Source organism: Lactuca saligna, chromosome 5 (genome assembly GCF_052625555.1).
Source record: "Lactuca saligna cultivar CGN05327 chromosome 5, ASM5262555v1, whole genome shotgun sequence".
Classification (NCBI taxonomy): domain Eukaryota; kingdom Viridiplantae; phylum Streptophyta; class Magnoliopsida; order Asterales; family Asteraceae; genus Lactuca; species Lactuca saligna.
The window spans coordinates 6,765,927-6,826,874 of record NC_136421.1 but is presented as its reverse complement, the minus strand read 5'-3'; the positions used below and the strand labels follow the sequence as shown (position 1 = coordinate 6,826,874).

At 37.3% G+C, this 60,948-nt stretch overlaps 5 protein-coding genes across 6 annotated transcripts; 2 read left to right on the top strand and 3 right to left on the bottom strand.

The window, feature by feature from the left end:
* Positions 1-8,030: 8,030 nt before the first annotated feature.
* Positions 8,031-8,632, bottom strand: LOC145045023 (uncharacterized). The gene is made up of 3 exons (XM_078993373.1): positions 8,424-8,632; positions 8,315-8,381; positions 8,031-8,249 (listed from the first exon to the last, which is right to left on the bottom strand). The coding sequence occupies exons 1-3, from the start codon at positions 8,630-8,632 to the stop codon at positions 8,031-8,033; spliced, it is 495 nt and encodes a 164-aa protein (XP_078849499.1).
* An 11,698-nt stretch (positions 8,633-20,330) lies between these two features.
* Positions 20,331-22,415, bottom strand: LOC144997906 (uncharacterized). Of its 2 annotated transcripts, none has more exons than XM_078957772.1 (6): positions 22,307-22,415; positions 22,034-22,152; positions 21,824-21,921; positions 21,648-21,747; positions 21,232-21,414; positions 20,331-20,476 (listed from the first exon to the last, which is right to left on the bottom strand). In XM_078957772.1, the coding sequence occupies exons 2-6, from the start codon at positions 22,088-22,090 to the stop codon at positions 20,450-20,452; spliced, it is 465 nt and encodes a 154-aa protein (XP_078813898.1). In that variant the 5' UTR covers positions 22,091-22,152; positions 22,307-22,415; the 3' UTR covers positions 20,331-20,449. The 2 variants fall into 2 exon arrangements, with proteins under 2 accessions (XP_078813898.1, XP_078813897.1); XM_078957771.1 differs by having other exon boundaries at positions 22,034-22,155; positions 22,307-22,413.
* Positions 22,416-38,948: 16,533 nt separating this feature from the next.
* LOC144998655 (2S seed storage albumin protein-like) lies at positions 38,949-39,621 on the bottom strand. The gene has a single exon (XM_078958390.1). The coding sequence runs from the start codon at positions 39,612-39,614 to the stop codon at positions 39,114-39,116; it is 501 nt and encodes a 166-aa protein (XP_078814516.1). The 5' UTR covers positions 39,615-39,621; the 3' UTR covers positions 38,949-39,113.
* Positions 39,622-53,218: 13,597 nt separating this feature from the next.
* LOC144997152 (protein translation factor SUI1 homolog) lies at positions 53,219-55,252 on the top strand. The gene is made up of 5 exons (XM_078956984.1): positions 53,219-53,333; positions 54,067-54,167; positions 54,266-54,471; positions 54,699-54,752; positions 55,016-55,252. Exons 2-5 carry the CDS (start codon positions 54,131-54,133, stop codon positions 55,058-55,060), a joined length of 342 nt encoding a protein of 113 aa, XP_078813110.1. The 5' UTR covers positions 53,219-53,333; positions 54,067-54,130; the 3' UTR covers positions 55,061-55,252.
* Positions 55,253-56,185: 933 nt separating this feature from the next.
* Positions 56,186-57,716, top strand: THI1 (thiazole biosynthetic enzyme, chloroplast (ARA6) (THI1) (THI4)). Its single transcript, XM_078997621.1, has 3 exons — positions 56,186-56,617; positions 56,764-57,324; positions 57,429-57,716. Exons 1-3 carry the CDS (start codon positions 56,270-56,272, stop codon positions 57,588-57,590), a joined length of 1,071 nt encoding a protein of 356 aa, XP_078853747.1. The 5' UTR covers positions 56,186-56,269; the 3' UTR covers positions 57,591-57,716.
* Positions 57,717-60,948: the final 3,232 nt, after the last annotated feature.

Below are 60,948 nucleotides of genomic sequence, written 5' to 3'. Positions count from 1 at the left end.
ATAAACCCACAAGTGTTTGTATATGCGGCATCACAAAGGTAATATTTATCTGCAAATGAATGTGAAATATATTATATAATGACACATATTATATAAAGAAGATAGATAATAAAAATTATATAAAGATTACAAACCTGGTGGAGGAAATGGAAATCCAGAAGTCGAATTGAATGCAACTTCTTTCAAAACTCTTGAATCATGTGCTATACCTTCTTATCCAGCCCAAACAAAGGTGAATATCATATCAAAATCACAAATTCCTATTACATTTTGAAAACATTCTCCTTTTCCTCTTCCCCTATAACGAGTTTGTTGATCAACGGGTACAACCGTATGTACAAGAGTTCCATCTAATGCACCTATTGTTCCGGAAAAAATATTTTTCAACCGTCTATGTCGTTCCGAGTTATGTCTTGTTGGATTAGGAGTTGTTGGTACTATAATTTCTTTTGCAAAACACATCATTGCAGTTAGGACCTCGTGAAAACATTGATGAATCGTTTGTTTGGAGTGATGAAATCTTCCCTTAACCGCACGAAAACGTTCATTATGTCCTATAACGTGTAAGAACATAGCCATCTTCTCTTCAATGCTAATTGTCCTACTAGCTTGCAACCAATTTTTTTAGGTAAAATGGTTGCATAACAATGCAAATGCCTCTTGTGTAAGACGCATCATATCGAAACATTGTGTAGGGTCTCCGTACATCAAATCTAGCATATATGCATACCCGCTTGAATCGTTATCTCTAATTTTATGGATTTTGATTAGTCTGCGCCGATTTGACCTCAACCAATAAAACACAAGTAAACGAAAAGTTACAACTTCACCATCGGAAACCATACTTGACCTGTTACAAACAATTAGGTAACATGTTAAACTAAAAACAAAATCATGCACCAAAAAAATTAGTAAACATCATCCAAAGTAACAAAAGGCATAGTCAATATCCAATAACATATCATCCAAAGCAACAAAAGTCATATAACAAAAAACCAGTAAACATCATCCAAAGTAACATCCAAAAAAGTCATCAAACATAGGATCCAAAAGTCATGCAGATAACAAAAAGTCATGCAACAAAAAAACTAGTAACCAAACTTTTCTACCCGCACCCATCAAAGGTAACCATACTTCCTACCCGCACCCATCACCCACGACTCACAACTAGTATGCGAAAGTCGTAACCAAACTTTTCGAACATCAGCACTTTCACCAAATAGCAAAAGAGCGGTCTTGTATCTTTCATCTTCTTCTCCCCATTCCATTTTGTTCAATTTCTCCATACACGCATCAACATCCTTATCCATTTCACTTTTTTCAATTCTTTCATTTTTTTCTACTAACGACCTTGCAAGCTTGACAATCTCCTCTTCAACTTCTAATGCCCTTGCATCTCTTTTTTTCCCACCAACGCTTTTGTTTCCACCAACTTTTGTATTTTTTGAACGCCCCGAAGATTCTTCACTTACACCAACGTGTTGTGTTGAGGTTTCCATTGGAACATCATCATCAAAATCATGGGCACTAAATTCTTATACAGGACGAGGGACTGTAGAAGATGGCCCCCAACTTTGAAAGCCGGTTGAGGTCGATCCTTCAAATAGTTGTGTGCAAAGATCAGGAAACAGCAAGGGTCTAGTTTTCAATGACAACACGTACTTGTTCAAATGTTTACAATTTTTATGATTATTAGTATTTTTTATAAAAATAATCATAATAGTATTTGTTATAAAAATATTACCTTCCCCTCTTCCTTCCATTGTTCATCAGTCAGATTAAATTTATTTTTTATAGGATCATATATATTGTCGGTTTTGTTTTTCAATTTCACCCAAGCAACATATTTTGATTTGTAGTAGTCAAAATGGTTTCTCATTTGCTTCTGATCAACCTCTTTACCGTGTTCGTTTATCAATTTTTCGTGTACTGTCTTCCATGAACTAGCCTTAAGCCCAGAACCCTCACGACCATTAGTGGTTAGTTCATGGATACATGCATCAAGAAAAGTTTTGTCCTCACTTTCGGTCCAAACCAACATCCTAAAACATTAATATTTAAAGTAATTTATCATAACTTTTATTATAACTTCTACCAGGGAATCAACATCATCCTAAATAATAATAGAACAATTAAGGTCAACATAGCTTATAAAAAAAAATAGCTTTCATAACTTATAAACAAAAAAAAATCACAACATTGCCTATACATAAAAAAAGATTCCAGATGTCATAGCTTATAGACAAAAAAAATTCACAGCATTGTCAATAGCTTTTAGATTTCACAGCTTATAATAAAAAAATAAAAAAATAAAAAATAATAAAAAAATCACAGCATTGCCAATAGCTTTCAGATTTCACAGTTTATAAACAAAAAAAATCACAACATTGCCAATAGCTTTCAGAATTCACAGCTTATTAAAAAAAAAAAAAAAAAAAAAAAAAAAAAAAAAAAACAGCATTGCCAATAGCTTTCATATTTCACATCTTATACACAAGAAAAAATTTCAGATATTGTTCCAAACCAACATTGCCATCATAACTTTCAATTTCACAACTTATAACTTTCAATTTCACAGCTTATAAACAACAAAAAAATCAGATTTCATAACATTACAGGATTAGAACAAGAATAATTTTCAATTTCATAGCTTATAACTTTCAATTTCACAGCTAATAAACAACAAAAGAACCAGATTCACAACATTAGAACAAGAATAATTTTTGATTTCATAGCATTAAACAAAAAAAGAAAAAAAATCAGATTTCATAACATTACAGGAAATTTTGATCTCATAGCATTAGAACAAGAATAATTTTTTATTTCATAGCATTAAACAAATAATTTCATAGCATTTAAACAAAGATGATTTGCTAATTTCATAACCAATTTACGATTTCATAACCAATTTTGGATTTCTGATTTCACAAATCATATGATCGAAGTACCTATTTTCACAGAAAAAACTGAGAATCGAACCTGTTTTGATGTGTTTCTCGTTGAAGCTCGAACGGAGGGAAGGTCTGCGGTTGGTAGTCGGACTAGGGGAGGGACAACGACGATGGAGAGATTCGATGGCGGCCAATTTCCTTGTTGTCTCTCTATTAGGTCACGATAGGAAGCAAGAATGGAAAGGGCATGAAGGTAATTTTTTGAGTCAGCTATGTTTTTTGGTCTGACCGAGAACCTTATGAGCCAGATGCTTCTTATTGAGAAAGCTATTCACCAAACGGGTTTTGTCTGACCGAGTCAGCCCAAATCGCTGACTCGGTCCTAGTAAGACAAAAACAAACAGGCCCTAAAACATGGTCTACGTTTATTCCTCAATTGTCATGATTTCCACTAAATTGCACATATACTTTGTCTTAGAGGATATGAAATACTATAAATTAAAGAAAAAATGTTTTGGGTTTTTATGGGAGCATTTATAATACAAGTTCTACAAGTTCTTTTAATATCTTTGTAGATTTAATAAGCTTAGGGTTGTTTGGCAGGATCTGAATTTTTAAGAGGTCTGAATATTTAAGAGGGTCTGGAATTTTAAGAGCTGAATGTTTAACATGCTGTTTGGTTGGAACCTCTGAATTATTGTGCTGAATTATTAAAATGATAATTTTACCCTTCTGTTTTATTTTTTTTATTGAATTTAATTGTTTATTTAGAAAATAACCTAATAAATTTATTAAATATGTATTTAAAAAAAAATATAAAAACCATATAAAATCCAAATTTAGCATAAATCAAAATTAAACACAAATCCAAATCAAACTTAAATATTTTTAAATCCACAAAATCATACTAAAATCCAAATTAAATCCTACAAATTTAATTTCACCCCAATTGATTCGCAATCTGGTCACGCAAATTATTCATGTATTCATTTCCTTATGAACCCCATTCCATATCGTGTACGCTTTCGCCATCACTCTCTCCCCCTTGTGCTTGAGCATTGTTCTCCTCGAACGTCATAAATAACTCATCATGAATATCGCATTTCCTTATGAAATTGTGGACTGCAAAACAAGCAATGACTATATCTCGTTGCACTGAAAAAGGAAAAGGAGCCATTCGTTTTAGGATTGGAAATCTCGCCTTCAAAACACCGTAAGTACGTTCAATAACATTTCTGAGTTGCGCATGTGTGTGATTGAATTTTTCCTCCTTAGTTAATGCACGTCGCCGTCGATAATCGGCTAACCAATACCTCGTGTTGCGGTAAGGAGTCATAAATCCACGAGTTGGTGTATGCAGCATCGCAAAGGTAATATTTATCTATACACATGAGTGAAGGAAGTATTATATATAGAAGTTTAAAATTGTATTTTAGAATAAATTTAAAAAGAATTAAAAACCTGGAGGAGAGAACGGAAAGCCTGAAGTCGGATTACATGCTACTTCTTTCAGAACTCGCGAATCATGTGTTATACCCTCCCAACCGGCCCATACGAATGTGAATATCATATCAAAATCACAAATTCCTAAAACATTTTGAAAGCATTCACCTTTTCCTCTTCCTCTATAGCAAGTTTGTTGATCAGCAGGCACGACTGCATGTACAAGAGTTCCATCTAACGCACCTATTGCTCCAGGAAAGATTTCTTTTAGCTTACGATGCCTCTCTGAGGAATTCACGGTTGCATTAGAATTCGTTGGCACTATAACTTCTTTTGCAAAAATCATCATTGCATTTAGCACCTCGTGAAAGCATCTATGAACTGTTTCTGTGGAGTGTTGAAACCTTCGTTTGATAATCCTGAACCGTTTATTATGTACTATAGTTGTCAAGAACATAGCCATATTTTCTTCAACACTTATATTGTGACATCCCCAATTTTCACGGCCAGAAAAGACCAATTTTTGTTTATGCTTTGTAAAAATCAGAGCACTTCTTTTAATAGGAATGTTGCGGAATTTGTTCCCAGAAAAACATGATAAATACGTTATTAAAACATTTTCGAAGAAACGTATTTTATTCATTTCAACACGTTTGGGATGTCATCGTTAATACAGAAACATAAGCATAAACAGAACTTACATTTATTTACACTAGTGATCTACATCTCTTTAAATCTCTCAGTGTAAAGTGACTTCGTATCAACACCTGTGATATAAATAAACTGAGTGGGTCAGGTTGGGAAACCTGGTGAGTACATAGGGTTTTCAACCCACAATAATATAATTATTATGTTTAAACAATCAAGCAATTAAACCCAATTGCCCATCCCCATTATCTTCTTTACTCTTAAGGATCTACCATAAGAATCAACTATTCCTCGTTCATTCATTCCTAAGGATCATCCTAAGGAAACAACATGAAGTCTATTGTTGCCAATGACACATTGGTCAAGCGCAGCTGCTAATCTTGTCACTTAGGCGCATCTGCCATAATTGGGACATTTTCTATGAGGCGCTTCTGCCGGTATTGACCTTTAAACGCTACTGTCATGGTCATAAGGCTCCTTATTAGGCGCAGCTGCCTATATTGTCCTTAGAGCGCAGCTGCTAGGGCGTTTACCGTAGATCTGAAACATCTACGGGTTGTGGCGCAATTGCCAGTGCTCATCTATAGGGTACTAGGTCCACTGCTGCCAATGTATACCTATAGGGCACTAGGTCCATGCTACTAATGTTCCTCTATTTCAGCTTTTATCCCTCACCATTCATCTACCCATGTTTTACCCAACATATTTTGTAGATATAAAATACTTTATACAGTTTACATCATTTAAAACATGTATAAAAAGCTTTCACTAGCATAGACAACAAGTATTCAGACAATATGCGCACATAGCACGTAATTTATAATAAAATACTTCATATCTATGTGTAAGATGAAAGGGAACTATGCACTCACCTGATAGGTGGTGACTCAACACTCGGACAGCGCTTCGATACTCTCAAAACAATTTCCTTCGATAAAACCTAGTATCAACACCACTAGGGTTTAGTCTAACGATAATCGCGACTAATTAATAGTATAGCTATTTTTATTATTATATAATCGTTAAATAACACTCAACATAACTCATAATAATAGCCCAAACAATTATTTTAAGGTCCTAATAATGTTACTATAATTAATTAGAAGCTATATTAAAACTAGCGTTGGCGTAACTCACTTACAGCGGGTTTTTCGCAAAACCGGGCTTCGCTGGAGCAGCGTTTCCCGAGCCGAAAGGTTCTTTTCTTGGAGCCGTTGGGCGCTCCGGGGCTTCCGCCTCGTGCTAGGGAGTTACCCTAGGCTTTAGGGGGTTAGGGAGGCTTAGAGAGAGAGTTTAGAGAGGGAAAGAGAAGTTGGAAGGTGTGAGAAATGAGGATGCCCCGGCACCCTTTTTATACGCTGGAAATCACCAAAACTTGTCGAGTTTACCTCAAACTCGTCGAGTTTTATGACCAGGTGTCACCATCTGGTGGCTAGCCTTGGGGAGGAAGCAACGGCCAGGATTGCGCCACGTCACCCGATTTCGCATAGCAGCCTCCCGACTTAGAAAAATCATAACTCTCGCATACGAGCTCCGTTTTTGACGTTCTTTTTTTCCACGCATAGGTAAAAACAAGATCTACAACTTTCATTTTGACTCCATTGGCTAATTCTTTACCGATCTTAAATTTAACAGTAGGAGGAGATTAGACTGTTAAATGACCGCGAAGAATTCATAACTCCTTCATACGGACTCCGTTTTTGTCTGTCTTTTTACCGTTGAGTTCCTATTAATGAGATCTTCAACTCTCATTTAGTTCACGTAAGCCAAAAACCGCTCGAACTAAAATTCGCATTTCGGGCTGTACACTGCTAAGCCGAATTTTAGAAAAATCATAACTTCCTCATACGAAGTCAGATTTGGGCGTTCTTTTTATGGATTTTCTCGGTTTAACATATTCTACGACTTTCGTTTAGATCACTAAGGCTAGAAATTCCTCCATCGTAAATTCACTATTTACGCTTCCCGGTGTCGTGCCGGTTCCGTCGCGAAACTTCGACGAGCCATAACTTCTTCGTTATAAGTCGGATTTCGACGTTCTTTATATGTACGGAAACCTTGTGACATATTCTACAACTTGGTTAAGATTATTTATTCTAAATAATCTTTTGTCGAAAAGTCATTTTCGACCCTTATTGCCTCTAAATTGACTAGCCCGAATCTACGGGCGTTACATATATGCCTACTACTTTGCAACCAATTGTTTCGTCTAAAATGATTGCATAAAAGTACATAGGCTTCACATGAAAGACGCATCAGCTCATGACATTGTGTAGAAGTTCCATGTAACAATTCTTGTGTATGTTGATGACCGCTCTTTTCCGAATCATTATCAATTGCCCTTCCAATTCTGTTGGATGCTAGATTCAACCAATAGCAACATAGTAACATGAAAAATGCAATTTCTTCATCCGAATCCATAAGCAATCTGTTATTTTGAAAATACATAACAATTATATTAATAACATACAACATAAAAATTCATCCAAAACATCAAGTAATTCTTATCCTATAAAAATCTAGTAATCCAAAACATCAGGTAATCGAAAACATCAAGTCATTCTTATCATATAAAAATCTAGTAATCCAAAACATCTGGTAATCCAAAACATCAAGTCATTCTTGTCAAGTAATCCAAAAAAACATCTAGTGTAAACCAAAAATCTAGTTATCCAAAAAAACCATCAAAACATTCAAAAAAATCTACTTAGCGAAACATTCCATAATGTGCTCCAACAGTCTTGACCCAATTCTCACAAATAGTTGGATCAATGGTAAACCACATGTGCCTCTTATCCACACCTTCACCAAAAAGAGCAACAGCAGTAGTGTATCTTGGATCAAATATTCCCCATCCTAACTTCTCCAATTTTTCCATACACGCTTCCAAATTTGAAGAAGAATGTTTTTCCACAAATATTTTAGCAACTGTGGCAATATCTTCCCCGATTTCAAGCAATCTTGAATTGGATGCATCTTTACCCTTATCTTTTCCTTTATCTTTACTTTTATTTTGACTCTTTGTCATATCCGTAGTCTTTTTTTTTTTTATTGAGCGGATGACTCGTCACTGAGACCTACAGTTTCTTGTTGAGTGCAATCAATGTCATGCAAACTGTACTGAATTGACTCTTGAGTAGGACGGGGAAGGGTAGAAGTTGGCCCCCAACTATGAATGCATGTCGCAGTCGCGCCTTCAAACAACTGTGTGCAAAGGTCGGGGTACGGTAATGACGTGCGTCTCAAAGAATCCACATGTTTGTTTGACTGTTTGGAACAAATATTTTATTATTTAAAGATGATAATATATTTTTTATAACCAAATAAAATACCTTCGATTCTAGTTCCCATTCTTCTTTGGAAAGATTGAAGGTGTTGGTTGTTGAATTGTACACATTGCTGGTTTTGTTTTTTAACTTCAAAAAAACACCAAATTTTGACTTTAGGTAGTCATAGCGGTTCTTCATTTGTTTTTGGTCGACAATGAAGTTATGTTCAATTTTTAATGTTTCAGGAACATTCCTCCAAGATAATGCTTTCAAACTACTCGCTTCCCTTCCATTAACCGTAACTTCACGTAAACAAGCTTCTAGAACCGGTTTTTCTACACCTTCAACCTTCCAACTAATCATATCCTTCTTTTCTCCCATTGCTTTGATCAATTCAACAAAAAATGTATGTTTTAACAAGTTCAACATTGCAAATACACATTTTCAACAACAATTTAAACAATATAAAGGCACATTATCAATAATTACTTCAACAAAACAAATGCACAATAGCAAAAGTAATGGATATTTCATGAACATCAAAGAGAAGTAAGAATTCAGCAACAAAATTTCAGCATAATACTCATGAAAACATTAGATATAACATCAAAATAACACTAAAATTCGGCATATAACATCAAAACTCAGCATATAACATCAAAATTCAGCATATAACATCTAAATTCAGCATATAACATCAAAATTCAGCATATAACATCTAAATTCAGCATATAACATCAAAATTCAGCATATAACATCTAAATTCAGCATCAACATTGAATCAAACATAACATCAAATTTCAACATCAATATTTGATCATACCCATTGAACACATTCAAATTGAAACATATAACATCACTACCCAGCATATAACAACATAATGAAGCAGATAACATCATAATGGAGTAAAACATCAAGTATTAATTTTGATTTAAGAAATCAGAAAATTATAGCATAATGAATTCGATTTTTTACTTTCAATTTTGAAGGGAAAGAAGGAACAGTCGCAGGCGGAAGGAAGAAAGGAAGAAAAATAACGAAAAAACCAACCTGCTGCAGTGGCGACGTTACTGGCTGCGTCGGTACCGCCGTCGCTGGCTTCGTCGGTGGGAGCAATCGGTGGGCGTCGGACCTAGAGGGGAGAAAGTCGATGGCAGGAGACGGTGTGGGAAGGAAAGAAAGAGGCGGTTAAGGCAAATAGAAGGAACGCATGTTTTTTTATTTTTCAGACTTGCTTTCACATCTGAAAAAATAAGAGGTATTTTTAAGTTTAAGAGGTAAAATATAATATGTAAACAAACGCTCTGAATCTGAAATTTTAAGATATTGCCTCTTAATTTTACAATTAAGAGGTAAACAAACGACCCCTTAGAATGTCAAAAGAAAAAAACTATTATAAGAACTTGTTAAATTTAAAGTTTTGTCAAATAGTTTGTAAATTTACAAGTTTTTATCATGATTTTTTTAATGATTGTGATGGGCCCATAAGTTTTTACTTATTTGTAAATATATAATACAAACAATAATAAAACGGTAAAATAAAGTTAATGGTTCGAATATTGAAAAAGTTTCGTAATATTAAGTTTTTTTCATGTTAAGTTTTATTTTTCATAAATAATCTTCACAAAAATGTTACGTCCCATAAACCATAATAAAAAATTTAATTTTTAAAAGAAATAAAAATCATTTTCGTAAAAACCACACATCACCAAAATATTTTTTTCACAACATGAAATCATAATCAGAGTATCATAACACATCTCTTAAAATCATGAAAACAACTTGATAGTGTATACAGTCATGCATTTGTTTTTTTCCGACCCTAAAAATACCTGAAACATTTAAATTTGCATCTGTAAGTCAAAGCTTACTGGATTCCCCCAAAATATCATATACAACACAACACAACAAGACATATATAACAGTTAGGGTTTATTATCAATCTCAAGTTACCAACAACTTAAATACGATAATTTGGGTTATAAGCAACCCTGAGTTATCATGTAACATCCTGATGTTCAAGTACTTCTATATTCATCCATGTAATTTCATTTCATGTCAATTGGTCAAGAAGGCGCGGGTTTTATTTGGGCAACACGACGTATTTCTTCTTGGAACATGGCGTGTTGACCGCTGAGAATGAAACCCTAATATTCCGGGTTTTTCTCCATATTTAAAGGAATATGAAGGCTAGTGTTTGTTCACCCTCAACCCCTCAAGTTCTGAAAGAAACCCTAATCATTTCCTTTCCTATTTGTGAAGCTAGTTGGTGTTTGGAATGAAGAGGGTGAAAGAAGGAAGCAAAGATCCAGAAAGCAAGCCCCATTATTCAGTTTGACACTCTCCTAGACCTTTGTAAGTGTCCAAAACCCGATTTTTATCATTCAAAGTTGTTAGATCTTGAGTTTTGTCCCTTTTTCTCATTGTTTTTGGATGTTGCAATGGATGGATCTCATAAAGTTTGCAACTTTATGAATCTCTAGGTCAAGGTGACCTAGTGGTTGGTTGGATATGGTTTATAACCAAGTTTTGATGCCATGTATAGAAATTAGGTCATAAATTCTCCTTTTGACCTGATATGGGTTTAAGACATGCATGTCTAAAAAGCACCCACCTTTGGGATGGTTTAGGTGTTTGAACCACTTCTGGAAGGGATAAACTTTAGATCTTAAGGATTAAGGAGATTGTGGTTAATCCCTTGCATTGTCAAGCTTGTTGTTGGGACCCGATGTGTTGCATCTGTGACTCGCTCCTTGGCCCAATTTTGTTACCGGTTTGGGCCTGTCCAACCGTGTTTATTTTGATTAGGGTTTTAGTATTTAAGGTGCATGCATGCATCCTTTGTAATGATCACTTTCATTAATAATTCTATGCATTGTACTACAAACCCTAGCTAGCCTCTACAGTGGAAGTTCTTCATCGAGCTATGCTGAGGCGTGACTATTCTTGAATCATTAAGTTATACTTTGATTCCATCTTGTGTTCTCTGTGTTTGTTTGTTTTTTTATTGATTAACCTGTTGAAGATCTAATCGATCTAAGAGTTTTCAACTCATCAATTGGTATCAGAGCAGGAGACTATGTAATCCATACACATCTCTTCTGTTGAAGAAGATCTTAGGGTTTTTCCGCTTTGATCGATATTGTTAGAGTCGCCATCTGCTATTGACGTAGTTCTTTAATAGTTGATCTTACCCTAACGTTATTTACAAGTCTGATCTTAAACAGGTTTTTGAACAAACATCATCATGTCCATGGAAGATTCTCAGACAAACCCAATCAATATCTCCAACAGTATAGGATCGACGACAAGGATTCCTATATTATACACTCAAGATTATGAGGTTTGGACGCATCATTTTGATGACTACGTGATTCCTATATTCCACAAGTGCGGCCCTTCTGGCCTCTCGATCTCGAATCTGCGGGCTTAGCCCACTTAGCTACCGGCTGAGATTGTGTCGGCCGCCGGTCTCTCCCCCGAGACTCTACCTCCTCCCTGCCTGAGTCTCCAGCTCAATCTCCCTCTTTCGGGTATTTGCATGACGCTCAACAAATGACCGATAAGACGAGTTTGCCACAAACTCACGAATATCTCTCCTTAAAATGCTCAAATATCAACTTATACGTGCTTGCTCGGTAAACACGTGCTCAGGGCAGAACATCACCCTCTCATGAAACATCTTCGTAATTACTGTCACAAACTCTGTCTTCTACTTAGAGACAGGAACTCCTGGGCCAATCATTCCCTCTCCACCGGGGGAACATACTCATCTCTGAACATCGATGTAAATCTCTCCTATGTCACTGCATTGTGCTCTGCAGGAGTAAAACTGGCTGTCACAAACTTCCACCAGTCCTTCACTCCCAAGTGAAGCTGGTTTGGCACGAACCGTACCCTCAAGTGCTCTGGACATGAATAAGTGTAGAAGCACCCCTCGATGTCAGAGATACATCTCATCGCAATAATCGGATCTTGAGTCCCATCAAACTCTGGTGGCTTCATGTTGCTGAACTCCCGGTACAACAACGAGTCACCCCCCCTATGGCCTGGCAACAACGATTGTTGCGGTGGCTGCACAGTAGCCGCTTCGGTAACAACGATATATCGCTCGTCAAATGTCTCAATCCGAGTGGTCTTGATAGACCCAAACATCTCCGGGATAGCCTCTCGTATGGTTGCGCCCACCTCATCATGAAGCATCCGCGGATCTCGTTATTGCTGACTCCACTGCTCTCTGGGTTGTGGCGCGTACCCACCATGATGTCTCTAAAACATAACACAAAATAATCATAGACTCGATTGAGTATACTCACACTCGATCACTCTCCCCTACTTGTTCCTTAGCAACCTAAGGATTCTTATTTGGACTGCCTACTGATCCGGTGCTTTCAGTAGTACGGGCCCAATACTACCTTCCACACCACATCTGTATTTACCCCAAGTCCTCCTCCTAGGATCCCAATTCACAAGTACTCTATATCTCATAAAGCACAAACTACTCTCTTAGAAGACTTCTCACAATCTCATCTAGGTATCTCTCCTAGATTTCCTCTCAACTCAAGAACCCTTTCTAGGTGATCTCTGCAAATACTCATACTCAAAAGCAATCACAGATAGCAGCAACTACTAGGCTAAGGCATCACAAATCAGGCCACTCTGTAGCATGCATAATATCACATAAAATGTATCATAAATATCTCATAACACAAAAGTAAGGGTATTTTGGGAAATCAGCGTTCGGGCTCTGACTAATTGTACACATTGCTCTAACTTGTTTTCTCTTAAAATCCTTCTCATTTTTTTTGAAAAAATTATCTCTTTTTGAAATTTTTTCTCAAATCCTCAGTTTGAGTTCGAACACACCCGGAGGTGTATCTGAATCCCTCTAACCAAAGCTCTGATACCAACTTGTAACGACGTAAATTTGCAAACCAAAATTTTCAATTTAAAAACACATTTATCACAGTAATAAAATCTCAAAATGTCACAATGGCAAATCATCAAATCTTATAATCAAAAATTGTATATATCAAACTCCAGGATCCTCTCAAATAACTCAATCTCTGATGTGTGTACAATCAAGCCGGTGCCTTCCTGTAATCCTGAGAAGTACCTAAAACACATAACACAAAACACGGTAAGCACAAAGCTTAGTGAGTTCCCCAAAATACCACATACAACTCTTTATCCACTTGAGGCTATAACTCTGTAAGACCCTTCAGTCAATGTGTCTCAGTGGGACCCTCTAGTCCCACAACTTTGATGGACCCTACGGTCCTAACTCTGTGGACCATCTGGTCCTAACTCCGTAACTCATAATAATACATGGCATAAATCACACAATGCAGGATATCACAGTACTCGAATAAACACATAAGACCCTTCGGTCACACACAACTCATATTACCACTCTAGGTATGTATAGTGAGAAGACTCGCCTCGTAAGTTGACAAGTAAAAGTCTTGTACTCGGAAATCTCGAACTAGCCTCCGCCTAACACATAGGATAAGCATCTCTGATTAATACTCTACTCATACTCAAATATGCCAAAGGTTGTTCTCTCTTTCTCTTTAATTCTTGGAATGGGTAAAAGAACATTTTACCCCTCCATGGTCTCCATTACTCATGTTACCAAATCCTAAAGTCAATAGAAGTCAACTCGAGTCCATAATCCAAGTTTGACCTGACTCGCCGAGTGCACTCATGCGACTCGTCGAGTCCACTCATTCCTCATAAGTCTCGTGAAGGTGTAGCTCGTCGAGTTAACCCCTAACTCGCCGAGCTATCACGTGGTCCAGCTCATTGGGACAAACCCTAACCGACTCGTCGAGTCAGCTCATGAACTCAGTGAGTCCCTTCGATTTGATTTCTCATTCAGACGATTTAAGGCGGATCTATCACTCTAAACACTAGATCTACCATCATAAGGCTAGATTGTCACGTATAGCTTCAATCTTTACGCTCATGCATGGTGGTTTTGCTCCAATCTACTGTCACACCCCCAAACCAGAACGGCGGAACCGTTCGAGGGCGGAGGATGTCTTATTCAGTATCATAACAGTTCATAGTAAGGAAAGTGCACACCACCATATATATAAAAGTTTCAAAATGTTTACATAATTGTATTTGTTACATGTTTAAAAGATAAATACATAAACATCTTTCAAAAGAAGTAATTAACGTCAGAGCGTTAATCCCCAAAAGTTGGTTTCCAAACCTGCTTAGCGGTTCCCTGAGAATACAAGTTATTTCAAAGAAAAAGTATCAACAATTAAGTTGGTGAGTTCATGAGCGGTTTTGTGAAATGTATGCCATTCCAAAGTTTGTGTGTTTTCCAAGAAAATCCATTATTTTCTTATAAAAGTATGAAATGCATATGAATGTTCGTATTGTGAATTGTAAATAGTTGCACTAGGAAAATCCCTTATTTGCCTATTAGTTGAATGTTTTAGATACAAGAAAATCCTTTATTTTCCTAAAGTAACAGGCAGTCTCTAAGACCGAAAATCTCAAGCAACTGACATGCTTAAAGGTTGAGGCATAGTTTTATATAATAAAGTTATAAGAAGTTCGCACTTGTTAGATGAAAAATAGTTTTAATAGCTACTCGTTCATAAAATCAGAATACCATAATAATTGTCTATCCGGTGAGTTTTATAACCATACTAAACATAATATGACTATGGCGACGGCCTTCAGGTGTTGAAACGTTTATGACAAACTGCCACCCAAAGGACTGTAGCTAATAGTCAGGGTGCGGGATCATGATTTCTCGTATAGATCTACACACATTTGACATGCTCTCCCAAATGGGAGACTCTGGTTATAATAGACAGGACTTTAAGTTATACCTTTTCGCAAAAAGGTAGCGTTGAAGATGTAAATTTCTCACGCGGGAACATCTCGGGATTCTCGGGACTCCCGGGAGTGTAGAACTTCCTTCGGGACTTGAGTGTGAAAACCGGGGCTTCGGGATGGCTTATCGAGGTAATTATGCAGAGTAACAACACTTGGATGGAAAGAGATGAACAGCAAACCTGGTACCCTTAAGCTTCTATTTATAGGGGCATATTTGGTGTGCCATGTAACGCCCGGGTTTCAGGGCTAAGCATTTTTTGTCAATGTAATAGTCTAGGTCAACTATTGTAACTCTTTTTGAAGTAATAAATATGAAATATTTGAGTATTACGTGAATTATGTGTGTTTATGCGTTTATTATTTAATTATAAATGTATAATTAATAAAGAATAAAAATAAGCATCAAAATTAAAGTGTGAGATAATCCTGATATCTCTACATAAAGTTGTAGAATATGTCTCAAGGTTTCCGTACATATAAAGAATGCCGAAATCCGAGCTATAACGAAGAAGTTATGGCCCGCCGAAGTTTTACAGCAAAACCGGCACGGTACCGGGAGACGTAAATAGTGAATTTACGATAGAAGACTTTTTAGCCTTAGCAATCTAAACAAAAGTCGTAGAAAGACAGACGAAAACGGAGTCCGTATGAAGGAGTTATGAACTCTTCGCGGTCATTTAACAGTCTAAACGCCTCCTACTGTTAAATTTAAGATTGGTCGAGAATTAGCCGACGGAATCTAAACAAAAGTTGTAGATCTTGATTTTACCTACGCGTGGATATAAAGAACGTCGAAAACGGAGCTCGTATGCGAAAGTTATGATTTTTCTAAGTTTAAGGGCTGATACGCGATAGGGGGTGACGTGGCACCACCAGAAGGCCACCACATGGACCAACTCGGCGAGTAGGTCCCCCAACTCGGCGAGTCCATCAGATTTCTCCCCTATAAATAGAGGTGTCGGGTTCCCTCATTTCCTCACCCCTCAACCCTCTTCTTTCTCTCTATAAGCCCCCTAACCCCCCTAAAAGCCTAGGTAAACCCCCTAGCACCCGAAAAAAGCCCTGAGGCTCCCGGAGTCCCAAGAAAATAGCCTTTTGGCTTGGGAACGCTGCTCCAGTGAAGCCCGGTTTTCGAGAAAAAACCGCTGTAAGTGAGCTGTACCTATCCTATCTTTAGTTTAGCTTATGTTTTAATATAGGAATGTTATTAGGTCTTTAAAATAACTATTTGGGCTATTATTATGAGTTATATTGAGTGTTATTAACGCTTATATAATAATAATAATAATAATAATAATAATAATAATAGTCAGACAATTAATTTGTCGTGGTTATCATTAGACTAAACCCTAGTGGTATCGATACTAGGTTTTATCGAAGGAATATCATTTTGAGAGTATCGAAGCGCTGTCCGAGTGCTGAGTCACCACCTAATCAGGTGAGTGCATAGTTACTTTCAACTTACACATAGATATGAAGTATTTTATATAAATTACGTGCTATGTGTGCATATTATTTGAATACTTGCTATCTATGCTAGATGAACGTTGTCATACATGTTTTCAATAATTTAAATTGTATATGTATTTTATATCTACGAAAATGTTGGGGTAAAACATGGGTAGATGTAATAGGTGATGTGTGATAAAATGATGAGAGCCCTCGATGTTGTTGCTGTTGATCCAGTCATCTAGCGGAGTATAGATGACGACCACGGACTCTTCTAGATAGTCCAGTGGAACACTAGCAGGCTCACAACCTGTAGGTGTTGTGAACGATGTGTTCACCGGTGTACTCCATCCCCTACATGGTTGCCTATTAGGACATTTATTGCTGAGGAATCCCCTTAGCAGTAGTGTCCGTCCCGATGATGATCCTTAGGCTAGGTCCCTTATGATAGGTGTTTAGGGACGTAAAGTGAGGATAACGGGAATGGGTAATCGGGCTATTGTTGATTGATGAAATTAATAAACTTATTTATTGTGGGTTGAAAACCATATGTGCTCACCAGGCTCCCAAGCCTGACCCACTCAGTTTTATGTATTACAGGTAGTGGCGCATGAGCATAGGTGTGATGTTTTGGACGAGGGATTACGGATATAGGCCTGTAGATATGAAATAATGTAGTAAGGCTTATATTGTACTGTTTATACTTTTGATCTGTACGAACATGACATCCCGAGTCTTTTAATGAAATACATTTCTATGGAAATGCTTTTGATAAATCTTTATCATATTATTGTTTTGGGACAAATTCCGCAATCCTTTTTATTAAAGGATAACTCTGATTTTGAAATAAAGTATAAACAAAACCGGTCTTTTCTGGCCATAATTTTGGGGATGTCACATGCCACGTCGTGGCCAACTGTGCCACGTCGTGGTGAGCAAATCTTATCCTCTTCTATTGATTGGACGCCCTCAGTCACTTGTTGGGTCGTGGCCAACTGTGCCACGTCGTGGCCAACCTGACAGCCTCGAATTTCGGGTCTCGAAATTGTAAGATCCGTAACTTTCGCATACGAGCCCCGTTTTTCGACATTCTTTATATGCACGCATAGGTGAGAATATACTCTACAACTCTCGTTTAGACTTTGTTGGCTAATTTTGACTTTATTTTTAATTATTTATTTTTAACAGACCGGGACTGAAAAAGCCCGTTAAAAATCCATAACTTCTTCATCCGACGTCCGTTTTTGCCAGACTTTTTTACCGTTGCACTACTTTGGTTGAGACCTTCGATTCTGATTTAGGTTGTTTCGGCCAAAAGTCTCTCGATCTTTATTTCGAGTTTTTAGCTGTCTACTGCTATATCCGGATCTTGGAAAAATCATAACTTCCTCATACGAAGTCAAATTTGGACGTTCTTTTTACATACGTTTACGGTTTAATGATATCTACAACTTCCATTTAGATACTTAAGGCTAAAAACTATTGTATTGAAAGTTCGCGTTTTTCGTTTAATCAGTGTTGCCGGTTTTGTCGGAAATCTTAGAATTGTCATAACTTCTTCGTTATAACTCGGATTTTAGTGTTCTTAGTATTTCTGTAAACCTTGACACAATATCTAGCATAGTAGGTAACTCAATAGAGACTTTTGTACATTTTATTTTCGAAGTTAATTTCATTATTTCAAAAGTGGTTACAATACTTGACTTTTTAGTTCATTACATAGAGTCGAAATATCGGGTTGTTACATCTACCAATACATGTTCTCACAAGGTGTCAAACACCATACTCCTCACATGGATGACTAAAGTTGGGACCTTTGGGCTGTAGGGACCTCACAAGGTCCAAATATGAGGTTTAAACCTCTAGATAACTTAGTATTCTCGAAGTCCCAAAAAAAAGTGATGAAAACCCTATCTTCTTAAACTCATGAAATCTAACCAAATAAAGGGGAAAGATTCAAGCTTTTTACCTTCCTCTTGAAGCTTTAGACGAAATGGCCTAAACCCCAACAACTCCTTGTTCCTTGCTGAACAAACTCCTCTTCCTCCTCAAAGATGCACTAAAATCCTTCAAGGTTAGCTTGGAGGCTCTCTTAGCTCACTACACTCGTTTAGGGTTTCACACAGTAAGGTTAAGCAGCTGATGAGCTGCAAATGAGACTATAAGTGCCCTTATATAGGCCCCAAACCTGGAGATTTAAGGTTTCACTTCCCAGTGTCTACTCGACGAGTCGACTCTCTGATGGATCCCACGTGGCACCAACTCGACTCTAAGGTTTCATCTACTCGACTCGTCGAGTAGATGATGGATCCCACATGGCACAATGTGACTCTACTCGACGAGTTGTAGCACCAACTCGCCGAGGCGATCAATGGTCTTCAAAATAAATAAATAGATAATATATCTGGGAGTTCAGATGTTACAAACTTATACACCCCGAGTACACGATCGATGTGAAGGGAATCAATATCAAGGTGCAGTACCCGTAGCATACTAGGTTTTACGCTCAGCGTACGCACCCTAAAGCCAAAACTCCCATTAAGGTCTCAATGCTTTAAGACCTTACGTCCAAACTTCAAATCAAAGCTTATTAAGACCTCTAAGGCCATAAAGGTGCAAATTTAATGTCTTTGGATGGCTACAAGGAGTCCAACACTAAGAAACTAACTTGTTCCATCCTTTTCTACACCATAATTATTGCATGAGGACAAATCAAGATCCAAGCTTGCAATTTTATGACTTAAAATGCCCTAAAATGTCTAAAATGACAGCTTAAAGGCTTTGGAGTACCTCATACTCACAAAGACCTAGGTTTTGGGGCAAAAAAGAAGAAATTCTAAGCTTAACCAAGATCTAGAAAAAAACATGAGCCAAGTTTGGAGCTTTATACCTCCAATTGATGCACAATGAATAGAAAATGTTGGATAAAAAGTCTTGAGAGCAAAGCCACGTCCTTGACGATCTTCCTTCACAACCAAGAAAACCCATAATTCACTCAAAAGCTCAAAATGCTCAAAATATATTAGGGTTTGCAAGGAGGGTCGCTTTTTTGGGATGGAGGTTGATAAGAGGAAGGGCTTTCGGACTATAATGGTGCTTATATAGTGCACAAACCCTAAATATTAAGGTTTGGTCCAAATTGCATACACGAGAGAGAGAGAGAGAGACCATTTAAATAACAAAAAACTTCATAAATACTCTTGTGGTAGTGAAATGACGAAAATACCCTTCGGTTAACAGACAAAGCTTAACAAATTGAGCAATAAGTGTCAAACATCAAAAGTTTTGAAAGCATAGAGACCAACCGTGAGATTTTTTAAACTTATGGACTACATGTCAACTTTCTAAAAAGCACAAGGACCATTTATGATATTTTTTTCTTTAGGCTTCTTCATTTTCAAAAACCAACAACCCTATTTTGTATTCTTTTCCCCCTCAACTTTTCTATTTTAAGACTTCAATAGTTAATGGAGAACTTGATTACTAAAATTTGGTGATTTTTAGAATTTCACTTATTTTAAAACAGTTAGGCGCCATGGATTTTTTTCTTTTTGTAATCACAGCCTTTGATCTGCTAAGATCAAACAGGTCAAGAGTATTATCAGATTCTCACCATGTGGATAGTTCACGAAGTGACACTGTTACGAACCAATAAATTTTCAAACAAATTCTCCAAATGTAAAATGCATATTATAACCAAATCCATAACAAAAGTAAGTTATGGAAAGTCTATTATTGAACTATATATACATAAATCATTATTCAATAAAAAGTTTAAATTTAAAACATGTTTACTCATCATCTTTGTAGGGATACTCCTCTGGAACTTGCTTCAGGAGCTTTACCTGTAACTCAAATGCATCATCTCCTTTAAGCATATCACGCACTCATGTGATTTCAGTCTTCATTGACACCTGAATATATCACACAATGTAATTTCTCACATAAAATTTCAATTACTCCCACTTCCCAAACAGAGAATGTACTTTATTTTTTTACCCATGATTGCAACATCTATATTTCTATTTAATTTATGCAACAACATTTCACCATTTTTTCCCAATTATGTAACAAAGTGGTTTTTTAACAAATTATACAACCACTTTTAGTTCTAGGAACAAAATATGCAACCTTGTAAACTGGTTTCCTAATACAGTTAAATGCTTGTTTATGCAATAACGTTTCATTTATATACCAATTTATATAAAAACATTGTTTTTGACACGAATTATGCAACCACATTTCATATTTAACATTTGAACCTTACTATATTGATTATATCTTGTAAAAATTCATTATTTGTGAAAAGGAAATTTTAAAACAGTTTATTACATATGGTTATTACGACTGATTTATCTATAAATTAGTTGATTTTAGTTATATCTTGTTATAAATGGTCATTTTATGACATCAACCCTATTCTAAATGGTCACATAAGTAAAATTAACTTTTGAGTAAATTGATTTTTGATTAAATCTTATTTACTTCTAAATAAATAGTAACTTCCATTTTGTAGCAAAAAAAAAGTGAAACATTTTACATAATTAAACATTTAACCCTTCTATTTAACTGCTATACAGCATTTCACTCAATCCAAAAGAACCGATAAGCAAAATTTAACTAACATGAGGAAAAGTTCAAAAAAAAAAAGAAAAGAAACAAAGCATACCATTTCTAGAGCTCCTCTGACTACTCCGCTTAGAATGTTGCAGTAATATAAACCTTGACAAGTATCTGGAAGCTCAACAAAATATATGAGCGGATTATCCTCCAAAATGAGGCTACAAGACGTTCCTTCTGAATCCCAGTTAGTCATAGATGCAGTCACCCCTAAAAACATTTTGAACCCAACCTGTTTACAAGTCATAGATTAAGACTCCATAGAAGACACTTGATGCTCTCTCTATTAAGTGGAAATCATGTTTGTTTATTTTGGTCAAGTACGAGTTCCTAACAGATTTATTCAAGGTCCCACAGAACCATTGAAGCAGAAACGAATACCATGTGTAAACACCTGGAAGACATTGCCAAACAATATTTGAAGATCATTGAAAGTGCAAATGGGCACAAGTGAAGAAGAGTTACCTTTGCGATGACTTCAGCTGTCTCCCTAAAATTAACACATCTAGTGACATTAGATTTTGCAAGGAACTCATCAATCAGACGGATCCCAATATTATAACCCCTGGTGAAGAAAAAAAGGTCAGATAATGAGAGCAAGTATAATCAATCTGAAAACAATAAAAACCATTCATGTATACATTTGATCGAGCTGCTTATTGACTTCCTCAACCTCCTCCAGATCCGTAAGCAACTGTCGAACGATCGCTCCATACGTCAGAGTGAACAGCTCAGAGTTCTGCGAACAATGTCAATCACATTAAGGAAATCATGAAATAATTTAGCAATAAAAAATGTAAATCGAGCACCGAGATTATCCTGTGCATTGACTTCTGACGCGGAGAACTTACCACACGCTCAACATTAGCGAAAATCGCATCTCCAGATCTAGGAACAGCAGGAGCCATCGAAGTCTATGATTAGTTCTTTCCTAATACCGTCGTGCTTATGTGCGCAAATTCTTCTGTATCTTCTAGTATCAATCGAATTATAGAAATGTCAACTAATTACGCAAAACATGGGACGTACAAAATCTATCGAGGCATGTGAAACAACATTAAAATCATGGAAAGTGAATATAATAGATTTAAAAGAAATAATAGCATGAACGGATAGACGAATACGTGGAATCCGGTGAGTCGCGTCGGAGATTTTGAACGGACTGTTCGCCGTTCACTGTCTGAGATGGAGAGTTAACAAATAGAGGGAGAAGCGGAATTATGCGTTAACGAGAACGGGGCTGAAGGGGTTCAATTAAAGTGCTCGAACTCCTCTCCGGAAACAAGGTAAAGGAAAGAATAGTCGCAAAAAATCTGAGGTTTTTTTGGGATTAAACATTAATTTTTAAAAAAATATATATTTTTAGACAAAATTATATAAATGGTCCTATGGTGATCAAGAATCATACCTTTAGTTCTTTTTAATTTTCTTGATACGAGTGGTTTGGGGGTTTCAAAACTTACATAAATAGTCTCTGTTATTTCTAAAATTTACAGTAATAGTCTTGAGCTACAAAAATTGACTTATTTGCTCTTACTTGGTTTTTTTTTTATCTTTTTTCTTAAACTATATTTAATTATTGAAAAATAAAAATACAAATAAACCCCTACCTACCCTCACCTCACTGCTCTTACTTGGTTTCTTTTATCTTTTTTTTAAACTATATTTAATTTTTGAAAAATAAAAATACAAATAAATCTCTACCTACCCTCACCTCACTCCCACCCCCACTTTGTTATTCTCGTTCTCTCTCTGGCTCACTCTATGGATCATACTCATATGTTGATTCTTTTCCCCCGTCGACTACCCTAATCCATCCTCAAATTGCCGCTCCAAAACATCCAATGTCACTGCTTCTCTTCATCTTCACCAGCATTCCTCACCTGGAATTGAGAAATTATGTTAAAGCTTACAAGTGAATCTCTTGTTTTAGATTGTGATTTTATAACATTTTTCTCATTATAGATAGGGTTGTGGATCTTATTACTAATTGGGTGATTCCATTACAGACGTCGATGAATTTTTTTTGGTGAGAAGTGAGGAATCATGTAACACCCAAAGTTTGGAAAGCCTAGAAAAGAAAGAAAACCCCAATTTTAAGGGGAGACTCGGCGAGTCCGAGCGGGATTCGGGTCGAGGTGTAAGCGACCGACTCGGCGAGTCGGCCAAGGTGACTCGGCGAGTCTGGTCTGAGCAAGGAAAACCCTAAATCCGGGACTTGGAGCTTATTTAAACGTCTCATTCTCTTCCCTAAGGTTCCTTTACTGCCTCTCTAGCACAGAACACTAAACCCTAGCCGCCATAATCGTTTTGGAGCAAGATCTAACCCTTGGTGAAGCTCTTTGGAGCTTGAGAGAGAGGATAGTCATTGTGGAGCAAGATGGGGGCCTTGGATCCAGAGTTGGTGGAGCATTTCTGAGCATTTAAAGGTAATAAATTGTTACCTTCCCTCTTTTGTTTAATAGACCAACCTTGGCTATGAGATTTGGAGCTTTTATGCCATGCTTAAGAACTATTTCGAGTTAGAAGCCCAGATCTGAAGTTGCTACTTCAGATTTGAGTGTATCTTGGCCTAAAAAGTCATAAAGCATCTGTTCTTGGGTTGATAGTGAAGCCTCTTTGTCTTAAACCCTAGTTTGGATTGTTTTAAGCCTAGATCTATTGATCTACACGTAAAGTTTGCCACTTTACGTGAGGGATAGGCCCTAGAAGTATGGATCCATGAGTTGGAAGCCCTGTTTGGCTCGAAAAGCCACTGCATGGATTAAGGACTGAATAGACTCGGCGAGTCCTTTGAGTGGACTCGGCGAGTAGTATGAAGATGGAGGCGAACTCGACGAGTTGGATGAACAACTCGACGAGTCTGTTGAAGATTTCCTTGGACTCGGCGAGTCAAGTCGCGAAACCCCAAACCCTTTGATTCAAGGCTCAATTTAGTGAGTTGTGTGGGGACTCAGTGAGTTGGACAGGATAGAACTCGAAAATCAGTGAACTCGGGGAGTAGGGTCAACATGGAAGGTTGACTTTGGCCAGGACTTTGACTTTGATCAGAGTTGAGTTAGTTGACTTTTAGAGGTCTGTCAGGCTAAGTGTCTCTTTGTTATTGGTAGCTCGGAGAGTTAGAGGAGCAGCGTTTCAGACGGTGGTTGGTTAGCAGTCTGAGGGTTACCAGCAGAATTCAGCAGTTCAGGTGAGTTTCCTTTCAGTAGGAACGAGTCTAAGGCCACAATGCCGGCCCGTTCAGTTAGCAGTAGTTTCTGGACTTCGGTTCGATGCAGTAGTTAGTATGTTTGATGCCTTCGTGGCTCAGACAGGATTTATGTGCTATGTGATATGTGTTATGTGTTCCGGGCTACGGCCCGATGCAATATGCAGTATATGTGTTCATGTTAGTTGATATGTTATGCCATGCTATGTTCAGTCAGTTTCCGGACTTCGGTCCGATGCAGGGGGCAAGGCCCCAGTTAGTCCGGACTTCGGTCCGATGTAGGGGACAAGGTCCCAGTCAGTTTCCAGACTTCGGTCTGATGCAGGGGTAAGGCCCCAGTTAGTCCGGACTTCGGTCCGATGTAGGGGACAAGGTCCCAGTCAGTTTCTGGACTTCGGTCCGATGCAGGGGGTAAGGCCCCAGTTAGTCCGGACCTCGGTCCGATGCAGTGGGCAAGGCCCAGTATGTGCTTTATATGTTATTGTATGGTATGTGGTAGTTTGGGGGAGCTCACTAAGCTTCGTGCTTACAGTTTCAGTTTTTGGTTTCAGGTACTCAGTTTTCAAAAGAGGAGCTCGGAAGGATTGCAGTGCACACACCATAGTCAGCTAGCCTGGGATGTTTTACTCTGATAATAAGTTTGTATTTCGAATTAATGCTATGAAATTATGTTATGATTTATGATACGGTTTTTATGAATATGGTTTTGGTAATGTTTTAAAAAGAAAATTTTAGTTGTGATTTTTGGGATGTTTCAAATCGACATCAATTCCCTATCTCCATCCGTTCTTCATCTTTCATCCTCTCATGTATTTCATTTCGTTTTTTTCTTATCAAGAATAAGAAAGACAACCATCATAAAAATCGATGGGTTTGGGTATGATTTTGGGGATAGATAATCTTCAAATCGTCTCCATAACTACTATTGGTGTCAGAGCTGACTCTTTCTTTTCAGTCCGCCTCCTCAAACCATAATCACACCACCACCATATATTTTACCCTATTTTTTTCATCATCACTATGTGTTCAACTAGTAAATTCATATCGGCTATTATACACTCTTTCTAAAAAACACTACCACCATTCACATGTGAGGTTGTGACCCATCACATTTGTTGCATCGTCTATTTCATCAAGGTTTGCACTAGATTTTTTTTTAGCAAATGCTGATGAATAACAATGAAGACAAAGGGGATGGATGCCTAAGATGCATAACACAGGTGAAGAATGACGATGTTGGGTCAGAAGAGGAAGAAAGAGATAGAAATCTAAGAGGGGGTTGAGGGGATGACATGGGTTTTCATCTTCCATCATTAGAGTTCTCAGTGTCATCGCCGATGCTTCCGTTCACAAATATGGACTAACATATGCCGTTGAATATAGACCGATATTCGTCATCGTCTAGAACCTTGAAACTTCCCCCGTCGGCCGTCGTAAATTAACGGGATTGGAGGGATGGATTTTGGCACCGGTTGGTTAGGTTAGAGAGACACCGATGTGTAATTTTGAGATCGAGGAAAAAGAATGTAAAGAATGAAGGAAAGAGTAGTGGGTACGGGTATGGTTAAGGTGAGTGTTTTTTCCTTTTTTTAAAGATAAATTTAATTAAGAAAAAAAATATAAAAGGAAATAAAAAGGGTATAAGGGATATTTTTATTGGGTCAGGCGTCAATCATGCAAGAAAATGAAATCATATGGACAATTCATAACAACAAAATTAACAAGGATTAAAGTTGTGACTTTTGGTAAACCACGTGGACAATTTATGCAATTTTGTCTATTTTTTATTGAAGAAGTTCTTATATTTTTTTTCCAATTTATCCCTTACAATTTTTTTTTTTTATTTACCCCTTATATTTTCATTTTTTTCTCGATTTAAACCTTATATTTTTTTTCATATTAAACCTCAAATTTTTTTCTTTAAAGGATCGTTACATATTTGTTATCTTGAAAGATTTCTTGCATTCGGTTCGATAATTCCATTGTAGATGCTTATAGCTTAATAATGGTTTGGAGTAAATCTAGAGAGATTGCATTGTAACTCCATCGCTTGACAATTGCATAAATTTCACTTGCACGTGGCATCATCGATATGGTGAAGAACGTTGTAGGTGCATGTAATCGTCTAGAAAATTTCAACCAAAGATACGTAACAATCATCAGTATGATCAAGGGTTATTCTCATTACGAGTCATAGGGTTCGATGATGGAAGAAAAACAACCCTTCCCCTCTTTTTATTCCTCTTCTTGCCAACAGATGTTATCCATTGTAACATCCCAAAGATCACGATAAAATTTTTCATTTTTCAATTAAATAAAATCATTGTTTCTAACCAAAACTCAAGTCATAAACCAAGTATCAAATACAAATATTCAAATTAGTGTATCATAAAATCTTCAAACATATCACCGAAGAATGTGTACGATCACGCCTTTGTCTTGCCCTGATCGTCAAAAGTACCAGAAACATAACACTTAAATTGTAAGCCCAAACTTAGTGAGTTCCCCCAAAATACTACCATACACAAGAAATAACAATATGCATGATGGGTCCACAGTCATCGGACTAGATCACCCCTGAGCCCACAACATGAGTCTGGCATGCCTTTTAGACCCATACTCATGTCAAGATTGCTCCCAAGCCCAAAACATAAGTCTGGCTTGCCTTCTAGCCTACAACTTATATCTGGCTTGCTCTCAGGTTTACTGGATTCCGCGCAGAGCAGTAATGCCTCTGTAACGCCTGTGTTTCTGGGCTTGACATTTATAGCAATGTAATAGTCTAGGTTAACCTTTGTAACCCGTTTTGAAATAATATAAGTGTATTATTTGAGTATTATGTGTTTTGTGCTTAATTGCTTAATTATGTGGTTTGATTAATTAAGAATAAAAATAAGCGTCAAAATTTAAGTGTAAAATAAACTTGATATCTTTAGATAATGTTGTAGTAGTTGAAACAAGGTTTCCGAAGATATAAATAATGCCGAAATCTGAGTTATAACGAAGAAGTTATGACCTGTTGAAGTTTCGCGACAGAACCCACAACGCTGAATAACGTAAAAAGTGAAATTTACGTTAGAGCGATATTTAGCCTTAGTGATCTAAATGAGATTCAAATATCTCGTTGTTAGTATCAAAGCGTTAAAAAGTTAGGCGAGAACGGACGTCAAACGAAGAAGTTATGAATTTATAACGAAATTTTTTGTCCCGACCTATTAAAAATAAATAATAAAAATAAAGTCAAAGTTAGCCAACGGAGTCTAAACGAAAGTTGTAGAGCGTAGTCTCACCTTCGCGTGGATATAAAGAACATCGAAAACAGAGTTCGTATGAAGAAGATATGAATTTTCGAAGTTTATTAAATAATTAATAATTAAATTTAATTATTAAATCCGGCCTTATCCGAAAGCGAGTCACCGGATTCATCCGGAGTACGCCACGCGTACTCAAGTACGCCCCGCGTATAGCGAAGAGTGTTGACACTTGCACTCGAGGACTTCGGATGACGCATGCGCTTACGATTTCAGAGCAGTACGTCCCGCATATTGTTGTACGCCCCGCGTAATTGAGGCTCCCAGCCTCCTATAAATAGGATGCGAGGGCAGCCGGCTTCTTTGCTATTTTTCTCCTTTCTCTCTCCCGTTTTGCCTCGATTTGCATGCCAGAAGTACCCCGAAGCCCCGGTAATATTCCCGAGTCCCGAAGCAAGTCTCGAGATCCCGAAGATCCCGAGAAGTGCGGTTTCCGAGCCGAAGCTCTGCCCGCGAGAAGTTCGATTTTTGTAGAGATCTTCCAGATCTGCTGAGGATTACTACTTTTACAAGTCGTAGTGTTGTCCGATCATCTTCTGATCAAGTGAGTGTATACTACCTTTCATAAACACGATAATAATACAAGTATGATTTGAGTGTACTAAGTATATTGTTGTTTATATGTGTGAGTGTGATGTTACTTTCTCCTAACGTATAATTATGAAGCATTTTATACGAGATAAGTGTTATGTGTATATTTTGTTGTTATGTGTGTGAATGTATATTCACTTTCTTCTATCTTACAGATCTGATTATTTCTATATGAAATACGTGTTACGTGTGTGTGCCTCATCTGTTATATGGAAAATGTATTGATCAAGCATGCTATACAGGTTTTGAAAATATGTATAAAATGTATGTTTTTATCTACTAATATGTTGGGTAGAACATGGGTAGATAGTTGGTGTGTAATAAACAGATTAGAGGCCTCGATGTTGTTTTGATCCAGTCATTTAGCGGAATTTAGATGACGACCACGAGCTTTTCTAGACAATCCAGTGGAACACTAGCAGGCTCATAACCTGTAGGTGTTAATGAACTTGGGTGTTCATTCGCTGTATTCCATCCCCCTCATGGTTGCCTTATTTGACTTATATTACTGAGGAACCCCCGAAGCATGTGTTGTCACCCCGATGAAATATTCTTAAACTAGGTCCCTTGTGTTAGTTATTTTAGGGTCATAAAGTGAGAATAACGGGAATGGGTAATTGGGTTATTGTTGGTTGATAATAATTAATTTAATTATTTATTGTGGGTTGAAAACCCTATATGCTCACCAGGCTCCCAAGCCTGACCCACTCAGTTTTATTTGTATTACAGGAAGTGGCGCAAGGGCGTAAGATGGATGAACCATCAAGTTGTTTTGTTTACAAGTCTGTATATGTATATATTTGCTGAATGACTTGTAATGTTATTGTTTATGATTATTGGTCTGTATCGGAACATGACACCCCGAGTTTTGATTATATAATGAAAAATACATTTCTTTTATGAAATGCTTTGGTAAACATTGTTTTATCATGTTTTGTTTTTGGGAACAAATTCCGCAACTCTTTTCAAATTAAAATGATTTACTCTGAATTTATTTTAAAAGCATAAATGAAAATCGGTCTTTTCTGGCCGAGATTTTGGGGATGTCACAGTTGGTATCAGAGCATTAGTTTAAGCGAACTAGGAATTTGTAGGATTTCTAGACTTAAACTTAGAATGCTAAGTGGAATTTTGAGATGTGTGTCTGTTATATTTTAGACACGAGCACTAGTTTATTTTAGGAAAGTTGCCTAAAATGCTTTATGTGCTAAATGGTTTCAACATCGTGTTGGGAATGGATTGGCTTAGTGCCAATGATGTCGAGATATCGTACAAGAAGAAGATTGTTAAAGTAAACCCGCTTGGAAAGGATTCATTTATGGTGTATAGGGACAAACGTCGAGTAAATTTTGGAATCATTTCCCTAATGAAAGCCAAAAAGTGTTTGACCAAGGGATGTACATCATATTTAGCATTCGTGATTGATGCTAAGAAGGAAAAGAAGGTGATGCAGAGTATTCCAGTGGTGTGTGATTATCCGGAAGTATTTCCAGAGGATCTTCCTGGATTACCACCTGATAGACAAGTGGAGTTCAGAATTGACTTGTTACCAGGAACCACGCTAATTGCAAAAACACCTTATCGATTAGCACCGACGGAGATGAAGGAGCTGATGATGCAACTTCAGAAGTTATTGGACAAAGGTTTCATTAGACCTAGTTCATCACCCTGGGGAGCTCCGGTGTTATTCGTGAAGAAGAAAGATGGAAGTATGAGAATGTGCATTGATTACAGAGAGCTGAACAAGGCAACAATAAAGAATAGATATCCGTTGCCAAGGATTGATGACCTGTTTGATCAATTGCAAGGTTCGAGCTATTTCTCAAAGATCGACCTAAGGTCACGATATCATCAGCTGAAAGTAAGAGAGCAGGATATAGAGAAGACTGCGTTCAGAACTAGATATGGACACTACAAGTTCTTGGTTATGTCGTTTGGACTAACCAATGCTCCGACAACATTCATGGATTTAATGAATAGGGTTTGTAATCCGTTCGTTGATAAATCTGTGATAGTGTTCATAGACGACATTCTGATTTACTCAAAAAGCCAGGAGGAGCATGGCATACACTTACGAGAAGTGTTAGAAGTCTTGAAGAAGGAAAAGCTGTATGCTAAGTTCTCCAAATGTGATTTTTGGATTCGTGAAGTCCAATTCTTGGGTCACGTGGTCAACCAAGAAGGGATAATGGTTGATCCAGCGAAGATCGAAGTTGTGATGAAGTGGGAACAACCGAAACGTCCCACGGAGATCCGAAGCTTTTTGGGATTAGCCGGATATTACCGAAGGTTTATCCAAGGCTTTTCTTCGATCGCTACTCCATTGACAGCTTTGACCCACAAAGAAGCTACTTATGCTTGGAGTGATAAGCCTAAAGAAGCATTCGAGAAGCTAAAGAAAAAGCTATGCTAGGCACCGATACTTTCTCTACCCGATGGAGTCGAAGACTTCGCTGTTTATAGCGATGCATCTGGGGTTGGATTAGGTTGTGTTTTAACCCAAAGAGAAAAGGTGATAGCATATGCGTCTCGACAACTAAAAGAGCATGAAAAGAACTACCCGACTCATGATTTGGAGTTGGCAGCGGTAGTTTTCGCTCTGAAGATATGGAGGCATTACCTCTATGGCACGAAGTGCAAACTTTTCACTGATCATAAGAGTCTCCAATATCTCTTTAATTATAAGGAATTGAATATGAGGCAACGACGCTGGCTAGAGTTACTCAAGGACTACGACTGTGAGATACTTTATCATCCCGGTAGAGCTAATGTTGTTGCTGATGCTCTCAGTCGAAAAGTCAATGTTGAGAGAAAAAGGCTAAGAGCGTTGATAATTGAAGTTGTCTCGACCATTGTGGAAAGTATAAAGAAAGCTCGAGAGGAAGCTCTTGAGAAGAATGACCGAAAAGAAGAAAATTTGGGCAAAACGTTGGTGTTCGGTGTAAACAGTCACGGACTGAAGGTATTCCAAGATCGGATTTGGATACATAAGACAGGAGGAATCAGAGATCTTCTGATGGAAGAAGCTCACAAAACCATGTACTCGATTCATCCCGGTAGCACAAAAATGTATAGGGACCTGAAACCTTACTACTGGTGGCCGACGATGAAGCTTGATGTTGCAAAGTATGTGGCCGAGTGTGTGACTTGTGTGAGAGTCAAAACACAACATCAGAAACCGTATGGGAGTTTAGAACCTTTACCTGTGCCTATGGGTAAGTGGGAAGACATTGTTATGGATTTTGTCACTAAACTGCACAGAACAAAGAATGGTCACGACATGATTTGGGTGGTCGTTGATCGATTCACTAAGAGTGCGCATTTATGGAAAAGATTGTGAATTCTTATGTGAAGGAAATTGTGAGACTTCATGGTGTTCCGCAAACCATTGTGTCGGATCGTGATAGTCGTTTCACCTCAAGGTTTTGGAAAAGTCTACAAGAGGAAATGGGTACCAAGTTATGTTTAAGTACAGCTTACCATCCGCAGACCGATGGTCAGAGTGAAAGAATGATACAAACACTTGAAGATATGTTGAGAGCATTTACCTTGGAATTCCTAGGTAATTGGGATGAACATTTACCGTTGGTAGAATTTTCCTACAATAATAGTTTCCACTCGAGCATTAAGATGGCGCCTTACCAAGCTTTGTATGGACAAAAGTGTCGTACGCCGTCTTGTTCGCTTGAGGCTAGGGAAAAGCAGTTTATGGGACCGAAGATGGTTCATCAAACTGCTGAAAAGTTGAAAATAATTAGGGAAAGAATGTTAGCGGCTCAGGATCGTCAAAAGAGCTATGCTGACAAAAAGAGAAGACCGATGACTTTTGAATTTGGGGATTCGGTTTTGCTTAAAGTATCGCCGTGGAAGGGACTTATAAGATTTGGTAAAAATGGAAAGTTGAGTCCAAGGTTTATTGGACCGTTTAAAGTTCTTTAGAGGATTGGGAACCAAGCTTACGAGCTCGAACTACCAAAAGAACTGAATGGAATTCATAACACTTTTCATGTGTGTTATTTACGGAAGTTCACGGGGGAAGTTCCCGACATTATTCCACTTTCGGAGTTGAGAATCGATGAGAACAAAAGGTTGATTGAAGAACCAGAGGCAATTATTGACCGAAAGACTAAGAAGTTGCGACGCAAGATGGTCGAGTTAGTTCTTGTCCGATGGAAACACACGAATGGGTCGAATCTCACCTGGGAGACGGATAGTGACATGATGGGTCGCTATCCGCATTTGTTTGTTGAGGTGTGATTCCGGGGACGGAATCATCCTAAGGTGGGGAGAATTGTAACGCCTGTGTTTCTGGGCTTGCCATTTATAGCAATGTAATAGTCTAGGTTAACCTTTGTAACCCGTTTTAAAATAACAGAAGTGTATTATTTGAGTATTAGGTGTTTTGTGCTTAATTGCTTAATTATGTGGTTTGATTAATTAAGAATAAAAATAAGCATCAAAATTTAAGTGTAAAATAAACTTGATATATTTAGATAATGTTGTAGTAGTTGAAACAAGGTTTCCGAAGATATAAAGAATGCCGAAATCCGAGTTATAACGAAGAAGTTATGACCTGTCGATGTTTCGCGACAGAATCGGCAACGCTGAATGACGTAAAAAGTGAAATTTACGTTAGAGCGATATTTAGCCTTAGTGATCTAAATGAGATTCGAAGATCTCGTTGTTAGTATCAAAGCGATAAAAAGTTAGGCGAGAATGGACGTCAAACGAAGAAGTTATGAATTTATAACGAAATTTTCTGTCCCGGCCTATTAAAAATAAATAATAAAAATAAAGTCAAAGTTAGCCGACGGAGTCTAAACGAAAGTTGTAGAGCGTAGTCTCACCTTCGCGTGGATATAAAGAACGTCGAAAACGGAGTTCGTATGAAGAAGATATGAATTTTTAAAGTTTATTAAATAATTAATAATTAAGTTTAATTATTAAATCCGGCCTTATCCGAAGGCGAGTCACCGGATTCATCCGGAGTATGCCCCGCGTACAGCGAAGAGTGTCGACACTCGCACTCGAGGACTTCGGATGACGCATGCGCTTACGATTTCGGAGCAGTACGCCCCGCGTACTGCTGTACGCCCCGCGTAATTGAGGCTCCCAGCCTCCTATAAATAGGATGCGAGGGCAGCCGACTTCTTTGCTATTTTTCTCCTTTCTCTCTCCCGTTTTGCCTCGATTTGCATGCCAGAAGTACCCCGAAGCCCCGGTAATATTCCCGAGTCCCGAAGCAAGTCCCGAGATCCCGAAGATCCCGAGAAGTGCGGTTTCCGAGCCGAAGCTCTGCCCGCGAGAAGTTCGATTTTTGTAGAGATCTTCCAGATCTGCTGAGGATTACTACTTTTACAAGTCGTAGTGCTGTCCGATCATCTTCTGATCAAGTGAGTGTATACTACCTTTCATAAACACGATAATAATACAAGTATGATTTGAGTGTACTAAGTATATTGTTGTTTATATGTGTGAGTGTGATGTTACTTTCTCCTAACGTATAATTATGAAGCATTTTATACGAGATACGTGTTATGTGTATATTTTGTTGTTATGTGTGTGAATGTATATTCACTTTCTTCTATCTTACAGATCTGATTATTTCTATATGAAATACGTGTTACGTGTGTGTGCCTCATCTGTTATATGGAAAATGTATTGATCAAGCATGCTATACAGGTTTTGAAAATATGTATAAAAATGTATGTTTTTATCTACTAATATGTTGGGTAGAACATGGGTAGATAGTTGGTGTGTAATAAACAGATTAGAGGCCTCGATGTTGTTTTGATCCAGTCATTTAGCGGAATTTAGATGACGACCACGAGCTTTTCTAGACAATCCAGTGGAACACTAGCAGGCTCATAACCTGTAGGTGTTAATGAACTTGGGTGTTCATTCACTGTATTCCATCCCCCTCATGGTTGCCTTATTTGACTTATATTGCTGAGGAACCCCTGCAGCATGTGTTGTCACCCCGATGAAAATATTCTTAGATTAGGTCCCTTGTGTTAGTTATTTTAGGGACATAAAGTGAGAATAACGAGAATGGGTAACTGGGTTATTGTTGGTTGATAATAATTAATTTAATTATTTATTGTGGGTTGAAAACCCTATATGCTCACCAGGCTCCCAAGCCTGACCCACTCAGTTTTATTTGTATTACAGGAAGTGGCGCAAGGGCGTAAGATGGATGAACCATCAAGTTGTTTTGTTTACAAGTCTGTATATGTATATATTTGCTGAATGACTTGTAATGTTATTGTTTATGATTATTGGTCTGTATCGGAACATGACACCCCGAGTTTTGATTATATAATGAAAAATACATTTCTTTTATGAAATGCTTTGGTAAACATTGTTTTATCATGTTTTGTTTTTGGGAACAAATTCCGCAACTCTTTTCAAATTAAAATGATTTACTCTGAATTTATTTTAAAAGCATAAATGAAAATCGGTCTTTTCTGGCCGAGATTTTGGGGATGTCACAGCCTCAACCCAACCGCATTATGTCGATATATGCAACAAATAAACATATAACAGCAAATAGATAATCATGCAGATCTAAAAGATCACTACAACATAGAAACATCCTATACATCAGGATACGTAACCTAGTGGGTCGACATTAGTGCCTTCGACCCAAAAGTATAGTGAAGAAAACTCACCTCACAGTCTGAAAAGATAGTTGAACGAATCACTGCTCCAAATACTGTCTATACGGATCACATATACATATAACAGGGACTCAAGCTTCAATCTACAACTTAAAATACCCAAAATGACCTAAAGTTAAACTTGGTCAAATTCAACAATCAACGGTCAACATCAAATTCAACTGCAGTTAGTCGCCTAGCTGTAACAACCCAAAAATACGAGCCAAAATTTTCATTTTTGAAAACATATACTTAGCAAAACATTCGAAATAAAACGTTTACCGATCATAACATTCTATAAAGATATCGCATGTCCGGAAAAACATTTTCATAAAACATATTAATGTCAGAGTAAAAATCCCCAGGAAGATTTCATTGTGCGGAATACGAAGCATGTGTGTGATGGGCCGCTACCGCGCCAGCTCTTTCCCCTTCGAAGAAGAGGTACCTGAAACCAAAACTGAAAACTGTAAGCACGAAGCTTAGTGAGTTCCCCCAACATACCACATACCATACAATCACATAACATACATATATTGTCAGGCATATCTGGGTGCCCGACCTACCCCTTCGGTCCTCTCAACTGGATACAGACTAGTCTATCTGGGAGTTGATCCCCCCTTCGGTCCTCTCGACCGGATACTGACTAGCATATTTGGGTGCTGGTCTCCCCTTCGGTCCTCTCGACCGGATTCTGACTAGCATATCTGGGAGTTGGCCTCCCTTTCGGTCCTCTCGACCGGATACTGTGGACTAGTTCACCCGCTACTACTACCGCATAACACATATATCACATAATCTATCTAGCATGGTTAGGCATGACCGCCCCTTCGGCCCTATCGACCGGTATACTGGGGACTATCTCCCCCTACTGTCATTAGCACATATCATCATATCTTACTAGCACGTTAGCATATCACAGGTAATAGCAATCCTAGATGAATATCACAGAGACAAACATCTATCATACAATCCTACTGGTGGGCCGACATTGTGGCCTTAGACCCACCGCTACTGGAAGGTAACTCACCTCGTAGCTGCTGATCTGTGTGAGAACGGTCTGTCTGCTACTGCTGCTCCGGAAATCCTCCGACTGCAATTCCCACCAAATACTTAGTCAAATAATGCTAACCGACCTCAGGATAAACTGACCATTTACCCTTAACCAAACCATGAGTCAAAGTCAAGGTCAACTTCCAGTTGACCCGACTCGGCGAGTTGGGTTATCAACTCGCCGAGTCCCTATCCCTTTGTCTGACCACTAACCCATCTCTACTCGTCGAGTTTAGCATTGACTCGACTAGTTTTCCTTCTAAGCTGATGACTCAACGTTCTTCATTCTACTCACCAAGTTGTATGAACAACCCGTCGAGTTCGCCTTCATTTAAAGAACACTATATGCTTAGACTCGTCGAGTTGTATGAACAACTCGTCGAGTCTTTTCTTGAGGCAAGAAGATTGCCTTGAACTCGCCGAGTTACTACATGAGTGAGTCTGGCTTCCAACCCACTGAGTCACATCCTATGACTCACTACTCCAACCCGCAAACACGAAAATAGGGAAAAATCGGGGACTTGCGACTCGACTCGCCGATTCAGATGAACAACTCGTCGAGTCTGCCACATGCAAATACTATACACGCGATTATGCTTGAATCCAACCCATGCCATTCATAGATCTGGGTTCCTAGGGCCTGGTTTACACGTAAAGTTTCCAACTTTACGTGTAAATAAACACCCATGAGAGTTTTAGGGCTCAAAATGCACCAAAATGGTAGATCTAGGGCTTTCATGCACTATGGTCTCATAAAGGCAGTAGATCCAAGCTCCTGGAGCTCAATCATGCCTATATCTGGAGGCTAAACAACCTATCATCCACTCTAATACACAAACAAGCTTGGGGAAAGGCTCAAGAAAGACTTTCATGGAGCTACAAGGGACAACAAGTATGAAAAGTTGAAAACATAGGGAAAATGAGCTATACCTCTAGGAAATCACTGAGATAACACCAATAAGCCTGGCCTCCTTCTTCTCTTCTTGATCTACTCTCCTTCCCTCTCCAAATCTTCAAGAAAACACACCAAAATGCTTCAATCTCACAAGAAACAAGCTTGAACGAAGTATAAGGCTCTTGGGGGGGGGGGGTGAAGGGGGCGAGCTTAGGGGCGGATAAGAGGGTTTAAATAGGGTGCAAACCCTTGAAATTCAGGGTTTCATCAGACAGCGGGGACTCACCGAGTCGCCAACTTAAACGTGTTCCAGACCCGTCCCTACTCGGCGAGTTGGACCTACAACTCGCCGAGTCCAAGGCTAAAAATGACAAAACTTAGATAAATTTTACGTACCAGGAACCAGGTGCTACAAATCTCCCCCACTTATTTTAGACTTCGTCCTCGAAGTCTGCCGCTCGATCCTGAAACAACTCGGGGTAATGCTCCATCATTTCTTCCACTGGCTCCCAAGTCCATTCCGAACCCTTGCAGTCCTGCCATTGCACTTTCACTAGTTCCACCCTCTTGTTCCTTAGATCCTTCGACTTCCGGTCGAGGATTGCGACTGGGCGCTCAATGTAATTCAGACTGTTATCAACCTGTATATCCTCCAACGACACCACCGCTGAATCATCTACGAGGCACTTCCGCAACTAGAAGACATGGAAGGTGTTGTGGATCTGACTGAGCTCGGCTGGCAGATCCAGCCTATATGCCACCTTGTCCACCCGAGCTACAACCCTGAACGAACCAATGTATCTCGGGCCCAACTTGCCCCGCTTCCTGAATCGAATGACGTCTTTCCAAGGCGATACCTTCAGGAGAACCATATCCCCGACCTGGAACTCCAGGTCTGATCGACGCTTGTCGGCGTAACTTTAAATGTAATAAATATTATAGTAAATTGCAATCAATATGTTTTTTTATTTTTATTTTTAAATTTTATTTTCAAAATATTTATTATTTACACTTTAATATTTTATTTTTATAATAACCCGTATAATATATGAATTTTACACCTAATTAAAATATAAATTTTTTCTTTTGTGGGTAAAACTACAATATACGTAGTTAGCAATTAGTTCAGCGAACAAAATATTTTGAAATTGACATTATTTTGATTGTGGGCAAATGACAAGAGGACGAGTCTAGGTCAAGTACGTTGACAATTCAAACCATCGATATTTTCAAAAAAAAGTTAGTTTGTTGATATTCACAATAATATGAACGTTCATACTAGTTCCACTTACACCGAAGTAAATTGATTACTATTTACTACTATTATCTTCCTACCTAATAAAAGAGTAGTACATTTGCTACATATCAATCAAATAGAGCTTCATATTAATTATTTACCACTTATCATTCTAAGGTTTTTTCTCATTAATTAAATTTCCATTAATTCACTCCTCCATTTTACACATATCAAACACATCAACAAAAAATTTATTTGTAATATCTATTGCCTAATTTATTAATTTTTTTTATCATTGCTTAATAATTACTTTATAATTTAATTAAAATTATTTTTACATTTCTAATCCGTGGTACTTATAGATTATAAACTAGTTTATAAAATAAATCACTAATTAACTTTTTTTTTCTATTTTTTATCTACTCTACTCCAAAAGTACAACTAAGGTCAAAGGCCATTTGGTATATGTAAAACCAGATACTAGTAAAGTTTTATTGTGGGGACCCATTAATGTCAGTTTTATGTATATTTATTTTCTAACCAAAGGGTTAAAGGGTTAATGGTCTAGCGGTATGGAGTGACTATCTCATAAGAGATGTCTGAGATGGAGATATAGGTGATTATTTAGGAGTAGATTAATTAGTTTGCCGTTTCAAAAAAAAAATTAAAATTAAAATCAGAAGGATTGCATTAAAGTAACATGATGTCGCGCATGGTTAACCCTTTTTAAGTGTTCGAATACACATTCAAACCAGTTCTGTGACTATAAATATAATATAAAAACTAATATTAGTATCTTTTAATTCATTGTAATTAGTTTGAATACGTTTGTTCATCCACAATCTCGCTCTCACACACTCATATACTTGAAACATGTTTATTATTATTTATATGAGTTCATCACTCCGATCACCACAGTGAATCGGAATATTCCCACAACTTTATTATCACAGAACCCACCACCGGTTCATATACATTTAGATCCATGGAGATCGGATCCGACATTGCTGAACTTTCAAACGACATTCACTTGGGAGGTTTTGAGCTTTCTGCAAAATCTGTCGTTGTTGTCGTTCCTGCTGCGAACCATGGCTGCTTCCACCTTGCTGCTGCTGCTTCTCAGCTTGCCGGAACGCCTCCTGCACAGCCTCACACTGGCACTCCTCTTTGACGTTGCGGAGCTCTCTGCAGCACTGCTCAAGTTGTTTCTTTTCGTGCTGCTTTCTCGGGTCCTCGACGGTCATCTCCAGCACCTCGCCGGCGTACGGGGAGTTTTGCTCTAGGTACTTCTGGCAGTCGTTTAACTGTTCCGGCTGGATTTCCTTGCGGCAACTCTGTTGCTCTCGGTAGCTTCTTGTGAACACGACGTTGTCGTCATCCTCGATGGTGCTAGTGAAGAAGATTGTTCTAAAGGCGGAAACTGAGGTACATGCGATAAGCGCGGCAAAGGTGAGTGCGAGCACGCCGAGTTTTGCCATTGATTGGTGTTTTCCGTTGCGATGGTGGAGGTGTGGGGTGAATAAGGTAGTTATAGTGAGAGATTGGAGGATGAAGCGAGTACACGTGGAGAGGTGGTCTGCCAGGTGGCAGATGCTGGTGACATTTCACTGACACCTATACGAGTTTTTGGTCAGATGTTCCGACGTGGAACCGGCCATTTTGTTTGGGTTGGATATGTGTGTATGGACTGCCGCTAGTCACTACTAAAATTATCCACATGGAAAAGAGGGTTTCTCGTAAAGTTATTGAATACGCGAGTTTCATCACATTATTAAAAGGCTAACGCTTTTCAAATGTCCACTTAAATACTTTTTATATTTTTTATTGCTAAAGATTTGGTAATATAAAATTTTCTAATCCTTATATTTTTTATTGTTAAAGATTTGGTAATATAATTTTTTCTAATGCTTGTTAATTGTTAAAAGTTAAATTGTTAGTAAATAGTGATATTATTTACAAATTTTTGACATGTTATTTAATTTTGATGGTTTACTTTTAAATAAACTATTCCAAAATTTCTAAAAAATTTGTATAAATCCAACCGTCAAGTAGATTTGAAATGTTAGTGTGACTTGTAAATGGTAATTCGAATGAAAAACCCGACCCGGAATGAATAACTTATTTATCGATTTGTGTATATTTAGTCATTGAGTTTTTTTTTACTGTATTTTCCTATTAAACTTGTTGAATTATTCAAAAAAAAAAAAAACATCATTATGACCTGCTATCGGAGATTTAGCCGGTTTCCAGCGTGTTTGACAACTCCAACGATGCTCCGGTTATCTTCTCCGACAAGTCTCCGGCGTTCATGATTTTTCCGGCAAACTCAAGAATCCGGGTCTATTATCTCCTGTCTCTTTCTTAGACCTGAACAAATTTCAAACATAAACCCATATGGGTGTTCGGTTTTCAGACTTAAGAACTCAACCTTAAAAATCAATTCTTCATATTCTTCAGTTCAAACTCAAGAACACACATAAGAGCTTCTGATGTGTTTGTTCATCATGTTCTTGACATATTTATCTGATTCATCAGATGTTCAGCATGTGTGTGTTAGATCAGAACACAAAGAACATGAAGAACACAAAAAACTCAAGAGCTTCAGATTTAAGAGTGTTTGTTAGATCAGAACACGAAAAACACAAACCACATCGAAAAAAGAACCTAGATCATAACACAAACCCATATCTTTAAGCTCGATTTTTGGGTTTGAAAACCCTAACTTGAGTTCATCTTTAACTGGAATTTATTCCTCTGGTTGAACCCTAGTGTCTTCAAAGGTTCCTTTATTGGTTAACTATTGAATCTCTTCAAGGTCAATTGTGCTCCCAAATTCCTCTTTGCATATGAGCTTTCTCTCGCAAAAGACTCCTCTTCGTGCTATAAAGACCACGTTTACCTTTGGTAAAGGTACAATGGCAGCACCAGAGGGGATCTGAGTAGACTTGGGAGCCGGAGGCAGAGATGCGGGAGCATTACCCCGAGTTATTTACCGCAGCAGACTTCGAGGACGAAGTCTATTTCAAGTGAATGATAATTGTAAAACCCCGACTCCTAGGGAAACTTGAAGAGTGAGGAGCTTGGATCGAAAATGAGGAAGTGGATCTGTCATATACCTCATTTTGGCAACCAATATGAGGTAAAAAGCTAACACCTTGACCCTTTCATGCTTAGATCTTCTCCTATGGACGTTCATAGTTATTTTTGGGGTTTAATGGAGCCACTCTTGGGTTTGAGTTTGTCACAAGGACATGGTCTCAGATGTGGACTCCTCTAGGCCCTAAATTCATAAATCTATCAACTTTATCTTTTATTGGTCTCTCATTATGCCCTAAACCTCATCTTAGACTTGGTTTTGGTGTTTTAAGTCTTTAAGACCTTGCACACATGTAAAATTTGCAACTTTACGTGGTAACTGTGTCGTAGGAAGCTGGAGCTACAATTTGGAGCTTTGGGGTAACTTAAAAACATCTGAATGAGAAATGGACTGAAGGGACTCGATGATTTGCATGGACAACTCGACGAGTCAGATGAATATTGGACGTTGTTGGTTTCTACATGGACTCGACGAGTCAGTTAGGGTTTTCCCGACATTTAGACGCCACATGGACTCGACGAGTTGTCTAGAAACTCGACGAGTCAACTAGGGTTTTCACGATTCTTGAGTTATGGAAGGACTTGACGAGTCAGTGGGCTACACTCGACGAGTTGGGTCAACATGGACTGTTGACCTTGACCGTTGACTTTGACCAAGGGTTGACCAATTTGACTTTTGGGGGTATTTTAGTAATTTGTGAATTTATGAAAGTGGATCATTGGTGGATGTAGGTGATTGAGTTTGGAGTTGCATTTGGGGAGTTTGACATTTATCATCCCAAGTTACTTGTGAGGTGAGCCGTCCTCACTATACTAACAGGGTCGAAGGCACCAATACCGACCCTTTTCGGATTTGTATACAGGTTTATTGCAGGATATGCTTATTGATTAGCATCCTGGTAGTTGTGACATCCCCAAAATCACGGCAAGAAAAGACCGGTTTTGTTTATACTTTATTTCAAAATCAGAGTTATCTTTTAATAAAAGGGTTGCGAAATTTGTCCCAAAACAATAATATGATAAAGATTTATCAAAAGCATTTCCATAGAAATGTATTTCATTAAAAGACTCGGGATGTCATGTTCGTACAGATCAAAAGTATAAACAGTACAATATAAGCCTTACTACATTATTTCATATCTACAGGCCTATATCCGTAATCCCTCGTCCAAAACATCACACCTATGCTCATGCGCCACTACCTGTAATACATAAAACTGAGTGGGTCAGGCTTGGGAGCCTGGTGAGCACATAGGGTTTTCAACCCACAATAAAATAAGTTTATTAATTTCATCAATCAACAATAACCCGATTACCCGTTCCCGTTATCCTCACTTTACGTCCCTAAACACCTATCATAAGGGATCTAGCCTAAGGATCATCATCGGGACGGACACTACTGCTAAGGGGATTCCTCAACAATAAATGTCCTAATAGGCAACCATGTGGGGGATGGAGTACACCGGTGAACACATCGTTCACAACACATACAGGTTGCGAGCCTGCTAGTGTTCCACTGGACTGTCTAGAAAAGTCCGTGGTCGTCATCTATACTCCGCTAGATGACTGGATCAACAACAACAACATCGAGGCCTCTCATCATTTTATCACACATCACCTATTACATCTACCCATGTTTTACCCCAACATTTTCGTAGATATAAAATACATATACAGTTTAAATCATTGAAAACATGTATAACAACGTTCATCTAGCATAGATAGCAAGTATTCAGATAATATGCACACATAGCACGTAATTTATATAAAATACTTCATATCTATGTGTAAGTTGAAAGTAACTATGCACTCACTTGAAAAGGTGGTGATTCCGAACTCAGACAACGCTTTGCTTCTTAAATAGAATTTTCTTCGACGAAACCTAGTATTATTACCACTAGAGTTTAGTCTATTATTCGCCGAGACTAATTAATAGTCTAGCTATTATTATTATTATATAAGCGTTAAAAAAAAATACTTATATAACCCATAATAATAGCCCAAATATTTATTATAAGTTCATAATAACAATACTAATTTTAAATATAAGCTATATTAAAATAAGGTAAGCATAACTTACTTACAAGGGGGTTTTAGCTAGGAGTCGGGCTCTGCAGGGGCAGAACTTCGTCGCTGAATCTTTCTAAGAAAGATTCGTGCAGCGCTTCAGCGCTCACCTTACTATACTAAACTACAGAAAGAGAAGTCGAATCACGAGGGACCGAAATGCTCGGGGGATAAGGAGAGAAAGACTCTTGAATCAAGAGAATGGTGCAAGAAATATGAGAGCCCAACGCTCTTATTTATACTAATTAAATTTTCAAAAACTACCCTCCATAATTACTTAATGACCTTTTAGTTATATAAACAACTAAACACCCCTCTATAATACTATTTTAAATGGATTTAATGATATTTGTACTAAACTAATGTCGAAAGAACTCAACATTAGTCTTATAATGACCGCATCGTCGATACCTTTCTAATGACATATACATATGTATATATATGTGTACGTATACATGATTTATACTTTATTTTAATACGTAAATATGCTATTATAATTTGTAACTCATTCATACGAACTCCGTTTTTGACGTTCTTTATATCCACGCGTAGGTGGAGACGTACTCTACAACTTTCGTTTAGACTCCGTCGGCTAATTTTGACTTTATTTTTAAAGTTATATTTTTAACAGGCCGGGACAGGATTGGTCTGTTTAAAATCTCATAACTTCTTCATACGAAGTCAGATTTGGGCGTTCTTTTTTATCGATGTTCTTAGTTTAACATATTCTACGACTTTTGTTTAGATCGCTAAGGTTAAATCTCGCTCTATCATAAATTCACTATTCACGCTTCCCGGTATGGTGCCGGTTCTGTCGTAAAACTTCGACGGATCATAACTTCTTCGTTATAACTCGGATTTCGGCGTTCCTTATATGCATGGAAACCTTGAGACATATTCTAAAACTTTATGTAGAGATATCGGGATTATCTCATACTTTAATTTTGACACTCAGTTTTATTCTTTATTAATTATACATTTATAATTAAATAATAAACACATAAACACACAAAATTCACATAATACTCAAATATTTTACCTTTATTACTTCAAAAAGAGTTACAAGAGTTGACCTAGACTATTACATTGACAAAAATGCTTAGCCCTAAAACCCGGGCGTTACAGTAGTTAGGATGGTGATATGCTTAGTGACCTGGTAGGTCAGTATCTTGGTTATAGGGTATTGCTATGATTAGTGATCTGTTAGATCAGTTTGACTATTATATATGCTAACGTATGATATTTTGTGCACATGATTGTTTGATTTGGGGGTTGGATTGATACAGACCTGCTTTATGCTGAAGGCCAACATACCCAGTGCGGACCAGATAGACTGTAGGCTCGGGAGGGCATACTAGTCAGACCGAAGGCCCGACAAGCGGTCTGGATAGGCTGAAGGCCGAGAGAGGTGGTCCAAACGTGCCGATGGCTCGAAGTGCGGTCCAAATAGATTGATGGCCCTGCGAGGCGGTCCAATCAGGCTGACGGCTCATTAAGAATGTTGTTTGTTTATATGATATTGATATGGTTTTATGGCGTTGGTATTTTGGGGGAACTCACTAAGCTTCGGGCTTACAGTTGATTTTGTTTCAGGTACTTCTGATGATCGCGGGAAGGCGAAGGCGTGATCGTGTACCTCCTTATATTTTTATGATTTGATTTTGATACCTCTGACATTACACCATTTTGAAAACATATTTATAATAATTATTGGTTTTTGATTGATTTAAAATTGACATGATTTTTTATGGGTGTTACAATCATATTTTTGGCAGAAAAGATAAAACCCTAAGTTTGCATACACTCTAAGGATCTAGGTTTTCACTATTGAATGTAATGTTAATATGAATATCAAGAACCCTATGCCCTATTATTTTCGAAATAAATAAAAGGGTAAAGAAAACATACATTTTGATTATACTAGTAGATAACAAAGTAGAATCCTTCCTGAAATCACTTGAACTTAGCACCACAAATGTCGTGCCTCTAATGGTTTACACCTAATCCTAAAACCAATGATGCTTAAAGAGAGAGGGGATAGAGCTTCAAAATTTCTGCCTAATGCTTGTGAGAGAGGAATGGATGAAATTATGAAGGCCAGAGAGGTCTTTATATAGTTGAAGGAAACTTGGGGCCAAAGCTAGGGTTTAAGGGATAAAGCCTATATTAATTAATATAACAATCAAGCTGTCTAAGCTGTCTTGTTTGCTTATCCCTTAGCATATGGACATAAATTCTAGACTTATCCTAGCCAATTTTCGTCCACCTCATTCCACGATGTTCTAAAGCCTTCCTGCTTCAACTTTCAATAAATAACCAAACAATCCTTGCATTTTTAATTAATCAAATTAATCCTAAAAATAATTCTAATCAATTTCTGATTAATTATTAATTAAATTATATGATTTCTAATTAATATATTATTTTCATAACATATTAATAAATTCATTTTGATTTTTAATTAATTTATTGTAACGTCCGTAGATCCGGGCTAGTCAAATTAGAGACGATAAGCATCAAAAATGAATTTTTGATGGAAGATTATTTAGAAGGATTAATCTTAACCAAGTTGTAGTATATGTCACAAGGTTTCCTTGCATATAAAGAATGCCAAAATCCGAGTTATAACGAAGAAGTTATGACCTGTTGAAGTTTCGCGACAGAACCGACATTACCCAGCGTGACGTAAATAATGAATTTAAGATAGATAGATATCTATCCTTATTGATCTAAACGAGAGTCAAATATTTCTTCGATAGTAGTCCAACGATAAAAATACAAACAAAAACGGAGTTCAGATGAAGGAGTTATGAATTTCGAACGTAGTTTTCCTATCCCGGCCTACTAAAGATAATATATAAGTAATATACTTATAATATATTAAAAATAAATTCAAAATTAGCTAATGGAGTCTAAACGAGAGTTGTAGAGCATAATCTCACCTTCGCGTCGGTATAAAGAACGTCGAAAACGGAGTTCGTATGCGAAAATTATGAATTTCTGAAGTTCGGGGTGCGAACCCAAAGCTGTGTCAGAGACCATGACGTGGCATGCAGTGCCACGACGTGGCAAGTCTCCTGACACCTCCAGCAATCCCCCAGACGCAACTTGCGATGACGTATGCAGTGACGACCAAGCCCACGACGTGGCAAACGGTGTCACAACGTGGAAAGGGCTAGTTTTGCCCTATAAATAGGTTTGAAGGGCCAGCCGGGTTTGGCTGCTCATTCTCACATCTCTCTCCCATATTACATCGTTTTACGTGCAATTTTAACCCCCCGAAGCCCTGGTATCACCCCAAGACCCGAAGCAAGCCCCGAAGTCCGAATATCCCAAGAAGAAAAGAGTTTCCGAGCCGAAGCTCTGCCCGCGAGAAACCCGATGTGTGAAGTGATCCGGTTTCACCGAAGAATATCTACTTGAAGAGTCGTAGTTCTGTCTGATCATCTTCTGATCAAGTGAGTGTATAGTCCCTTTCATAAATACGGTTTTAATACAAGTATTGTTTGAATGTACTAAGTATATGTGTTATGTGAGTGTATTGATGTTATCTTCTAATCTCATAGATATGATTTATTCTCTATGAAATATGTGTTATATATATGTGCCTCATCTTTTATCCGGAATGTGTTTTGAATGAACGTACTATACAGGTTTTAAACTATGTCTAAAAATGTATATTTTTATCTAATAAAATGTTGGGTAGAACATGGGTAGATAGTTGTTTTGTGATAAAAGGATGAGAGGCCTCGATGTCATTGTAATCCAGTCATCTAGCGGAATTTAGATGACGACCACGAAATTTTCTAGACAGTCCAGTGGAATGCTAGCATGCTCATAACCTGTAGGTGTTAATGAACTTGGGTGTTCATTCGTTGTATTCCATTCCCCTCATGGTTGCCTTATTTGACTTATATTGTTGAGGAACCCCCGAAGCATGTATTGTCGCCCCGATGAAATATTCTTAGACTAGGTCCCTTGTGTTAGTTGTCTTAGGGACGTAAAGTGAGGATAACGGGAATGGGTTATTGGGTTATTATTGGTTGATGAAATTAAATTAATTATTTATTATGGGTTGAAAACCCTATATGCTCACCAGGCTTCCAAGCCTGACCCACTCAGTTTTCTTTGCATTACAGGTAATGGCACAAGGGTATAAGTTGGTGGACTTGACGAGAGATTTTGGATTATAGATCAGTAGTTATAAATAACTGTTGTAAGGTCTATTTTATATTGTTTATGCTTTTGGTCTATATTGGAACATGACATCCCGAGGTTTTATTATTTAATGAAAATAAATTCTCTTTGAGAAACGTTTTGATAAATTTTATCATATTTTGTTTTGTGAACAAATTCCGCAGTTCTTTTAATCAAAGGATTACTCTGATTTTATAAAAAAAAAGCATAAACAAATCGGTCTTTTCTGGCCGTGAAATTGGGGATGTCACAGTTGGTATCAGAGCATTAGTTTAAGCGAACTAGGAATTTGTAGGATTTTTAGACTTAAACTTAGAATGCTAAGTAATGATCGTGAGGAGTGTGTCTAAAATATGTTAAGTAGTACACTTAAATTGACACAAGCACTAGTTTATATTAGGAAGGATGCCTAATATGCTTTTATGTGCTAAATGTTATATGTTGCTATATTTGATATTATTTGTTCGGATCTATGGTCTGTTGCCGACCGGATCTGGAAACCTTATGTGTTTAGGTTTCTAAGCGTACGAATACGGTATTAGAACTAACATGTAAACGTTTCGGAGTAAAAAGGACGATTTGAACGGCTATCGAAATAGAGATCTAAATTCACCTAATTTGGTGGATAGATCGAAATGGAAAACACGCAAAATGGATTAGGAAACAATAACCCGTAGCTTAAGCCACACGTGATTGGGAGTGCACCAGAACTATCAGCTGCACCTGAGCCAATCACGATGGTGGGAGTATACGCAATGATGCGAATGATGTTGGAACATCAAATGGAGGAAACAAGGCCTTTACTTCAACAAAGTAAGGATGAACATACTGTGCCAGTACGCCAGTAACCTACTCTTGAGACAACTATCAGGGTTACTAAGTCAGTTGAAGAAGTGATCAATGGTTGTATCGCCAACAAGGTTGAAGTTGGAAATAAGAGGAAATTTGAGGGTTCTTTAAAGTCTGACAAGAGCAACATGTTCTCGAAGTCTAGAAAAAGAGGAGATGAAGAAAAAATGGTGTGGGAAATGCAAAAAGAAAAACACGAGAAAAAGTGGCGAGATGGTGACATGTTTTAAGTGTGGAAAGCATGGGCATTATGCCAATGAATGTACATTCAACGAAAAGGTATGTTACAGATGTAATGAGGAAGGGCACTTCAAACAGGACTGCCCAAAGAGGGAAGAAGCTACAAAGCCAAATATTCCACTGAAACATTTTGAGAGATGCGACGAAGTGGTGACTTGCTACAAGTGTGGGAAGACAGGGCATTATGCCAACAAGTGTGTATCCAAAAAGAGGGTGTGTTATGAATGTCGTGGAGAAGGGAATTTATCTAGGGTTTGCCCAAAGAAGAATGAGGGAGCAAAACCAAATGCACTGCCACAGCCAAAGGCAGAAGCATTTTAAATGATCCTTGACGAAGCAGATGACAAAGCGAGGGATCAACGACGAAGAATTCTTATCAATGTATAGCTAGTATCAAGAAGTGTATCCTATTAGAGGCATAGTATAGGGTGAACTTGAACTTTTGTGTAATAGTTTCAAGAATTAATATAAACCCTGGTTTTGTTATCTGATGTGTTGAATGACATCTATCGAAGGATATCGTAAGAGTGGTATCTTTCCTTCAGAATACGTCTGATAAAATAGCAGAACGTTAAGAGGAGTACGATACGTCTGAAGTACACCTGTGATTGGCAAGATGATGGAACGATTGGTGTAATTGTTGATGTTATCCCATTGTCTGGAATTTCCATCACCAACCGAGTTGAAGTAGAATTGACGATTGAAGATACGCATGGAAGAAGTCCTAGTAGAGTATAGGAGAATTTTTATGATCAATTGGACACATTATTATGTGTTAAATTGTTTTGTGATTTTAGGACTTGGGTACTGCGAGACAATACTTGGGACGAGTATGAGTAGGTGTGAATAGTAGTAGAGATCTATACTACTGGAAGCACACGACTCACGCTTGGATCAGGGAAAGTCACAAGGTTACCAAGAAGCTTGTAATTGAGTTCGTTTTTATTTAAGTATATCATTACCATTGTTTTGGTAATGACTAGTAAGATGGTTGTTATTCCGACCCTAGTGGTCATATCAAATAGAGTCCGACTATGATGAGAGGTTGTTAGAACACGACCCATCGGTCTGTTACAATAGATAAATAAAAGAGTTTATCATGAGAAGAAGAAGGAATCCACAATAAGTACTTATTTGGTAAGTTGAAGGTTACGATTGAAAGTACAACATAGTACGATAAGCAGATGCAAGATTGGGCATCTTCTGCGGTCAAGAAAGCCATAGAGTTAAATACTCTTTCGAGGAAACATAGAAGTTACAATTATTACCTAGGATGAAGAAATAACGTGTGGAATCATTATGCAAGTCCTATTTCGTTGATGATTTCGGGACGTAATAATCCTAAGGGGGAGATAATTGTAACGTCCGTAGATCCAGGCCAGTCAAATTAGAGACGATAAGCATCAAAAATTACTTTTTGATGGAAGATTATTTAGAACGATTAATCTTAACCAAGTTGTAGTATATGTCACAAGGTTTCCGTGCATATAAAGAATGCCAAAATCCGAGTTACAACGAAGAAGTTATAACCTGTTGAAGTTTCGCGACAGAACCGACATTACCCAGCGCGACGTAAATAATGAATTTAAGATAGATATATATATCTATCCTTAGTGATCTAAACGAGAGTCAAATATTTCTTCGATAGTAGTCCAACGAAAAAAAGATAGACGAAAACGGAGTTCAGATGGAGTTATGAATTTCGAACGGAGTTTTCCTGTCCCGGCATACTAAAGATAATATATAAGTAATATACTTATAATATATTAAAAATAAATTCAAAATTAGCCAATGGAGTCTAAACAAGAGCTGTAGAGCATAATCTCACCTTCGCGTCGATATAAAGAACGTCGAAAACGGAGTTCGTATGCGAAAATTATGAATTTATGAAGTTCGGGGCGCGAACCCCAAAGCTGTGTCAGAGACCACGACGTGGCAAGCAGTGCCACGACATGACAAGTCTCCTGAAACCTCCGGCAGTCCCCCAGATGCAACTTGCGATGACGTATGCAGTGACGACCAAGCCCACGACGTGGCAAACGGTGCCACGACGTGGAAAGGGCTAGTTTTGCCCTATAAATAGGTTTGAAGGGCCAGCCGAGTTTGGTTGCTCATTTTCTCATCTCTCTCCCATATTACATCGTTTTACGTTCAATTTTAACCCCCCGAAGCCCCGGTATCACCCCAAGACCCGAAGCAAGTCCCGAAGTCCGAAGATCCCGAGAAGAAAAGAGTTTCGGAGCCGAAGCTCTGCCGGCGAGAAACCCGGTGTGTGAAGTGATCCTGGTTTCACCGAAGAATATCTACTTGAAGAGTTGTAGTTCTGTCTGATCATCTTCTGATCAAGTGAGTGTATAGTCCCTTTCATAAACACGATTTTAATACAAGTATTGTTTGAATGTACTAAGTATATGTGTTATGTGAGTGTATCGATGTTATCTTCTAATCTCATAGATATGATTTATTCTCTATGAAATATGTGTTATGTTTATGTGCCTCATCTTTTATCCGGAATGTGTTTTGAATGAACGTACTATACAGGTTTTAAACTATGTCTAAAAATGTATATTTTTATCTAATAAAATGTTGGGTAGAACATGGGTAGATAGTTGTCTTGTGATAAAAGGATGAGAGGCCTCGATGTCATTGTAATCCAGTCATCTAGCGGAATTTAGATGACGACCACGAAATTTTCTAGACAGTCCAGTGGAATGCTAGCAGGCTCATAACCTGTAGGTGTTAATGAACTTGGGTGTTCATTCGCTGTATTCCATCCCCCTCATGGTTGCCTTATTTGACTTATATTGCTGAGGAACCCCCGAAGCATGTGTTGTCGCCCCGATGAAATATTCTTAGACTAGGTCCCTTGTGTTAGTTGTCTTAGGGACGTAAAGTGAGGATAACGGGAATGGGTTATTGGGTTATTATTGGTTGATGAAATTAAATTAATTATTTATTGTGGGTTGAAAACCTTATATGTTCACCAGGCTCCCAAGTCTGACCTACTCAGTTTTCTTTGCATTACAAGTAATGGCACAAGGGTATAAGTTGGTGGACTTGACGAAAGATTTTGGATTATAGATCAGTAGTTATAAATAACTGTTGTAAGGTCTATTTTATATTGTTTATGCTTTTGGTCTATATCGGAACATGACATCCTGAGGTTTTATTATTTAATGAAAATAAATTCTCTTTGAGAAACGTTTTGATAAATTTTATCATATTTTGTTTTGGGAACAAATTCCGCAATTATTTTAATCAAATGATTACTCTGATTTTATAAAACAAAGCATAAACAAATCGATCTTTTCTGGCCGTGAAATTGGGGATGTCACATTTATTAACCACATAATAAATTAATAAATCAGTTTCTTTCTCTAAAAGTCATCCTATTCAATTAGTAACCTTGAGGGCAACCCAAAAAGATTTTGTTAATAATTCAGGATTATATTAATTTAGTTATTGGCTCAGACACATAATCCAACAGTATACCCATGATAAGAATCAGGGAATACATGCTCTATGCAAGAATTAACGACATCGTCCATATTTATTATGAACTATACTTCCCTACCCTATCTCGGAGCTTCTCTTAACCTCAAAAGGAACCAAGTACAATAATAAAGATTATTTTCCACGACCATACCAAATGCTATAGGGAGAGTCTGGTTGTTATCGCCGATAACAACCGCTACAAACATTATTTTTAAGTAGTCCCCTCTAAGAGGGACACTGCCTATGAAATCATAGGTAAGAAGCAGCCTATGAATGCATGAAGCTGTATTTTTTGGGAATAAAAACAAATTAATTTAGATGTAGAAACATTATCAAATTTAAAGAAATAATAAAAAAGTATAAAAAACAAATATACCACCCGTCCAATAGCCACAAAATAAGCTTCGAAACTATCCATCAAATAAATCATGATGTGAGTGTAAGTATGTGGGTTAGTTTGCCTAAGGCTGTGAAGGTAAACAAGCTTCGAAATGATCCATCAAATCAGTTATGATGTGAGTGTAAGTAAATGATCATTCAAATAAGTTATGATGTGAGTGTAAGTATGTGAGTTATTTTGTCTAAGGTTGTGAAGGTAAACAAGCAGGTTGTTAAAACTTTCTTCGTGCTGACTCTATGAGAAACTCTTTTTGAAGCAATTTTGCAAATTACTTGGTTGAATGTAAGGTTATAAGCGTGCACACACATACACATACATACACACACACATATATATATATATATATATATATATATATATATATATATATATATATATATATATATATATATATATATATATATATAGTAAACCGGAGTAGGAACTCCGGAACAAGGACAAAACCTCCGAAATGCTATGTTCCGGATCAAGTGATATTTTATAAAAAAATATTAGTTATTTTTGTTAAAATAATCATTTATAAAGGTTACATCACTCAATTTTTTTAAATAACTTTAAAAGACCCGGTTTTGAAAAGAACGATTTACGCATTAGCTGGGTTGGGTTTGTATTTTCCTGAACCGTTCTTACATATTCATTCGCAATCGAATTTTTATACCCACCAAATTGGCCCATGAAAAATGGCCCAACCCGATCCAGTTACAAGTCTTTTTATATTGATTAGAGTCAGAGGTACCTCTGCTTCGATCGTGGAATCTTGTGATAGAATCGACTTTTAATCGTTTGCTCGGATTTGTCCGCTCTTTTTAGGGTTCTTCTATCCTCTTTCTACAGACCCTAATCGTCGGATCAGGTACTCCTCACCATCTTTGATTGATTCTCTTCACCATGGTCATCGTATTTATAACATATATGATTATGACTGTTTGATCATATTTTCTATGATTAGAACATACAACCGCCTAAAATCCGTAGCATTTTCAACAATTCCATCTGGGTTTGTCTCAATTCGTATGATTGATCGATCTTTCAATTGTACTTTCTGCCGTTCTATGATTCCATTTGTCTTGAGATTTTGTATTCGTTACTGTTTTATTCATAGGTAGTTTTCGTTTAGGGTTTATTTCGGGTAAAATTGTCATGCTAGTTCTTAGATTTGGCTTATACATATGAGAGTTTGTTCGATGTTCTTTGTGAAATATGTACGTTTAGCGAACGATCTCAAAAGGATTATTAGGAGTCGAAAATTCAGATAATTGGTTGATTAAAGTAAACTATAGTTTGATTTGCAATCTTTTACTTCGAGTCTCCAAATTTATTAGTTTATCCTAAACAATCAGCACATCAGAATCATAATCTTTAGCTTGCTGGCAATGTAACCCATTTTTATGTTAAAACAGCTCATTTTGGGTCATATTTTTCTGTCAAATAGATAAAATTTAGAAAATTCAGCTAAAAATGAAGCATGGTTTACAATTTGCTCAAATTGTTCCAAGTATTTAGTATTTACTATTTACAACCTCCTAAATTGCTTAATTTAAATAATCGGACCATCATCTTGATAATTGTTTTGTTTTTTGATCCAGATCCGTGCATCGGTTTTGTCAATAAAACCTTGGGTTGACTTTTTCACTTTATCAGCAAAGTTTCATGTCTGACCTCGACATCCAGATTCCTAGTGCCTTCGGTAAGTACTTTGGATGTTCATATCATAACAAAAGTCCTTGAAGAAAGAATTTTTGTAACAGAAGAAACTTAGAATGTAATCTTGTTTATACTATACAGACCCTTTTGCTGAAGCAAATGCTGAGGATTCTGGTGCTGGGTCAAAAGAGTATGTGCACATTCGTGTTCAGCAGAGAAATGGTAGGAAAAGCTTGACAACTGTTCAGGGACTTAAAAAGGATTTCAGTTACAACAAGATTTTAAAGGACCTCAAAAAGGAGTTCTGCTGCAATGGCACTGTTGTTCAGGACCCCGAGTTAGGCCAGGTGTCTATTAATTCATTCTCTTGTATTATAAATACTGGAGTAGTATATTTGGAATCTTTTTAGCAGTAAATAGCAACCTACTTTACCCAAAATGTTATTTATTTACCCATAATAGCAATATACTCACCCTTATTTACCTAAAATTGTAGCGAGAGTAATGTATGTTGCTATTAGCTGTAGTTTTTCCTTCTTTTTTTTTTTATATAATTTTTATGGTGTTTTTGAAGGTCATTCAGCTCCAAGGTGATCAGCGGAAGAACGTGTCTAGCTTTCTTACTCAGGTTAGCATTTTTGGAGTTACAACCATCTCTGTAAAAATTGGGTGGCTGAATAAATAACATAGTGAAGCATTTTTTTTTTTATGTATTTTGCACTGATATCAAAATCACGTAACGTGGAAAAAGTGATCTTCACATGTTTGTGCAGTTTAACTGTTTAAGTCACACTTTTATGCGCTATAGTTTGTTACTCAAATTAGATAAAATGAGGATATAATTAATTGATTGTTATTTGGGCTCACGGAAATGTTGTTTGTTGTGGACAGGCTGGAATAGTGAAGAAAGATCATATCAAGATTCATGGTTTTTAAGCGTCAAATGTGTCTGTTATCTACGATTGCGAGGAGTATATTGTGAACTTTAGTAGGATATGGATATGGGTTATTATATTTGGGTTTCACTATTGCCATTAGGTATAGTGGTAGTGTTGGTCTATCTGTGGAGTGATTGTCACCATATTATGTTAGCCTTTGAAATTAATCAAATAATCATCGCAAGCAACATATGAATGTCCCTTATCGTTATTGCTATCTTGCTTTTCTTTTGCAAAGTAATCACTATATCTCTTAAAATTATTATAAGATTTAGTTATCTTGTTTATATATATGAGAACCAATTAAAGTTCTTCAAGTTAGTTCGATATTTAGTTATCTTATAATTTATTAAAATGACACTTAGGTTAGTAAGTATAAAATTTCGAGCACCTTATTGCCTGTGTTACGCTTTTTGTTACTCTATTGGTGAAATGTAAGCACATGCTTGCTTGTCAAGGACTTTTTTTGTCCTCTTTTACTCTTTCATCTTTAACATTTTCCATTATTTTCTAAATTCAATTGCTTGAACTACAAATGTCTTTAATACTTTCACAAAATTTTGATAAAGATAACACATATTTTAATGTAAAAATAACATAATACAGACTAGAGAGGATAGAACGACGCCGTTTAACATTAACAAAGTTTATTATATCAAATTTAAACTGTTAAGTCCTAAATAAAGTAATCGACTTAATATATACGTTTTACACTACTAAGTTAAGGAATCCACTAATCTAGATATGATATATGTGTGTTTCGACTGTTGATTAGGTTCAGAAATAAATAACTTAAAACTCAAACTAAAATTTTAATTTGTTATCAAATATGGATTAAACACCAAATGGAAATCAACCGAGTTTTTTTGCTTTGAATTCAGATTTTTGGAATTTAAACCTGGACATTGAACAATGGACATTGAAAATATGAAAAAATATCTCTTCTAAATAAAATATCTAAAAAGTATTAAAAAAAGATTTATTAATTTCGGAAACTACCCTACTCACTCTTAATAAAAAATCCAAAAAGTAGTGGTAAAGAGCATCGTACCGATTCTACACCTTTCGCACCATATCCTTCCCTCCCGTCGCGATATTTTAATTTCCGTCACTATAAATCCGCACAGCCGTCTCTAAAATTCCTCCGTTCATCTTCCACTGCTCACCACTCCGCCACCCTTTTCTCTCATCGTTTTTTAGATCATCAATGGCGGCCATGGCTACCACCTTTACAACATCCATCTCCACCAAGGCAAAGACCAGCTTCTTGGAACAATCCTCCTTCCATGGAGTTCAGATTTCTTCCCCAATTCGTCTCCAACCACTCAAATCCACACAAAACAAAATGTCGATCACCATCTCTGCAGCTTCTACGCCTTACGATCTTAACTCCTTCACTTTTCAACCGATTAAGGAATCGATTGTGTCTCGTGAAATGACCAGGAGGTACATGACTGATATGATTACCTACGCTGACACTGATGTCGTCATCGTCGGTGCTGGATCTGCTGGTCTCTCTTGCGCTTATGAGCTCAGTAAGAACCCAGATGTTCAGGTAATTTTTTTTGTAGACCATTTGTTTTATGTAATTGTTCTTCTAAAGTTGATAATCAGACCAGACCCTGATGTTTTAGCAAGTAGGTTAAAAATTGCTCTGAAATTGATAGCAATTTCATAATCAGACTCGTTATTATTGTTCAGGTAGCAATTATAGAGCAATCTGTGAGCCCCGGCGGCGGTGCATGGCTGGGGGGACAACTGTTCTCCGCCATGGTTGTCCGGAAGCCGGCACACCTCTTCCTCGACGAACTCGAAATCGAGTATGACGAGACAGAACACTACGTCGTGATCAAACACGCTGCTCTTTTCACCTCCACCATCATGAGCAAGCTGTTGGCCCGACCAAATGTGAAGCTCTTCAACGCTGTGGCAGCCGAGGATTTGATCATCAAAGGAGGAAGAGTCGGTGGCGTGGTGACCAACTGGGCTCTAGTGGCGATGAACCACGACACACAGTCGTGTATGGACCCTAATGTGATGGAAGCGAAGGTGGTTGTGAGCTCATGTGGGCATGATGGTCCGATGGGTGCCACCGGAGTCAAGAGGCTTAGAAGCGTAGGGATGATCGAGAGCGTTCCAGGGATGAAGGCGCTTGACATGAACACAGCAGAAGACGCGATCGTGAGGCTTACGAGAGAGATCGTTCCTGGGATGATCGTCACAGGGATGGAAGTTGCAGAGATTGATGGATCTCCAAGAATGGTACTATATTCAAATTCTTTCTAAATCAATCCTTTGTTTTTCTGTATTTGGTGGTTCTTCATTCTTCATGTCCTTAACATGTTTGATGAAATTATATAATGCAGGGGCCAACGTTTGGGGCCATGATGATTTCAGGGCAGAAAGCTGCACATTTGGCGTTGAAGGCATTGGGGCTTCCTAACGCTCTCGATGGATCATACGTCGGAAGCAGCCAGCCGGAGCTGATACTTGCGGCGGCAGACGGTGGCGAGACTGTTGATGCTTGAATGTGGTAGGAATTGAGAGTGGTGAATAAGAAGTGTGGGATAGGGCTGGTGGTTTTGTTTTATGTGAATGAATGATATGATGCCCTTATTTCCCTTCAATAACAACTTCGGTTTTTCCGGTTGTGATTTGGTCGTGTTAAAAACCAGAACCCAAAGGAGTTTTTTTTTTTTTTTTTTTTTTTTAAAATCTTCAAATGATATAAAATTCTAAGAATTCTGTAAATCTGAATTAAAAGCAATCCGGACATATATTGGGTTTATCATCTTTATTGAATTTGGATCTTCAATATAGCGGTCCAAAGTTGAGTCCAAATTGGAGCGGATCTGACAAAACTGATGGGTCCACTATTTACAGCAACTTGGCCCAAAGCCCAAAAGGTTCAATACGACGATGCTAGCGCCTAGCAGTCTGAAAACAAAATCAGATCGGCTGTGTCTTTTTGCAAATTACTACAATAGATAGTTACTTTTTCTTTTTCAAAAAAGTGAAAAGTGGAGATCTTCTTACAAGTTACATCGATAAATCGTTTTTTTTTCCTTTCGAAATTGAAAAGACTAATCGGTGAAAAATGAAAATCGAGATGAAGATTGAAGTTAGTGGGCCACAAGTTAAAGTAAACATAGTCCAATGATATTTTATGGGTTTTCATGACTATAGTAAACAAATTTGCAAAACAACAAACACGGACTTTCTTTTCCAAGTCATTTCTTTTTCTTTTTTCTTTTTTATAATCGATTTGTATTCTTTATTTTTTTTTTTCAAAAAGATTTAGGACTTGCAAATCGATTTTTATTAAAGTATACTTCTAGAATTTTTTTTTTTTTTTTTTTTTTTTTTTTTTTTTTTTTTTTCAAAAATTGTATATTATCTCCGGTTACAATGTCCGATCTACTTCATTTTTACAATGTAAATGATTTACGAATATGTATAATTCTTACTTTTAAAAATGACGAGAATAAATAATATACAATGATTAGTGGTGCCCTTCTCGTTTGATTTGTATCCTAAAATATCTCATATTTCATAATTTAAAAAAAATTTATAACACGTTTAATTTTAGAAAACTAATTAATGTTTTCCGTTTAAATAACAATGACAATCCTAACTATTCAAAATTTTAATTTAATGGTTAGAATCTAGTCATTTATTCATACAATAGTTCTTGATTTATTTTAATAAATAAAAAAGTTCAAATTCTCATTCATTTTATCATACATTATTTTGTGGTAATTTTACATTAAATTTTTTCTACATGTCATTTTATGAGTTTATTTATTTATTTATTAAATTCAACATAATATTAATATTTATATAACTAATAATTGTAATAAATCTATATATCTGATAATCATTTTTTGGAAATCGTGAATTATATATATATATATATATATATATATATATATATATATATATATATATATATATATATATATATATATATATATATATATATATATAAAGCCCAACATAACAAAAAGCTAGGTGGGGCAGAAAAAGTACCGTGATTCCATACAATAAATGGAGATGAACTCCAATCATCCCAATTAATCACCCTATTACTTCCTCGGTACTTAAGCCATAAAAACATTCACCTTTATGTTGTTTAACACGATCTCCTGTGGGATGCAATAACTTTTGAGAAACATTTGTTTCTTATCTTTCAGATCAACCAGATTGCTCAGAAGCAGATAAATTGCAGGATTCTCTTTTTCTTCATGCAAAAACCCCAGTTGGTAGCAAACTTTAGAACTTCTCCGACAATTGTGAATTATACACCACCAATTCCACACCACTTTAATACCTTTCCGAATATACTATTCTCTATATATAGTCGACTCGTATGTGATATGAGTATTCTTCACATGTATTACACGCACTATGGGTTACATATACAATATTTACACCTCCATACGCAAGTGTTGTCGACGAAGGGATCCTCCCCATGTTTCCCGCCAAACAATGTATTTACATTGATAGGAGCTTCTTTCAACCAAATGAACTTTTCACAAGGAGGGCATGAGTTTACCTGATCAAAATCCACTCAAATCACATCCATGACGAGCTTCACATCATGTGTTGTAACATCCAGAAATCATGACATTTTTTTTTCATTTTTAAAAGACAATTTCCATAAAAACATAGATAGAAAACATTGTTTTCAAAACAAATCCATAGAAATCCGAGTAGCAAAATAATCTCCCAAGACATATATCAGTTGGAGGATGTGTACGATCACGCCTTCGCCTCCCGATCTTCAGAAGTACCTGAAAACATTGAAATCCACAACTATAAGCCAAAACTTAGTGAGTTCCCCCAAAATACCCTACAAAACAATACATGGACACCGAGCCCACAACATAAAACTGGATTGCCCCCCGTGTAACGAACGTCACTTGAGGTAATAATTATTAATTATTTCTTAATTAATTGTTGGGCTAAGTGTTTATAGAAGGACTAGTTGAGTGGACTTTTAGCGAGTGGGTCGAGGATGTGGGCCGCCCATAAGACGTACGCTGGGTGTAGCCTTGGTGTACATGGGGTTGTTTAATCCATATAAATACCACATTGTGACTGAAAACCTAGCCTCCTTACCAGCCCCTCACCCTCAGAAACCCTAGCTAGCCTCCCTTTCTTATCCTTGTGTGTGCTTTGGTCTTGTGAAGCTTGTTTGGATATTTGAAGCTTGAAATAAGGAAGGAGAAGATAGTGAAGAGGAACTTGAGTATCTTGAGCTCATAGGTCTAGGATAACATCATATTTTGGGACTCATTGGAGGTATAAAGCTTACAACTTTCTCTTAGAATACTTAGAACTAGTATAGTTTTGTTTTGGAGTCTTTCTAGTTATAAGAATGAGACTTTATGATTTCAGTTCGTTTCTAGGCCAATAGGTGCCACTCTCAGTGATATTCATGTCCCGTAAGCAATAAAGTCCTATAAGGTCCTTTTATGTCCATGCATAAGTTTGAAGTCATTCCATGGTAGTTAGTTGCTATATTCCAAGTTTGATCTTACTTGGTGGGTTGTAAACCATCAAATATTCGACTTTATGGGTTAGGACGAGGTTTTGGACTTAGATCTATAATTTGGACTTAGTGTCTTAAGGGATTAAGCAGTTTTGAAGTGAATGGCTTAGCAGAGTAGTATGTGTAACGACCCAATTTTTCAAATAAATTTAAACTTTTCAAAAACAACCCAATTCATTAAATTATTACAAAAAGGTTTTCAATACATTTATTATCAGAGTATTCCCAGGTCCATTTCATAAAACATAAACACGAGGAGCGGTACGATCACGCCTTTGCCTTGCTACAGTCACCTGAAGAACCTGAAAAATATTAAACCACAACTGTAAGCC

Bases quoted from the DNA above. Each gene is read 5' to 3' on its own strand.
- LOC144997906 (XM_078957772.1), bottom strand. From the start codon at position 22,090: ATGGCTCCTGCTGTTCCTAGATCTGGAGATGCGATTTTCGCTAATGTT. The intron at 21,415-21,647 runs GTAACTCTTCTT...ACTTGTAAACAG, and splicing joins CAGCTGAAGTCATCGCAAAG to GTTGGGTTCAAAATGTTTTT. The intron at 20,477-21,231 runs GTATGCTTTGTT...TGATATATTCAG, and splicing joins TCAGAGGAGCTCTAGAAATG to GTGTCAATGAAGACTGAAAT.
- LOC144998655 (XM_078958390.1), bottom strand. From the start codon at position 39,614: ATGGCAAAACTCGGCGTGCTCGCACTCACCTTTGCCGCGCTTATCGCA.
- LOC144997152 (XM_078956984.1), top strand. From the start codon at position 54,131: ATGTCTGACCTCGACATCCAGATTCCTAGTGCCTTCG. The intron at 54,472-54,698 runs GTGTCTATTAAT...GTGTTTTTGAAG, and splicing joins AGGACCCCGAGTTAGGCCAG to GTCATTCAGCTCCAAGGTGA. The intron at 54,753-55,015 runs GTTAGCATTTTT...TGTTGTGGACAG, and splicing joins TGTCTAGCTTTCTTACTCAG to GCTGGAATAGTGAAGAAAGA.
- THI1 (XM_078997621.1), top strand. From the start codon at position 56,270: ATGGCGGCCATGGCTACCACCTTTACAACATCCATCTCCACCAAGGCA. The intron at 56,618-56,763 runs GTAATTTTTTTT...ATTATTGTTCAG, and splicing joins GTAAGAACCCAGATGTTCAG to GTAGCAATTATAGAGCAATC. The intron at 57,325-57,428 runs GTACTATATTCA...TATATAATGCAG, and splicing joins TTGATGGATCTCCAAGAATG to GGGCCAACGTTTGGGGCCAT.
- LOC145045023 (XM_078993373.1), bottom strand. From the start codon at position 8,632: ATGGGAGAAAAGAAGGATATGATTAGTTGGAAGGTTGAAGGTGTAGAA. The intron at 8,382-8,423 runs GTCAAAATTTGG...AAACAAAACCAG, and splicing joins AACCGCTATGACTACCTAAA to CAATGTGTACAATTCAACAA. The intron at 8,250-8,314 runs GTATTTTATTTG...TGTTCCAAACAG, and splicing joins AATGGGAACTAGAATCGAAG to TCAAACAAACATGTGGATTC.